General features: G+C 38.7%; 1 protein-coding gene across 2 annotated transcripts; it reads right to left on the reverse strand.

Moving 5' to 3' along the window:
* Positions 1 to 7750: 7750 nt before the first annotated feature.
* LOC102820321 (collagen alpha-2(I) chain-like) lies at positions 7751 to 47608 on the reverse strand. Of its 2 annotated transcripts, none has more exons than XM_006834286.1 (52): positions 47071 to 47608; positions 44050 to 44060; positions 43248 to 43262; positions 42173 to 42208; positions 40705 to 40797; positions 39299 to 39352; positions 36084 to 36128; positions 35929 to 35982; positions 35783 to 35836; positions 35431 to 35484; positions 34617 to 34670; positions 34071 to 34124; positions 32553 to 32597; positions 32227 to 32280; positions 32084 to 32128; positions 31670 to 31723; positions 31077 to 31175; positions 30898 to 30942; positions 30690 to 30788; positions 30222 to 30275; positions 29993 to 30100; positions 29567 to 29620; positions 29368 to 29466; positions 28392 to 28445; positions 27842 to 27940; positions 27374 to 27427; positions 26904 to 26957; positions 26705 to 26758; positions 26396 to 26449; positions 25433 to 25477; positions 23540 to 23638; positions 22012 to 22119; positions 21245 to 21298; positions 19777 to 19830; positions 19035 to 19088; positions 18881 to 18934; positions 18685 to 18792; positions 18255 to 18308; positions 17194 to 17247; positions 16055 to 16216; positions 15195 to 15302; positions 14400 to 14507; positions 13966 to 14019; positions 13771 to 13878; positions 13623 to 13676; positions 12960 to 13067; positions 12414 to 12467; positions 12183 to 12290; positions 11217 to 11475; positions 10647 to 10831; positions 9546 to 9792; positions 7751 to 8719 (listed from the first exon to the last, which is right to left on the reverse strand). In XM_006834286.1, exons 1-52 carry the CDS (start codon positions 47138 to 47140, stop codon positions 8571 to 8573), a joined length of 4107 nt encoding a protein of 1368 aa, XP_006834349.1. In that variant the 5' UTR covers positions 47141 to 47608; the 3' UTR covers positions 7751 to 8570. The 2 variants fall into 2 exon arrangements, with proteins under 2 accessions (XP_006834349.1, XP_006834350.1); XM_006834287.1 differs by having other exon boundaries at positions 8575 to 8721; positions 9550 to 9792; positions 47071 to 47211.
* Positions 47609 to 68075: the final 20467 nt, after the last annotated feature.

Here is a 68075-nt window from a genome sequence, read left to right on the forward strand (position 1 = left end):
CCAGGTGGCATCATTGATGGACTCAGGGGTGGCAGCGGTGGTGAGGTTGGCCCAGGATCGGACATTGTTTTGTTCTGTTTTGCATGGGGTTGCTATGAGTCAGTTCTGACTCGATGGCACCTGACAACAACAACAACAACAACAACAAACCACTAAAGCCAGTGATGATAAAATTGAAGAATTCTACCAATTCTCAGAGTCCTGGTGTGGTGCTGTGGGTTAATGTGCCAGACTGACAAGCTGTTTGAACTGCAAGGTTGGCAGTTCAAGCTCACCAGCTGCTACTCCTCTGAAACTCTATATGGGGTCGCCATGGGTCAGAACCAACTCAACGGCACTTAACAACAACAACAACAACAACTTCTTCAGTCTGAAATTGATCAAACATGCAATCAAGATGTACTGATAATTGTTGCAGAAATTCCTCTCTTGGTAAATATCCAGAAGAAATATGAGCCAGAACATGTAGAAATATGCAAACCAATGTTCATCACAGCACTATTCACAATAGCAAAAAAATGAAAGCAGCTTAAGTGCTCATCAATGGAAGAATGGATAAAAAACTTTGGTACACACACACAATGGAATACTATGCTACCCTGAAGAATAACGATGAAGCTGCCAAACACCTCATAACATGGATGAACCTTAAGGACATTATGCTAAGTAAAATTAGTCAATAACAAAAGGACAAATATTGCATGAGACCATTATTGTAAAAGGTTAAGACAAGATTTCCATACTAAAAGAAAACCTCTTGGATGGTTACCAGGGTGGGAGGGAGGGAACAGTAATTCACAAGTTAATGGGTAGACACATGATAGTTCCAGTGACAGGAAGGGCAATATACAAGAAGCGGGAGGGTGGTAGGTGAAAAATGAAGATATGGGAAGACTTAGGGAGATATGCATAGGCTGAGTGTGATAGAGGTAAATAGTGAAGTATACCCAACATTGGGAAAACGGTGCTCTGTGATACAGGGATTAAGACCCAGTCTGAATGGGTAAAGGAAGGGGGAAAAAGTTAAGGGGCTTGACTGTCATGTGGATATTGGTTTCACCTTGCCTACTGTTGTAAAATAGACATTTAAATGTCATAGTAATAAATATTGGGCATTATGATTACAGAAAGCTTGCAAACCCATCTTCAGCCTATAACTAATTGTATTAGCTAAAAGGGGAAGTACAATTTGCCCAGGGAAATAGGATTCTTGTTTAGCCTTTGTGGACTATGAGCCCTAAGGTGGACTCCTCAGGCCCACCCAGAACCTTCTGGTGTGGGACATTTCCACTTGAAAAGACATGCAGACCAACCCTGAACAGCTAGAAGAACAGCAAATACTTTTGGAAAGAACACAAGCAAACTCTTTGTTAGAATATCAAGCAAGCTGTTTGCCTTGGAGCCATCAAGACAAGAAAAGTCAGCACCTCAGGGAGAGCTCCCTTCTAAGACTGAAACTCAAAGGGAACCCACAAGCAGTCTTGTATGCTCACTGGTGAACAACCTGATCTACTTGTGAGTGGAAGTGTGGGAAATACAGCAATGAGGACATGGGCTGAGTGTGGCCATGTTCCATTGACAACCATTGACCTTGAGATGAGAGCGAAGAAAGGAAGAGCTGGCTGGTCTGAAGTTTAGGGAATTGAACCCCCAAGTCCATGGACACTGACCTAGCCACTGGGGGCTACAGCTGAAAGTGAAGTAGCCAGCTGATCTGAAGTGAGGGGAGGTGTGTAAGAAGTCCTAAACTTGCAAATAATACCCATTTGACATAGCTTGGTTGGCTAATTGACCAGAAATCAACCAGATGAAAAGAAGTTTGGTATTGGGTACAAGCGTAAATTGCTACAATTTGATGAATTGTACATTTGCTTATGGAGGCAATTACTCAAAATTCCAACCAAAATGGCAGGATTTTTCATATCAAGGATCAAGCTTGTTTCCTCAGTGCACTGGGTTGATAAAGACAGGCAACTTAGACACTGGCTATCAAAAATGGGGGGCTATAAAACACAAAGTGGCAGGCTTACAAGCTTTAATGAGTGTACTTAGTTTCAGAATGAGGGGATATAAAAAGTAGAATCCCCACTGAATCATTTTTTCTCTGTTCCAGATGAATCTGGTGAAGTAGGTGGGGGAGAATTGTTGTTTGAATCTGATAACCACATGGTTTACTATGCAGGGAATGACAAATTGAAAAAGAATGGCTTTAGTGGTAGATGTGTAAATTTGAATAATATTGATATTAACTGGTCTTCCTTGTAGGCTATCACAGACATTGTTGTACTTCAAGACAGATCTTAATATGTCCTTTTTGATGATGAATGTGACACCATTCATCGTCAATTTGTCATTTCCAGCATAGGAAACCATGCAATTGTCAGATTTTAAATGGCCAATTCCAGTCCATTTCAGCTCACTAATGCCTAGGATATAGATGTTTATGCGTTCCATTTAATTTTTGACAGTTCCAATTTTCATAGATTCATACTTTGCAAGTTCCATGTTCTGATTATGAGTGGATGCTTACAGCTGTTTCTCTCCATTTTGAGTTTTGCCTCATCAGCAAATGAAGCTCCTGAAGGCTTTACTCCATTTGCAACATCACTGTTAACTCTACTTTGAGGAGTCAGCTCTTCCCAGTCATCTCTTGAGTGCTTTCCAACCTGAGGGGCTCATCTTCCGGCACTATATCTGACAATATTCTGGTGCTCTTCATCATATTTCAGTATTCAATATTCTGGTGTTGACACTGCTATTCATAAGGTTTTCAGTGACTGAAACCTGCCCACCTTGCGTGACCCTACTGGTATTTAAATTATCTTTGGCATAGCCTCCAAAATTACAGCAACATGCAAACCACCACAGTGTGACAAGCCTTTTATAGGGCTTCTGAGGAGTGACTTTTGGGTTTGAAGCACTGACCTTGCTGTTAAGCAGTCCAGGGCTTATCCTCCAGCACCACACCAAGACCTCTATTAATGATAGGTGCATTTTGTTGGTGCAAAATACAGGATTGGGTCATAAGGTGATTTATCAAACATTGTTAAATCAAAAGACAGAAGGTGCAAAATCAGGAAGTGAAAGAATCGAAGACGTATCTTGGTCAATGTCTTTCTTTGATTTGGGTTAGTGTTGGTTAGTTCTAGTCTTAGGATAGGAGAAGTAGCATGTTTTCAGCCTCAGGATGAGCTATGAAAGTCATAGTGGAGAAAAGCCATGGATTAATGGAATGAATAATATTTCTTTCGTATAGTGGTTCATACTTCTTTCTTGGTCATAGATCCCTTGGACTCTCTCAGGAAAGTGGGGCCCCACTTAAAAAAAAATACCCACAAATTGACACATACACCTAAAATTTGAAATGATATTTCAGGAGTTCCTGATTTCCTACCTCCCGGATGTCATGATGAATTTTGTGCTTGCAGCAGCAGTTTATAAAATGGTGGTGCACCCACCTCAGAGGGTGTGCAAAATGATCCACTGATAGATGGGAGCTTCTTCTATTCATGCTTACTTTCTGCTTTATTAAATTATAATTGTGTGTAGGTTTTCTATTACACAAAATATCTTGATTGCTGTTTTTTTTGAGGTGCCATAGAGTTGATCCTGATTCATAACAACCCTATACACACAACAGCGTGAAACTCTGCTTGTTCTTGCACCATCCTCACAATTGCTTTGATATTTGAGCCCATTGCTGCTACCACTGTGCCAAGCCATCTTCTTGGGGGTGTGCAGTCATGTAATTTAGAGTTGTTGTTCTGTGCCGTGGAGTCGGTTCCCACTCATAGTGACCCTGTACAGGGTTTCCGAGGCTGTAAATCTTTATGGGAGCAGAAAGCCTCATCTTTCTCCCGTGGAACAGCTGGTAGTTTCAAAGTGCTGACCTTGTGGTTCGCAGCCCGATTCGTAACCACTACGCTACCAGAGCTCCTCATAAGCAAAATTGGTTGTAAGAGCTCAGATTTTTCTGATAGCAAGGCACAATTGAAAAATTAATAGACTACCAATAGAGAGAATGATGCTCATTAAACTTAAATTCTAAGCTCTTTTCTCCCTAAATCGTAGAGCCATTCATAGGAAATTCAATCAAGAGGTGACTGGAAATTTTGGATTTGATAATGATGGCAAATTGGCCCACAAATTATAAGTACTTCAGCAAGTGCTTCATTGAGTCTTCCTAGAAGTTCTGAGAGATAGGTTGAACAGGTATGAGAATGGGAACTGATAGTTACAAAAGGTTGGGTGAATGAAATTCGATAGGTTCAGTAGGTATGGGAATGGAAATCTCAGAAAACAGGTTAACCAGTTTCGTAGCTAACATATGGGAATTTCCCAGGGATCCGTACCTACTCAGTGGTGGAATTGATACTCATAACCTTGGCTGGTGACCACAAATTATGTTTGTTTCACTCGTTTGTGGGGATATGTCAATCACGATGGGCTGTCTATGTTCCCATTGCTGTAGTTACTGCTACTCCCCCAGGATTCTGGGTTGTTGAATCCTTGGCTGATTTAAGCACAGGGATAGAAAGCAAATTTTAGCTTCTTTATCAGAGGGCCAGGAATCAGAGCCAACAATTCAGCATTAGTTCTCTCCTGTTGGTACTATAATACCAACATATTTCAAAAGAGATAGAGGGCTTTGGAAGGGTTTAGATACATCTATGTACAAAAAAGATTTACAGTAGGTTATTAAATGGGAGTTCTGAGGCTGGCTTCTAGGGAAGAACCAACCAGTCTTTCTGCCAAATTTCCCTTGGTGCCACTGTCAAAGGCAAAATACTCATCTAGATAGATTGTTGTTCTGACCCCAAATGACATTTCCAACTTTTCTTATATATAATCCAATTCCTGGACTTCCTTTTCAGTGATATTAAGTGAAATTGCACAAAGAAAGTCTTTTGGCATTAAGGATAATAAATGCGTTCAACACTGACTGCTCAGGTGTCTTTGCTCTTTACCAGTGCATTAGCTGCATTGATTTTAGAAGTTTAAATGACCCTTTTTACCAGACTTGATTAATATCTCCTCCCTAGATCTTGGCTACCTGCTTCTTTCCTCTCCCAGTACAATCTTCTACCCTATCACGCTTGCACAAGTTAGAGGTGGCTGACCTTCACATGACCAAGGGTCTGGAAATGTTGCCAGGACAGCTCCTTGGGCCTGATGATTAGCCTGTAAAGAGGGGGCTATTCATGGAAGGATCAAGTCTTAGTACATTGCTGTATGTCCTCCCTCCCCAGCCCCTGGCTCAGATCCTGGAAACACTTACAATGGAACCTTCTTAGTTAGGTAAGTACTAGACTGTTCTAATATGTACTTTCTAGAGGAGAAGCTTTTAGCTAAGTAGAAGGTTTGAAGGATAAGTGGGATCTCTAGCAAGAGACCGTCAGCTCAACACAAATATCACTGTTAACTGCATGAGACTAAGGTTAATTTTGTGAAATTTCCTCTAATGAAAGTTGTCTTTGCTATGTTCTGAGAACATGCCACTTAAAATTCTGTTCACATATTTTTAAAATTGTATCTCTGCAAATGAACTGTGAGATCCTTGGGGACTATTCCGCTGGGTACATGTTTGTTTACTCCTCCCCATGTCCAGTAGCCTGGTGGCCCAAGGGGGTGATGAGTCCTAGGCTGGGCTTCTCCTTTTCTTTCAAGAAATGGGTGGGTGGAAGGTTGACTGCCCTTTCCCTGGAGATGACTACTTCTCCACTTAAAACTGCTTATTTCTTTTCAGAATTTTTTGAAAGTCATTCTTGCAGATTTTAACAACAAATTTGGAAAATTTGGATATAAAATAATCCCTACCTTACTATACCAATACCTTACTGTGCAATACACCTATTGTTAGAATTTAAAAACTATATTAGTCTTTTTTATAGGCATGTTCCATACGATTCTAATGATTTGGATATTATATTTTAAATATAGTGTAATATTCCATTCTAAATATTCTTTTGTTGAGCTATCCTCATAAATGCTATTGGAATTTCATAATTTGACTATTTTTCTATTGTTATCGATTAGATGTAAAATTATTTTCTCATTGTTACCTAGTAGATATATCTAATAATAACTTATTTCTTCATTGTTTTCTATTGGATATATAATGATTTAACTATGTCCCTGTTTTTACACAGTATTGATCAAGTAAGTATTAAGCTACTGTGGGCTTAGAAAATCTGTCAACTTTGATTTCGTTTAACAAAGGTCATTATTATTATCTGTTGTAGTGCTTGGTCCATAATTGGCCCTCAATAAAGAGTAGATTCTTCCTTCTTCTCTTTCCCTTCTTTATACCTACCTGTGGCTGATTCTTGTACTGTTGAGTGTGAAAACATATTTGACATGTAACCCTGAGATTTCTAACTGCTTATCATGAAATTAGCCCTGACCATTTCAATTACCAGTGTTAATAAGTACTAGTGTTGTGATCCCTGAAGTTTAGTTTTTTTTTTTTTTTTTCTGTTTGGTCAGGTATAACTTTGTGTTTTTTCTTGTCAGATACAGAATATTAGGGCTACAAAGGACTTTGTGAATTGCCATATCTGATGGTCTCTCAATTGGTGCATATCAGAGTTTTCCAGGGTTCTTAGATATACTGATTCTTGCTAAATCTAAGTCTTTTAGATAAGACCTGGGAATCTTTCAGTATCCCATTGCAAGGCTGGGGGTTCAAATCCACCAGACACTCCAAGAGAGAAAGTTAAAAATTTCTGAGCTTCAGAATCCCTATTAGAGTTGTTGTGAGTTGGAATAGACTTGGTGGGTTTTTATTTTGGTTTGGTGTTCTGATTCAGGCAAAGGACCCTACTTTGGGGCTACTACTTGGTTAGCTAGCTAGACCTTGTGAATTTTTTTTAGAGTTAATGTTAGATTTTTATCATATTAAATCTTTCGCTTTTCAAATGAATTGAATCTTGAGCTGACTTACAACAGGAGGAAATATTCCAATCACAATTACGTTCTGCAACAGGAAATAAGCATGGAATGAACCTGAGCATTTTACTTGACACATTACTATGTTTAAGTGTATTAGAGATGTCATTGAAAGGTGCTGGGGAGGAAAATGAACTTGATTTGGCAGGTAGGCGTTCTGGTACTATTATCTACAACTGCCTACTGATTGACAGCACACACATTACCTCTAAACAGGCAGTGCACTCAGTGTATGGAATTTTTACTGAATATCTGAAATGGTTTCAGCTAATAGTGTTAATTGTGCACAGACCAACGTTTATTGACTGTTTCCAACTGTTTAATGGATAGCAAATCAAAATGTTAAGTATATATATTTGAGCAGGGAAAATATTTAATAGTGCTGTTGTTGCTAAATGCCATAGAGTCGGTTCCGACTCACAGCAACCCTGTATAGGGTTTCCGAGGAGCAGTGGTGAGTTTGAACCACCAACCTTGTGGTTCATAGTCCAGTGCTGATTCTACAGTGCCACACTAGAAATCCACCTAACAGTGTAGGAAAGAAATATCCCCATATGATAGATATGGAAACTGAGGCTCAGAGTAGGGAAGTGCTCAAGGTCAGTCAGCTGTGAGGAGCAGGATCAGAACTGGAGCTCAGTCTCCTGAGTCCTTGCTACCTGTGCTCTTTCTACTCCACTCAACTGCCCTTTATGCATGTTACACTCCAAGAAGACGCACGGCACTAACGGCTAGTAGACCTGCTATAATGCGTATCTATATGCAAAAAGCATTTAAACAAGGAATTTTACTCAGTATTTTCTTTTGGAAAACCAGACATGCTTTATTTCATTTTTTTCCACAATTTATTTAAACATCTCACATATACAAAATAGGTACAATTTTTTTTTTTTCTTGCTAGTTTGGAACCATGGAAGAAGATGAAAATTAGATTGGCAAAGAAAAAGATGCTGAATTTCAAGAAGAAGACAACATTGGGCAAATGATCCACATGCTTTTAATTGGAGATACGATGGAAAATACTGATGTGAAACCAAGTGGGAAAAATAAAAACAACAATAAGACTCAATACAGAGAAGTGTTTCTTCTCAATTTCTTCTAGCACCATCAACATTCTTCAAGTATCTGAAATACTATTTATTAGCACCTTTGCATTATGAACAAAACAAACAAGTACCTCAGTCCATCTCTGTCTAGGTCAGCACCTAATGATGTGGATCACACTCATAGGAAAGTGTTTTGAGGTAGTTTAAACCTTTGGAAGTTTGGGTTTAAAATTTCCCTTTGTGGAAGATATTCAAAAGCCACAAGTGGTGCAAATGTTCATGGTTTTTATTTGAGTTTTTAATTTTCATTTTGGTTTTCTTACAAAGGTTGACATTTTCCAAAACAGGTTACGAGTGTTGAAAATTTTCAATTCTTTTGGGGAGAGGGAGAAAGGAGGGAGTTTATTAAACCATATTGCACAATGCTCTGATCAATCCTGCTTCGCGTTTTGCCCACAATTTAAGCAAGTAGATGTGCAGAAGAATGGAAGGATTCAACTTTCAGTTAAAAAAAGAAGAAATGGCAAAGAGAAAAAGTTTTTCCAGATTTCTTTTTTGGTTTAATTTAGTTTGAGTTCATTTATTTGAAACAGACTGGGCCAAAGTCCAAACCAAATTCTTGGTCAGCGCCACCGATGTCGAAAAGTGCAATATCAAGGATGGGCAGACGAGATGGCTTATTTGTTTTGTATTCGATGATTGTCTTTCCCCATTCATTTGTCTTTCTCTGTTTAAAAGAGAAGAAAAGCAATACATAACTAGCACCATTTCTAAATCTAATAACATCTGAGGCTTAGATTTTGAAGGCACCACTTTCTGGCCTGTTGTGTCATTCTGAAAAGATGTATTCCAGATTAACAGGTTCATCTTTCAAAACAGCAAGATCAAGGGTGTCCTTAGGGGGAGGGCTTTTCAATCAGCTTAATAGTTGTTTTGTGGTTTTTTTTAAATGTCTCAATTCACATTCCAAATGATTTGTTTCTAAAATATCCTTTTCAGGATTGGTGTGTGTATGAATGAGAGAGAGAGGCAGTTTGTTAGAAATATAGTATTACTACTGGTGAAATGTTTTCAATTTAAAGCATACTATAAAGAAAGCATAAAGAAAAAATCAATGTAAGCTATATTGATAAGTGAAGGAAAATGAGTGACTATAAATGATAGCTTTGACTCTTTTAACCTTAACTAATTTAAGTTATGAGTATGTATCGTTATTTAGAAACTCATGCTAAAGAGAAATAACTAATGCACGGGCATGGTATAATCAAGGGGGCTTCAAAAAGTTCATGGAAAAGTGGAATGAAAAAGATAATGGAATTTTTCATGAAATTTTTGGAGCCCCCTTGTATAAAAAAGTATTTCAGAAGGCAAGGCCTGACAAGGATATTCTAGATTTACTGTCAAAATTTAAATAAATACATTTGTTAAAAAAAAGATTGAATAAGTTAAAATCTCCCATCAATTTGTTCATCTAATAGTCAAGCTAGAACCAACCCCCTCCCCCACCTTTCCTCCTTCCAAAATAAGTGTTTTTCCATATTTCCCTAATACTTACGGAGCAGCCATCCACAAGAACAGTGTATGTGAACCTGCTGTTGCCCTCGGCAACAAGTTCAACATCATTGGAACCTTGCAGAATGATGGCTTTTTTCAGGTTGCCAGTCTCCTCATCCATGTATGCAATGCTGTTCTTGCAGTGGTAGGTGATGTTTTGAGAGGCATGGTTGGCCAACAAACGCATGAAGGCAAGTTGGGTAGCCATTTCTTTGGAGGTCACTCCTTCTTCATTGTATTCAATCTATAGGGAACAAGATGGGAATTTCAACTAGGTGAAGAAGGGCTGAGGCGTTGATCAGGTGCTACAAGTCAAATTAAAAACCAAAGCAAAACATAAAGCACTTCAGTGCGACACTTATAGTTTAATACAGGAAGGAGTAATACACTCAGATCTGAACCTTAGGAAAATTATACTTTTTAAAGAAATTGCAATTCACTTGTCTTTCAAAGCATCTGTTACCTAGAATAGTGGTGGTAAGGCCATGTAACAATGAAACCAGCTTCAGTTGAGTCTGTATGTGTATATTTCTTCTACAGAATAAAGACTTTGACCTTATTTTTCTGTAATTCAGTAAAGTTGGTAAGAAGGATTGATTAAAATTTTAGAAAAGCTGCTCACATTTAGAAAATACATATGCATGTGTGTGGGGCCATTGGCTGGCCAGTGATCCTTCACATCAAATAACATTAGTTTCTTCAATGATTATCAATTAAGTCAAATTTGAATAACAATTTTGAATTATAAGATGTATTCAATCAATCTATCTTTTAATGTGCAATCCAGGATAGAGCTGGAACACAAGAAATGGCAAGTGTTTGTTTAACAAGCCCATTTTGGTAAATAATTAAAATACAGCTAATTAAAAATTAAAGAAAATCTAACAAAATATTGGAGTCCTGGCATGGACTTGTAGGATAAGCACTCACCCTCAAGGTTTATCTGAACCACAGGGTTGGCAGTTCAAACTTGCTAGCCATTCTTCAGAAACCCTATGCAGGGCTGCTATGAGTCAGAACTGACTTGACAGCATTTAACAATGGCAGCAACAACAAATATTATTTAGTGGAAAAAGGACTGTTTGCAGGACTTCTCACCTGGGTACCACCATTGATAGTTTCTCCTAACCAGACGTGCTTCTGGGCCTTGGCGTTCCTGTACCAGTTCTTAGCTGGGATATTTGATGGTTGGGCCCGGATGCAGGTTTCACCAGTAGAGAAATCACAGTATACTTTGATAGCATCCATAGTGCATCCTTGGTTGGGGTCAATCCAGTAGTAGCCTTTTAAGAAGACAACACCATATAATAAGTAATAACTCTCACTTAGCACAGGACAGGCTATAATAACTACTACCCAAAGAAAAATTCTGGTAATTAACTATTTTTTTTTATTATTATTAACAGCACACCTCACATATAATAAGAAAAGGGTGGCTATTACTATCGAAAAGGCAAAAATATAGATTAAGAGAAGCTTCAGAATAGGTGGTGTTTGGGAGAAGACACTGATGCTTCACTAATCACATATGACTTCACATAATGTTATTTTTCTCCAAATACATTTGAATTCTAAAACAAAATACCAGTAAGGTTCTGGCAATAGGAACTGACTTTGAAAAGCCAAGCTTGTGAGGAGGGTCAGTCTGGTTTGGTCATCCTAACCTACCGCTGCTCCACTCTGGATGGCTAAGTCTCAAGTCACGGCAAGTGCGAGCGGGGTTCTTCTTAGAGCCTTCAGGAGTAAGAAGGGTCTCAATCTGGTTGTTGAGAGATTTCAGAGTGGCATCAACTTCAATATCCTTGGGTCTGAGAGAAGGTGGTGAGCGAGGCTGGTCAGCCCTGTAGAAGTCTCCATCAAAACCAAAGTCATAACCACCACCGCTTATACCAGGTGGTCCAGGAGGACCAGGGGGACCAGGAGGACCCTGCAGTAAGAAAAGTGACAAAGAGGAGGTTTTTTATTTCTCACAGTGAGAGACGTTACTGATAACCAGTTTTCAACTGAACTTCATACAAAATCATGCTCTAAAACTGCTGCTGCTGCTCAAGACCTCTTTAAAGTGTTGAAAAGCAAAGATGTCAGTTTGAGGACTAAAATGTGTCTGACCCAAGCTTTAGTATTTTCAATAGCCTTATATGTGTGGGAAGTTGGAGAATGAATAAGAAAGACTGTAGAATTGATGCATTTGAGTTATGGTGTTGAAGAATAATATTAAAAGTACCATGGACTGCCAGAAAAACAAACAAATCTGTGCTGTAAGAAATACATTTAGAATGCTCCTTAGAAGCCAAAGTGGTCAGGCTTTATCTCTCATACTTTGGACGTATTTTTAGGAGGGACCAGTCCCTGGAGAAGGACATCATGCTTGGTAAAGTGAAGCAGCAGAGAAAAGGAGGGAGATCCTCAACTAGATGGACAGGCACAGTGGCAGCAGCAATGGGCTCAAGTGTAGCAGCGATTCTGAGGAGGGTGCAGGACTGGCGGTGTTTCGTTCGGTTGTACATAGGGACGCTATGAGTCAGAACTGATGGTACTTAACAACAACACAGTAAGCAATTATCTAGCTTCAGTCTGAAGAAACGATTTCTCAGGTGAGTGATACCCTTTATTGTTTTCCAGAATCATACTTACACTAGGGCCTTGGCTACCCTGAGATCCACGGACACCAGCAGGCCCAACTGCACCAGGATGTCCAGTGCGACCATCTTTGCCAGCAGGGCCAGAGGGACCAGCAGGACCCTAAGGAAGAATGATACCATGTCTGTGATCCAGGAAAAACTACAGCAAGGGAGCAGAGGCCGGAGTCTCCTTGGCCACCTTAACCTCCATTTCAGAAAAAAACTATGTTTTAAATTGACCTACCCTAGGCCCAGCGGGACCCACAGTGCCAGGAGAACCTTGATCGCCATGTTGACCCTTTAAGGAGAGAACAGAAAAAACACATTTTCAGAACATGTGTCAGTGCACAATTTGCTTTTTTGTTTTTCAAATTGAATGGCAAAACTTTAGTTTCAATGGACTCTGGATTGAAGAATTGAAAATGTCAAGTGGGGCTCTTTTCTCCCATTATATCTATTATATTCAATTATTATTATTATTTTTTTTTGCTACAAGCTATTTCAGCAGTGCAGTATTAGTCACTCTTCTAATTATATTTATTTAAAGTGGGGTTGAAGGACATTGTTGCCTGGAGATTTTAATGTATGTATAGTTCCATTTCCCTCAACCCTCACCTTTTCGTGTTGGGATGCAACAGTGTTGTTTCTGAGAGATGAAATTAGTCAGAAAATAGAAACTGGATACGATGTCTAATGTTTTATGACAATGGCAGTGAAAATTTGGGAGAGGCAATTCCGAGTTGAAGGCCATTAAGGCTGGTATACATGTTGATGACCACATTTTACTTACCGCATTACCAGGAAGACCCTGCAATCCATTGTGTCCCTTAAAGCCACTAAGACCTCTGGGCCCCTTTTCACCAGGTTCTCCCTTATCACCACGAGGACCTTGTGAGCCCTAGAAGGAAAGAAAAGGGCCAAAACGACATTTACTTTTTTATTTTTAAGGACACTCACTTCTCCATAGAGTCAAGTTTAATCTGTTCAAATGTAACTCAAAACATGCAAAGGAATAAAAGCCAGGCTGGTACTACTCCCATCTCAACGGCTATTGCCTTAATCTGCTTTAGTTGAGCTGTCTGTAAGCTGGCTAGGTGCTTGTGATTACTTAATACAAATAGTCAGAAAAGATAAAATACCAAAGTTTTGCATCAATTCGCTACATGGACTAGCATTTATTAAACATAAAGTATAGACTGTTATTTTGGGTGCACAGTGGCTTCACAGGATAAACAATGGATGGAGTACCACAAGGTCAGTGGTTCGAGCCCACCGATGAGGCTTTCTGCTCCCATTAAGATTTAAAGCCTCGGAAACCCTATACAGGGTTGCTATGACTCGGAACCAACTAGATAGCATTTAACACTATCTAGTATTTTATTACTTACAATAAAATATCCTCTATTACTCTTTCCTACAGTATTTTGTAAAGAAGTCATCACCATGTACTCACACTAGGTCCTCTTGGACCAACAGCACCAACTGGACCAACAGAACCAGCAGGACCCTGTAAATTAGAAAGGTACAGATCATTATCAAGTCCAAGGTCCCTTCCCCGCATGAAGACAACAGCACTAAGGGACCAGGGATTACAAACTTACAGGTTCACCACGGTTTCCATGCTTGCCAGAGGGACCCACGGAGCCATGAGGACCAGGTGCACCCAAAGCACCTACGGGACCAGCGTTGCCAGGGTAACCACGTTCTCCCTACCAAAGGCAGAATGAAGCTTAGTCTTGATTAGGACTGTATTGCAGTCACTTTTAAATTAAACAGATGAAGAGAGTTGTACTGACCTTGTGTCCAGGGAGACCATCACGACCTGGGGGACCATCACTTCCAGGGTTGCCCTGCAAAGACCCCATGCACAGTAAATTACTTACTGAGGTCCTGCTGCCCACCAGCCCCTTCATTACTTCCAGTGGTCAATAGTGACCCCCCTTTGTCAGACTGTTAAAAATTAGCAACAAAACCCTGCTAACCTAGATTTTTTAAAGAGGTGTTTCTTAATATTTTGGTCCACCTTTGAAGCATGTTTGTCTAAGGTCCATTCCCCCTCCAAGAAATTGTTCATATTTTCACTAGCAGGAGCCGTCAGTACATATATATATGTTATGGAGAAACAGATCATCTAGTTTGGAGATTTAGAATAAGAGACCCTCAGAACATAAAGTTACACACATATGAAACACTGCTCTGTTTCATTTGACAGACCAAGTGTTGGACTTACATCACGACCAGCTTCCCCGGGGGCACCATTGACACCAGGGTTCCCCACAGCACCAGGGGGACCACGAGCACCAGGGGGACCTGCGATGCCCAGAGGACCAGGTTCACCCTACAGAGGCAGAGAAGATGAAACATGACTTTTCTCATTGGACTAAGTGTTAAACCTCACCCTCCAAAAACCACCTCAGCTGGGAGATTCCAGTTTGAAGTGAGAAAATGAATGAAAGGTGAGTTGGCCATAAAGTGAACAGAAGTATGGTAGTAATCCCTGCTCTTCCCTCTGGCCCTACCCCATACACTTAAAGATAGTCAGCTCTTAAGTAGTTGTGGAATACTGCTCTGTACAAGGAGAGCCTCGTTTTGCTCATTATCTCAAGTTAAATGAATTCATAAAGTTGACAGAATTTATGGAGATGAGCTGGTTCCTCATTGCTATCACCTATAAGGGTTAATGGAATGATTCAGAACTTCCAGAGTTTCATTTTTCCTACAGGATAAATGATGCCAGTATCTCATATTGCAGAGGAGTAAATGCAATTAGAGCTTATATCATTCTTAAAGCATGTAAAAAGAACAAAATCATCCTGCATAATATTAAATTGTGTCTTTGTAGAGTATGTCTAAGTAAGGTAGTATTAAAGCTTCTTAGATAAGTGACAGGTGATCTCTATAAAGAAAATGTGAGGAATAAAAATCTTAAGCGAAGTTATTCAGTGATCAACCTGTCATATTTGAAGTGACAGCTTTAAAAATCTCTTATTATGTTAATGAGACTCCGATGGTGTGAACCACTCACCAGTGATCCTGCAACACCTGGCAGACCACGTTCACCTCTGGAGCCTGGGAGACCCAGAATACCAGGAGCACCGAGAATACCCTGAGGACCTGGGTTGCCAGGAGGACCCTAAACAAGAGGAAAATAAACTGAATACTATTGATAAGACTCTAGGTGATAAGACAAGGCTGACTTGAGGATTCTAAAACTAAACTCTCCTCACCACGAAAAATGGCAAGTGGCCTCCTACTAGAAGGAAATGTCCTTAGATCTCTTTTCTCTACTGAGGACAACAAACTTACATCTTGGCATGCATGTTTTCTTTTTCATTTTTTTTTTTTTTTTAAACTGGTTCCTTCTTGAGGTCAATGGTATAAATTTAAAGCATGGCTTAGGTAAAGCAAATCATTTGGGGTGGGGAGTATAGGTTTTATAGATCTATTTTGACTTTGGCCCTTGACTGAACCAGGGCTAATGAAGGTAAGTTTCAGCGTAGCAGTAATACTAGGTAATGCACGTTAAAGGAGTTACTCGCTTACTGACTGACACGGATGGATGGATTTACAGCATAATGGCCACAGCAATAAGATTCTAATGGCAATTGGATTCTATTTTAATTCAGGTATCAGTAGGGTGCCATCAACAGTTTAGAGGCACATTTTGATAAATCCATGAGTCTTCTCATCTACTGTTACCCTCATCTAATGCCTTCTGATCATCTGCTGAAGCTATAATACCTCAGTATCTGCTGGACAGATTTCCTGGCCCAACTCAACTCTACTTGGGAGCTCAACAAATATAGGCTACCTGAAGATTTGGGTGAGGGCTTTATTTTACTTCAAACACAAAATAGTAATAAAGAGGAGTTTGAAATCACTTACAGCAGTACCAGGCTCTCCAGAGGGACCCTTCTCACCAGTAAAGCCAGGGGGACCAGATGCACCTGTTTCTCCAGTTCGGCCAACTGGACCTTGGTCACCACGAGGACCACGAAGACCTTCTTTACCAGCAGCACCAGGGGGACCAGGAGGGCCAGTAATACCCTGTGAGCAAATGCACAAGATGATTTAGCTTCTGTTAATCATCCTGGGCCTGGAGAAGAGCAGCAGAGGTGCTTGATACTAAAATGCAAATAGTGTGATACAACAAAATAATATTCTGGTCATGTCAGGAAATATTAGACTTTCTAACATTCTTCCTTCTAGACGGAGCTCCCTTCTCCTGAGGCCCTAAGAAGCAAATGACTGTAGAAGAGTCCAAAGAAACTTTCTGTAAGGAAAAGCAGTTTCTTCCCATTGAAACTCTAGTATACTGGGATCAGAACTATATAGACTTATGAGTTAGTTGTAAATGCAAAGGACTTTGGGTTTCAGAGTTCCTACCCTAATTTATTTTGGAAGGAAGTCAATACTGGCATTTTGCTTATCATTGAGGAATCATATAGAATCTCAACTAGTTTTAATTAAATGCCTACAGGGAATGAAGATTTTTCTGGCATGAACCTGTAAAAGGTTTCCAAGAAATCAACATCTTTGCTATTTTTTTCCCTGAAACCTTAACCAGAAGACTTAATCCTTGGTAATTAATTAAATTCTCTTGAGTTCTGACAGGAGAGTCTGAATCAGAATTAAATTAGAGGCCAAACCACTTTTAAATTCAGGAACAATTATTTCTAACAATAGATGCAAAATGTTGGCTATAAAGGGTAATTAGATATAGAAATATCTGATAAATGACTAAAACTATTATTTCTTTCTTTTTTATTTTAATTTTTTACTTTAAGAAACCATGCCTTTAAAAGGGGAATAGTATATCTATGAATAAAAGTCTCTTAAATTGTTATAAAATATGATTTGTTAAGGTGTTGCCTTAATGGTTCAGAAAACTGGTTTCAGACCAGGAAAGTAAGGGCAAATATTAGTAACATGTCTTCATAGAGAGTTTCTTACCACTTTTATACCAGATGCCAGGTCTTTTGACTACAGTAAATGGAGACATAGGCTTGAAGTGATTTACTTACAGAAGGTCCAGGAGGCCCCGTCCGTCCAGCTGCACCAGGGAAACCAGTTACACCCTAAGAACCAAGCACATTACAATTGCACAGTTAATATCAACTCCAGGGTTTTAAGTAAGATGAACATTTCTCCTTTGGGAAATCCTCTATACATGTATAACCAGGAATAAATTAAGTAGTCTGTAATGTAGGCAGCCTCTTATAGGGTGTTGTTTAACTAGGATCTGGAGAGTCTTTATAGCTTCTGGACGAGCAAGACCCAGAATTTGCCTGAAGACCTTGATGGCTCATTTTGAAAGCTAATACATTATCTGATGGTTGTAAGAGCAGGAGGATAACACATTCTTCCATTATTATGCATTAATGTATATACATTAATTACTTGGCTCAGTTCTGAGGAAATGCATAATGACTACGTTAGTTTGTTTACAGAGGAAGGCATCCAGTTGTCCAGTGAGAGCGAAGGAGCCTTGCTGGTGTAGTGCTTAAGACTGTTAACCAAAGGGTCAGGGGTATGAACCCACTAGCCGCTCTATGGGAGAACTCTACGGCAGTCTGCCTTACTGTTACAGTTTAGGAAGTCCTAGGTGGCAGTTTTACTCTGTCCTGTGGGGTCACTATGAGTCGGAATTGACTCAGTAGTAGTACAGTTGTCTTTTTTTGCCCCCCTTGTGACAGAGGAACTCAGAAGAGTTCAATCCAGGGGAGCTCTGGGCCTCTAGGGAGTCAGTCACAGTGTGAGAACCACTGGATGCCAAACTTAAGGATTTATTCAGTCAGAAGAAGGGGGCCACCAACAGAAAGAAAATGGGCGCCAAAGAGATTATTTATATCTCAATTCGATTCAACCATGGTAAGTACCTGAAATGAAGTGGTAGGCAGCAACATGCTGGGACTAAATTAATATCTTATGTACTTGACTTTAACTTCAGTGTCAGAACTGCTCTGAAGAGAATGAACTTGACCCTCAAGAATCTCCTTATCTACCAAAAAACTCAAAACTTTCAAGTTGTCATTGATGGAATTTGGAGAAAGAAAAATGTTCAGAGTCCATTCTAAATACTCACAGGGGGGCCACCATCACCACGACTTCCAGCAGGACCAGGGGGGCCATTTGGACCCTAAAAGGAAACAAAAAATGACAAAGTCAAATCACAAAAATTTAAAAATACATATAAATGCTATATTGTTCTTCAAATTGATAATTTTCCTATCTATTAGAAGCAAACAAATACATCTAGAAATTAAAAATGATTATCTATACCACACAAAACAAATGTCAATTTCCTTATGGGGTTACTGAAGAATTAAAGTATGATAATATTTATAAAACTTATATTAATTAAAAAGCAGCATATAAGTATTAATTCCTTTTTTTTTTTTTTTTTTATCATCTAGTATATTCTCTGGCATATAGTAGACACTTGGCCTAATGCTGAATTTTAAGATCTTTTAGATACCTGCAGGCTGGGTTGACCACTAGTCAATTTAACTTACAGATGGACCAGCAGATCCAATGGGGCCAGTGGGGCCAACAGGACCATTTTCTCCCTTAGGACCTTTGGTTCCTCTCTCTCCTTTAGCACCAGGTTGACCAGCAGCACCCTGTTGGAAAGGAAGAGTTATAATATTCTGATTCACTCTATTCCCCAAATTCGATGTTTCAGATTAATCTTCTTTATATGATACTCACAGCAGGACCAGCAAATCCATTAGGGCCAGCAGGACCAACCTCACCACGTTCACCCTATGTAGGAGAGGCAATTAAAAAATGTCTCAGAAAGGCTTATCAACATCTAAAACTAGTAAAGTATGAGTATTGAAAATTATCCAAGTTTTTTACTTACAGGGCTACCACGAGGGCCAGCAGGACCAGCAGGACCAGCAGCACCAGCCTCACCCTATAAAGGGACCAAGAAAAGTTTGTTAATGTGTCCAGGATGTTCACAGAGGTAGGAGAGAGAGAGAACAGTGGTAGAGAGTGAGTTGTTGTCAGAGTTTATAGGTGCCTTAGAAAAGAAGATAAATGCACATCTCATAGAGTAAAAGGAATTAGATTCACACCCTTCTTATTACATTCATCTTGGGGGTTGAAGTGGTATTGTGTGTACATTTGCAAAAACATGATATATCAGTGCCCACAATACCAGGAGGAGGACATTTTGATTTCTAGATGGACACAGGACTGATCTACTTGTGGCTATCTTTCCAATACAATAAATAAGGTCTATTTTAAGTGGACTGTTGGATGTGAAATGGGTACACTATGAGTTTTATTGATTTTTTTTTTTTCTCCACAAGTGGAGGTTTTGAGAAGGTCTAGTACATTAGTTGTATATTGTTAATGGGCATCAGGGAAAGACTTTGAAATGAATGGCATTAATTAAAATACAGATCAGATAACTAATACATCTATAGAATGGGAAAGAAGACTTCAAATATGCATCTATTTCCTACCGCCCCTTCACAACAGCTAGGTTTTTCAAGTAGTGGGCCATAAGAATGAATGCTGGGACACTTTGGAATTATGGAAGGCAGGCAGTTTTAGGTATGGCTATTGGCATGGAGAATTGAGACTTGAATGCTTACCCGGTCACCAGTGGCTCCAGCAGGACCCGGGGCACCTACAGCACCAGGAGCACCCTAGTACCAAAAAACCCCCCCAAAACATAAAAACCCCATGAGTTACTAATCATACCCCCATACCAACAACAAAAGTAAACCTCTAAATTCCCTCTATGTGCTTATAAAGTAGCTGCACAGTATTCCTGCACATTCTGGTTAGATATCAAGAATGTGACTATCAAGACTATTAGAAACCACTATTAGGAAGTGAATACTCCAAAAACAAAAATTAGGAATCTGATTGGGAATTTGAGTGATCTAACTCTCTGCTTTTGTAAAATTCCCTTGAGAGCAGCAAAGAGTAGTCTTGTTTGGGAGTGCCAAGATGCTGAGATCAGAGGAAGGACTATTAGGAATATGCTACAGTGAGTTATCAGAAAGGTGTGATGCTGTGGGTTAATGCACTGGACTGTAATGTTGGCTGGAACCACAAACTCGGTGGTTCAAGCTCACCAGCCAGTCTTTGGAAACCCTGTACAGGGTTGCTGTGGGTTGGAACCGACTTGACAGCACTAACAACAAATGGGAGTGGTGGGAAATAAAACTAAGGCAGTTTGTGGCCAGGAAGATTCATGATACCTACACTGTAGGTGGGATTATTACAATGATGGGATAAGCTTTGGTAGCTACATGGCATTAAGATTTAAAACACTGGAAGCCACCAGCCACCCTGGGGGACAAAGATGCAGCAACCTGCTGCCATGAAGATTTACAACCTTAGAAACACTATGGGCCAGTTCTCCACTGTCCTATAGAGTGGTTAGGAGTTGTAATCAACTTGATGGCAGTAGGAATGGATTTAAGAGTTAATACTTGGGTCATCTCTTTGCAGCAAGTCTTTGGAGCTTCTTTTTGCTCTTTGGGTCTGTTCTGAGTGATAAATTCCCAGGACATACATTTCAATAAGTAGGCCCTTTTCAAAGGTTGCTGTTGTTGTAGTTGCTAAGTGCCACTGAGTTGGTTCCATCCCATAGTGACCCTGCATAGGGTTTCCGAGGAGTGGTTGGTGAGTTTGAACCACCGACCTTGTGGTTCAAACCAACCTTGAGGTCGAGTGCTTATCCTACAGCGCCATACCAAGATTCCTATTAAAGTTTATGGCTTCTTAAAATGTTAAGAGGTGTATTTAAAAAAAAAAAATACCATTTAAGCTTAGAATAATCATTTAAAGCACTACTAAACCTACAGCCTTTGGTCTGTAGCTTATAGTTGGTATAGTTAACTCTAGGGGGAAAAATACATTATTACTTTCAAAGGAATAAACTCTGTTACATTTTTACTATGGAAAGGGATATGATTTTACTTTGTTGAGCTCTTCTTTTGTCAATTCTATTTTGAAAAACTTCCCAAATCAAATTGAGTGAAATGTAGAAAAGGTAACCTAAGTATCAACCAACCAAACCAAACCAAACCAAACCAATTTTTTACTTACACGAGCACCATCTCTCCCAGTGTTACCAATCTCACCTCTGAGGCCAGTTTCACCCTGAAAGTCAAAGCAAGAGCAACTTTGTTTTCCAACCACATTTTTGAATAAAAATTAATCTGATATACTTTTATAGAAGAAATTGTATCTTCAGTCATTTAAACTCTTTAGCAATGTTGCCATTTTGTAGGCTGTTAAACAAGGTAAAAAAACATGAGGAAAAACAACCAAAAAAATTAATTCAAGGTCCTTTCCTGGTAATTACTAAACTACTTTTTAAAAAATTTTCCATTCACACTTCTGAAACATAATCAAGCAAAAGGTACAAATTCATGTGGGCAGAATTATAAGGCAACATCACAATGGGCTTCAGTGCCTGATCAGTCCTATGTCATACATAACTAATGCAGCAGCATGGTTGGCAGCTGTTCAATATAGTTTCTTCCCATTAATTAGGGCAGGATGAGGCACTATTGTTAGTGGCATTAAAATGAGCCTCATGTATTACTCAACACCATCTGTTTGCATGAAATTCCATGGTAGCGAGGAATTTTGCCAGATTAGTGAGTTTAGAAATGCGTAGGTGGCAGAGGGAAATATCTACGTATAACTATATATATGTAGACAGATAGATAGATAGATAGATAGATAGATAGATACATACATATCAAAATGCTGCCATACCACCTGCCAAGAATTGTAAAAAACCAGGGCAGAAGCTCTTGCTAGAGTTCACCAACACTGTGTTTTAGGGTCCAGCACTGAGAGGCTACCTTTTCTCCCTTTCCTCCAGGAACGCCAGCAGCACCCCTCTCTCCTGGGAGTCCACCAGGTCCAGATGCACCAGCGGTGCCTGGAGCACCAACTACACCAGCTTCACCCTGGAATCAAACACACGTGAAATCAATTATCTCAGAGGTGAAAGAAGAAAATTAAGAATCAAACACTTCAAAGAATTCCAGTTTAAACACTTAATAGGCTGTATTTTTGCTTGCCTAAATGCATAAAGGAGGGCTTTGAAAGGAGGGAGAATCGAACAGAGGAAAATGTTATTAATGATATGCTGACTAAAGAGAAGAGGGTAGTGGGAGTGGCTGTGATCCTCCTATAATTGGCCTCCAATCGTCTTCAGTGAGTTGTTGCTGTTAAGTGCCGTGGAGTCGGTTCCGACTCATAGCGACCCTGAACAGGGTTTCCGAGGCTATAAATCTTTATGGGAGCAGAAAGCCTCATCTTTCTCCCACGGAGCAGCTTCAGTGAGACAGGCATGAAAAAGAAGTAGCTAGGAAGGTGTGAGGCAAAGAAAGAAAAATGTTTGCCCGCAAATATTTTTCAAGGATAAGTCTCTCAGCTCAGATAAAAAACAGAATGAGGCCTCATCAATTGGTGAAATGTGTGCATTTTAATCTCTTAAGAGACTGTAGCTTCCATTTTTGTATAAAACCTTACAATTTCAAGTACTTAAAAGCTGGTGACTAGCTTCTGAGTTAATCCCTCTGAAAGTACTTCTGCCTCACAGAACCATATTCATTTCTTATTTCCTTTCTCCCACATATGCTACTTTAATCCCCCTCCCCAACAACATCCCTCTACATTCTAAAATAGATTTACACAGCTAATGTTTACAATTTACCCCCCTGAAGGTAAGAATCAGAAAGAGTCTGAGTTGCCTTCTGCTTTTTGTGGTAATCTATTTTTCAGAAACATATAATTTCGTCTATTTTAAAAGATTCTATTTTGGGACACAAATTTCAGGTTTATGCTTTTGGGGTGAATGTACTATATGAGGGGACTTCAGAAAGTTTGTGGAAAATTCCATTATCTTGTAATCCAAAATTTCCATGACTTTTTGAATCTCCCTCGTATACAGTTAATTTTTATTATCATAAACTCTCTTATTACTAAAGTTAAGAACAAATTTAAAATTTAACTTTTTGACTACTTTATGAAACCTTGATATGGGATATTGGGAAGGTAAATTTTATTATTTGTAATAACATCCAAATGTATATGAGGTTTTTAGATTGTAACAAAAGTAAAAAGTGTGATAAGAAGGGAAAAACAACAATTCTAATTCATTTATGTTTGTAGAAACTGTGATACTTCTTCCTTTCCCTCCCCTTAATTTTCCTTTGGACTAGCTCAAACACACTGGAATCAGATTACTGTTTACTGAAATATAAATTATCGCAGAATTAGAAATTTAATAAAAATCTAAAAAAATCAAAATTTCTACTGTAATGAATATACTTATTTTAGGATAGAATGGCACAAACCATCAATATATAACCAAGTTTTCACCTTGTTTCCATCGGGCCCTGGGGGTCCAGAAGGACCACGGCTTCCAATAGGACCCGTAGGACCAGCAGCACCACTCTGGCCTGGAGGACCACGCTCTCCCTGAAATAAAGGGGTTGGAAGGAATGTTACAACATTCATTACTTTCAGGGATATCATCTTACACACCAGAGTTCATACTTGTTAAGGATTTGAGCCTGGTTCTGCTACCTAGTAGCAAATTATATTTTCTTTTTTTGTTGTTTCAATTTTTTTGTTTCTAATTCCAACACTTATAAAATGAAGGAATAGGATAAAACAATCTCTAATATCTTATTCAGCTCTAATGTTCTGTGATTGCAACTCCAAGTTTTTACTTCCATAGTATATAATATTCAAACTTTATATCCATTTCCTTTTTTTGTCCTTTACTGTGATAGATCTATGTAAGGATAAACACAGATGTCAGTTATGTGCAGTATTCAAAGCGAAAGACTTTTAGCGAATAGCAATGCCATGTATAGATAAGATTAGTATTCTTATATCTATGTCCCCTTTCTTGACAATCACATACAATAATGATGTAACATACGATTCAAGAATATGCATGTATATTCAAGAGCATACATGTGTCTATATGTGTGTGTATAGGCTGCTGTTCCTCTCTCTCTACATATATATCCAAATTTGCATCTAAGTATCACTATGACAAAGGAGTTCAAGATCAGCAGTTCGAAACTACCAGCAGTTCCGCAGGGGAAAGATGAGGCTCTCAGCTCCCGTAATGATTTACAGCCTCAGAAACCCTATGAAGGGTCGCTAAGAGTCCAGATTGACTCCACGGCACATAACCAACCAACCAAATCGTTATGACATAGCATTCTATGGCACAGAACACTTATCACATTGGTCCGTATGGCAACTGGACCTCATTGTATACAGTTTGGCTCTATGATCCAAACCCCCACAACCAAACCCATTACTGTAGAGTCGATTCCAACTCCTAGCAACCCTATAGGACAGAGCAGAACTCCAAGCCACAGCATTTCCAAGGCTGCAATCTTTATGGAAGCAGACTGCTACATCTTTCTTCTGTGGAGCATCTGGTGTGTTTGAACTACTAACCTTGTGATTAGCAGCCAAGTGCTTTAACCATGATGCCACCAGGACTCCTTTGATTCTCTGATAATGACACTAAATTTGTTTGGACTTCACAGATCTATGAAACTAGTAATATACAGGAATACTTTAGGGTGAAACTAGTCATTCTAGATATTCTAATGATTACAAACAAAATAAATAAATTTATTGTATTTTTCTTTATAAAGTCAAACTTATGATTTCAGCTTTAGACTATGAATAGGAGTGTTACAAAAATTGACTTTTGATCACTTTTGTAAACACAGGAGGCTTCAAAATGTTAAAGGAAAATGGAATTAAAAGATAATGGAATTTTCTTATGAACTTTTTGAAGCCCCCTATACATCATACATGTCTTTATAAATCAGTGAAAAATCACACACATTTACATTTTGTATAAACATGCTATTTTTATAATGGGAAATATGAACAATTAAATAAATATGTTCATTATCAACTTGGAGTCCTGGTGTGTCGCCATAGGATAAGCACTAGACCTCAAGGTTGGTTTGAGCCACAAGGTCGATGGTTCAAACTCACCAGCTGCTCCTCGGAAATCCTATACAGGCTCGCTATGAGTCAGAACCAACTCGACATCACTTAACAACAATAATTAACAATTATCAATTTAGAAATCTAACACTTTCCAGAGATTACGTTTTGGTAACAGAAGAGTATCAGTGATTTAGTGCTGTATACTTTGTGGCTTTGAGGAGAAAGAGCTACGTCTTTTAAAACTACATAGCCAGAAGTTTCTGGAAGTTAAATAGCACTTACTCTTGGACCAGCAGGACCAGGGAGACCAAATTCACCATGCAGACCCTAGGCAAAACATGAGAATAAATTAAGTGTGGACTCACTTAGCTCATATATTTAAAAACATTTTCAAAGAGTGAAACAGAACTGGGGAGGTTTTCCTACATGAGTTCATAAGTCTGCTGGTTCTTAAGAGCAAGAGAACTTTCAGTTGTGTATGCAGACACAAAAAGGGAGAATCCCACTGATCATAGAGGTATACGTACTCCAGACCTACTATCAGCAGATTTAAGTTTACTCTTATTTAGTTTAGAGCTTTTTAAAAAGTTGGTAATATGATAAATCATAATAAATAATATCAGACATTGTGTATTTTAAAACCATATAACAGAATGCCTTCTTAATAGAAATGATCATATTCTGCACATTACCTAGCTAATTGTATACCCAAGTGTATCTCCTTTATTACTGAGCAGCTGTCTCCTTAATGTGCCCCACTGTTGACAAAGGAGACCAGGCCGCAGCATGGAACTGAACTGAGGCACATTCATCACAATTATAGAGAAAATGACTCAAAGCTCTTGCTCTGATTGTGGAATAGCAGAGTCATGTCTGAATGCCAAGAAAAACATGAAAAGAAAATTTCAGGCTCTAGTGATGGAAAACCGGTACATTTTCTTATTTTCTATGGGGAGAGAAATAATCTGTGTTTTAATATTACTAAGAACAATACAAAAAGTAAAGACATTAAATAGGCTTTAATTTCATAATGTGGTATGTTTCATTCAATCTTAAAACCAAGTGGTCTGACATGAAATAAGTAACTTGGCTCATTTTTTTCATAGCTCCAACATATGTAGAACACTATCATTAACAGAAGAAACATGAAATTCCCCTTTGTAAGTTTAATATCACTCCCAGAGGGTATCACACAAGGGGAAAATGTGAAGTTCTGGTGAACTAACTATCACTTGTTTTACTCACTCTTTCTCCTGGTTTGCCAACTTCACCAGTTGTTCCTGCTGGGCCAGGCAGACCCTAGGTGAAAGAAATATAAATCATAACCTTATGGCTATATTCAGAGAACCGATTAATAATTAGGTTTGGGGAAGAACTATCTAATATCAACATAATCATTATTTTGAGTAACTAAGGCATTATACAAAAGTTTGCACTGAAAACAAAAGACATGCTTAGTTTTTCAGTTCTGAGTTTATGTCCTGCATGGTGCAGGGGAGCCTGGGATTGTGATTTCCAGATGGACAGTCTGACTCAGGACATTATTTGACTTACCTGGAAACCAGGAGGTCCAGCAGGACCCTGTTCACCCTTTCCACCTTGGACACCCTGAAAGTAACAGGCAAAGAAGTATAAATAGGGACATAGGCACTATTGCTTCTACGTATGTAACTTTTGGACTGGAAAAACGTTTGGACTAAGGAACTTGATACATTCTAGTGCAGAAAAGAACAGGATAAGGAGAAATACTCACTTGTTGTCCAGGAGGTCCCTGAGCACCATTGTTTCCATCAGGACCTGGAGCACCCTAAAATATTTAACAAAGTCTCATGGTTACCTGGGAGCCAGACAGTTGAAGACATCTCAAAGCCTCAGGCATTACTTCCTTAAAATAAGCTTGTCATTTTAGCAAGAACTCATTGTGGGTTCCCTGTCAAGGACCAAATATTGTCCACTAAATGGAGGGCAATTTCTAAAACCCAAAGAATGATACTCTTTTAATCATGAGATGGGTAATTAAAAACAAGTGCTTCTGTAAATATTATCAACATTCTGTCTTATGAAAGTATATCTATTTTGTTGTTGTTTGTTTAAAGATATTTTGTGGTGGTAAAAAGACCCTTGGTCTAGGAAAGAAAGCGATGGAGTTATACCAGATGGCCTCAACTTATGTGTATTTCTTAGGTAAGAATTATGAGAATAAATACAGAAGACAGCACCTACCCGAGGGCCAGCAAGACCAGCATGACCTTTTTCACCACTTTTTCCAGGATCACCCTATGATAAAGAAGCAAAAACTAATAATAAATTTACACACTTAATGTCAAATTAATCATGAAAATCTTGAACTGCTCATTTCTTGCTTGCTTTTTGTTTTCTTGTGATTCCTAGCCCTTGGGTTCTGTTATCTAAGGTATAACCTACTATCAGGTAAGCCCATATAAAATAAGGTAGATATTAAAATAAGGTAGAAATTATGCCATTGTCTGCAGAAGTTCACTATTCAGGAGACGCATTGTCAGCAGGTATAAAATGGTATGTTAGAGGTCAACTTTTAAGGTGATAAGAAGTCTACAATTTTCCTGCATTGCAAGAAACCCACCTCAAGACAGACTGGACTGCAGTCATAGGGAAGTATTAAGAGTATTGGTGAAATGAAGTAACAAAGAGAGAAGTTATAATGATTCTTACAGTGGGGCCTTTGGGTCCGGGGAATCCAATGTTACCAGGCTCTCCTCTTGCTCCAGCGGGACCAGTTGGGCCAGGCCTGCCATCAATACCAGGGAGACCCTGAAACCAGAATTTAGGGTTTACTCAACATCAACATGGCCTCACCATCTCAGGCTGTGGTGCTGTCTTGGGATGAAATAGGACCGTCTTATGAATACATAACACTTCTTGTACAAAGTGCTTATAAGCTGCGTATCCACCCAATTTTTAAAAATAGGATGTTGGCAGACACATAGTCAATTCAATCTCATCTGTACATAGTTTTCCTTTTTCCATGCCTTTGTCACCAGTTTCAATTTTCTCTGCCGTGTTTTTCTTTTTCCTTCTCTCCTTTCAGTCCTGCATTCATTTGGACTACATAATTACAATCCATTACTTTGCATTCCCAGATGATGTATGTGGCTGATATTTACTTTCAATGTATTCATGTATAAATAAGCCACATGAACTAGACTTGATAAGGGTGCAGTAAGTGTCCTTGAAAATATAATGGAAAATGAGCAGTACTTACTCCAAGACCTTCTTTACCAGCTGGGCCAGTATTTCCAGGGGAACCAGGAAGACCCTACAAGACAAATGAAGATGCTTTCATACAGGCATTTTAATTCACATGCTATAGGCTGAAATTAATTGAAAGAGCAGAAAAGCATCTTTCCCCCCCTTTTGTTTGTTATTTAGGATAAATCAGTAGGGATATTAGTCACTAGCTAGGAGGTGTGAAAAAGAGTCCCAAAATATGTATTTCTAGTATTTTGTGTGTGCCTTCTATTATATTGGATTTTAGCACAAGATCTGTTTATAGATATCTCAAAAACTGTTAAGCAACATACTCTATGGGCCAAATGTATTATGTTATTTACCCCATAATACAAAAACTAATACACTTCTAATAAATAATTTTCAAAGTGAATTTTTATTGCTATGTCTTGGTGTCTATATTACTTGTTTATGATGCAATTACAGTTGATATTCATCCATAAGAAATAATGGAAGCAAAAAAATTACTCTATTGCTATGGAATGGAGTGTCTACAGATCTAAAGGTCATTTCTCCATAGCTTGTGTGATGCTGAATACATTATAGCACTTTCTGATTGTTGGAAAAATGATTTCGCTTATGAATCTAATAAACTAATAATGTATAGTCCTAATACATTTCATGAACACCTTATATAAAGTTCACAAATTATGATGAAAGATTCATGCTGACAGGAGAGCCACCCTAATTTGGATATATTAAAATAGACCTATTCTTCTGAAAACCTCATAGCCATTGAATCATCAGTAATAGAAAATTTATGAAGTAAGCAAATACATAAATATATCTACTGAGCTTTGATAAAGTTAAAATTTTAAATGTAGCCATTAGCAAGCCCACTAATAAATTTACCTTTTGATGTTTTTAAAATTATCTTCAAATATTAACCAGCTCTTTAAAAAAAGGAAACAATGTCAGATGGCACTTGCTCAGAATCATCTGCAACTTACTCGGGGTCCCATGAGACCAGGCTCCCCAGGGCGACCAGAATCTCCACTGGGGCCTCGGACACCAGCAGGGCCACTTGCACCACGGTTACCAGGAGGGCCCTATTGACACAAGGAAGGGGTGAGGGTGCTGAAGCTAGTAACACACCCACCACCACAAGGATCAAGTTCCTTTTTGGGAAATGAGTGATGGATAATTTACCATGACACCAGCTCTCCCATCAGCTCCTGGGAGACCACGAGAACCAGGACTGCCCTGTAAGAAAGGACACAACACAACTAAGAATTACAGAACACCCTTGACTCACATACGGCAGAGTTTATTAAAACACGGCAAGCATGTAATCAATCTTGTTCCCTAAGGGGTCTCTGTAAGGAATAAAGAAAAGTACTTCACCCAAATCCCAGAGGAATGTGTGGATGAGCATTCTGCAAAAGCAGGTCATGCTGTTTCCAGACCAATTTTATAACATACCAAACTGACAGTTACTGATTTAATCGAGCAGATGGGAAGCAGATGGTTCCTTAGTCTAGAAAAGACACTTAGTAATTCTGAGCAATTCCCAGTGAAGGGGTTCCATCATCTGCTTCTGTTGTATCTGGGGTTTCAGAAATGTTTGGAACATACCCTCAGTCCAGGAGGTCCTGCAGGGCCAGCGGATCCCGCTTCACCATTGGAACCTCTCTTTCCTTCTTCACCACTGGGCCCAGGAGGACCTTGGGGACCAGCAGAACCCTGTTTAATGAAAAAACAAAAACAAAGGGGAAGTAAAAGTCATTAATTTTAATACATCTCCAACTAAACAAACGGTTAAGAAATAATAACTCCATAAAATTGTGGTTACAGAACTACTTACAGGTTCACCCTTGTTGCCGCTCTCTCCTTTGGAACCAGCTGGACCAGGCTCACCCTAGGATCCAAAACAAAGTAGTGCTCAAGGGACAAATATTTGTCAAAACTCTCTGGCAGACAAGTATCTTGGTGATGTTGATAGATCAAAGTAGAGAGAAACTCAAGTTCTACAATTAACATGTCAGTTACTATTTAAATGATTTACTGGAGGATGGTCTTGAATGAAAGGACAACACTGATATTGTAGAACTTTGCATCGTTGACCTCTGGACAACACTCTAAGATATAGCATGAGGAATATGTCTGTGTGCGTGGGTGAGAGGCAAGTGTATCATGTACAGTTGTAAAAGAAATACAAAATAAAAACACAAAAGAAAAATACACATCAAAACCAGAGGAAGTCTAGATGGTGATAAGATGACAGCAGAGGTGGTATTTCAGGATGACGAGAGCCACAGCCATGAACACTTACAACAAGTCCTCTGGCACCAGCGGCACCAGCCGCACCAACAGGGCCAGGAATCCCACGGGGTCCAGGGAGACCAGGTGCCCCAGCAACACCAGGCAGGCCCTGTGAAGAAAAAGATGCATCCATCATTATGCAACCTGGGACCAAGGCAGCTCTCCCATAAATGTCTTTAAAACCACAGCAGCACATTTCAGCAGCCCCATATACTCACAGCGGCACCTTTAGCACCAGCAAGACCATTGGCTCCAGGGTTACCCTGTGAGGAAAAGAAGAGGAAAGAAATGAACCGACAGAAGTATTTCTGTTCTCTGACCTCGACTTCATATTCTTTTCTTTTTTCTTTGGCTTTCTTCTACTTAACGAGGTTTTAAGGATGTAACAGCTACTTACAGGAGGTCCAACGGGACCAGAAACACCTGGAAGACCAACTTCACCACGAGGGCCCGCAGGACCAGAAGGACCAGGGTTACCAACAGGTCCAAGTTCACCCTAAATGAGGAAATGACACAGAGGAATCACCCAATAAATAGTGAAATAGCTTATATCTGTTTTTAGGATATCCTGTCTTAGGAAAAACCTTTAGGATTGCAGTCAAACCTTCCTCTGGCTTGGTGCCACAAGATCTGGGCTTGATTTCCTGCTTTCCTAGTCTGGTTCTACCATTGTGGGTACCACTGCTCTACTCAAGTTTCTGGAATGCATATGAGATAGGCAGAGACTCTGAGGCTCTGTCAGTCTTGACTAGTTTGAACTTAACGACAATATCTCTATCTACCGGGAGCTCACAGAGCGCAAGTGCAGACAGATGGTCTACACCAAGCGGAGTGTGTGACATTGGTTATTCTAGACCCACTTTTGAAGAGAGGGACTAGTGAAGGTGACTCTTCTGTAATTATTTCTCTATCTACAAGCACAAATGCAATAGTTCACATCATAATAAGACATTTACCAAAGGTAGTGACAATGGTCACCAGTGTCTTTACCTTGGGACCAGGAGCACCAGGGAAGCCTGGAGGGCCAGCAGAGCCAATGGGACCCTGAAACCAAAGGAGAAGGTGGTAAGACATTTTCCCCCCACAAATTAAGAACAACAACAAGGAACTGAAATGGTTTAGAGTGCCCTGGTCTTATTAAATATTGGCAAAGAGAAAACTGGCAGTTTTGTTACTAGGATTCTATCAAAAGCAAGATACCCAGGGTATCAAAGATAGGGTAGATTTTACTTTATTTATCAATCAGAAACCCTGGTAGTGGAACTTATAAATGGAATATTTCATAAGACCTCATAGAACACTTGGTAAGATATTGAAAAGATGTATTTTGTGAGAAATTTATAAAGAGGATAGCTCCCATCCCATGCGTGCTCAACTTCTAAATTACCCAGTGCCAAGACTTACAGCAGGACCCACAGGACCCACACTTCCATCACTTCCACGGGCACCCTATATTACAAACAAAGGGGAAGAGTCAAAGGAATTAAATGGCAGTTACTAGGACATATTAAAAGGGATAAAAATGAGTGAAAATAGAAGCAACTTACAGCTGGACCAGAACCACCGACACGTCCTCTCTCACCAGGAAGCCCACGGGCTCCCTAGAAGCAGAAACATTTTCAATGAAATAAAAAGTCACAGACATCATTTGGTTTGTCCAATTTCCAATATGTACTAGAATCCACTAGAAATAAATAGGTCTCCTTCTAATTCCAACTAAAAGTAATGGATTTCAATTAAGTATGCAGAAGGCCATTAGAAAATATCAAAGAATACAATGCCAAGGGAAATGGTAATTAGTAAAATACATTAAAGAGGTTCCAGCTAGCAGAGTGTACACATTCTGCTTTTCAATAAAGTAATCAATACTTACTGTTTGACCTGGAGTTCCATTTTCACCAGGAGCACCAGGCTCACCCTACATGGAAAAGATGGATTGAAGTTTTTGTTCACTATATACATTGATTTTTTTTTTCTCCACTGTATTTTTTACCCTAATTATTACAATTTGAACTAGACATACATTCTGCAACATCTCTTATAGCTATAAACTGTTTATCAACTACACCAAATGCAAATAAAAATCTTTTATCAGCTAAAGTCTGAACTTTAACCTAGATAACACTAAATGGAAGCTGTGATTATTTGAGAGTTACTTCTCCGTCCCTAGTTTACCTCTCAGATTTTGCATATCATTTAGATGAAGCTTATGTGCTAGAAATGATACAAAAGCAGATGGCAAAGGGTGAATGTGCATTCAATATAACCACATATACCCTCTTTAAAATTATTTTGAACATTCAGCATTTTCACTTTTAAAAAACATGCATAAAAATCGGAAGTTTCATAGTATTCTGAACTATCATATTTACTGTCTATACTGCTTTACTGAGAAAACAACTGTGGTGGTGGTGGGGAGGCGGGGCAGCTTACACTATGGCACACATGAAAGAACTTCCTTCAGGACGATCTGATTTTGATATAGAAGAAACATGACTTGAGAGACCAATTTTTAAGGGTTCTTCATTTCTAGTGTTCTTTGGGAAGAGGCCCGGTTACAGCAGTCAGGAATTCTAGCCTGTCCTCTTCTAACTACAAGATGTGTGGTGTTGGGCAAGTCACTAGCCTTCTCCGAGCCTCCGTTTTCCTCATTTGCAAAGTGAAGGAGTTTCCAAAGCTCCTTACGGCTCTAACATTTTATGATGCTATGATTAGTAGTCTTCACTATTATATTAGGCTCCTGGGAGAATGAGTTTGACCTTATCCATTTGTGTGGCAGCTGGAAAGTTAGAACAGATTCTTCATATTCATGTTCATTTCTGGTCCCACTAGTATTCGCTACTCATTAATTTGTAATTACGTTGGTATTCACTTTAATATCACATTATCTCCTTAATAGGAAAGGGAACATTTTATAGTTGAAAATTCTGTCGTAGAAGAGCCTAGCCAAGAGATAACACACTTCTGAGACTTTAATTACCTAATTAAAAATGTGTGTGTGTGTGTGTGTGTGCACAGATAAATCACAGGAAAGAGGTTGAAGAGAGTATTGTGACATGAATGTACCTATCTATTTAGTGCATGGCAAAGGAGAGTTTATAGTTAAAAATAACACAGCATGTTCTAATTTACTTTTATTTTGGCTGCAGAGATTGATTGAAATCACAAAGGAGAAAAGTAAACAGAGGAAAAAAAAGATTGGTATTATTTTTAATGTCAATTGTTTAATAAACATTGAATTACACAAATGTTGTTAGTAATTGGCCCTTTGGCACAGAATTTCATAGTTCTCATTACTGAGAGATTGGCAGTGTAGAAGAGGATACTTTTAGAATACAGGTAGTTCTTAGCAAACATACACTTCTTTGGTGGTGTGGTGTGGGGCATTTACCTTGATACCTGGAGCACCAGGCTGTCCCTTCAGTCCATCCAGACCATTGTGTCCCTGAAAGGCAAATTCTTATTATTAACATGAAGTCCCACTGTAGTGCTTGGTCAAATCAAACACTTGTTAGCTTTGCAATCAATCTCTTCTGTGGTGGCTCTCATGGCTGCCCCAGTGTAAGAAGTTCCAGCCTTCTAACTCTAGGTGAGCTAGATTCAGTTGTCCTAGATAAATTCTTATCTTTCCTGCTCTCAGAAGAAGGTAAGGATATAAGACATCTTTTGCATCCCGTCTACTTTTATCAGATTTCAGTTAGAAGGCAGTTGCCAACAAGTCACATGCATTCTATACAGCTTTCTCAGAGGTGATGCTTTTGATGGTAGCTCTGGACAAAATGGAAAACTGTTCCCTATTTTACTTTCAAACAACCTAGTCTTTCACTAACTCTAAGAATTTGAAAGCAAGTATGCATTATCCAGAAGTTTTAGTTGAGTACCCCCACCTCCCAAATAACCAGCATTGTCTCTTGTTTTGATAAAAAAATGTGCTTACTCGAATGCCCTTGAAGCCAGGCAGTCCAGGGGTTCCAGGGAAACCACGAGCACCCTTAGAAAGAAACAAAAGATGAATAACGCTTTTCTTATGAATGAAAAGACTGCTTCCCTCTAAAGATTTTCTTATCATAGTTAATTCTGGAATAAAAACTTAATGTATTTTTCAGCACAGAGGAACTTAATGCTCTCATGTAAGTAACTAAACGATCATGGTATCGTGGTGGTGGTTATGTGTCGTGGAGTCGGTTCCGACTCATAGCGACCCTGAACAGGGTTTCCAAGGCTGTTGGAATCTTTACAGGAGCAGAAAGCCTCATCTTCCTCCCATGGAGCAGCTGGTAGTTTCAAACTGCTGACTTTGCGGTTCACAGCCTGATTCGTAACCACTACGCTACCAGAGCTCCTTAAATTTTGGTATCGTAGAAAACATAATTTAATAGCTTATAGGAGTTTTGGTGTGGCGCTGTGGGTTAATGCACTGGATGGCAATGTTGGTTTAACCTAAAGGTTGGCAGTTCAAGCTCAACAGCTGCTCCTTGGAAACCCTATACAGGGTCACTATGGGTCAGAATTGACTTGACGGCACTTAACAACAACAAGCAGTATGCATGCTGTGGTTAATATTACGTTATTTGCAGTAGTAAAAGACACATGCATACTTTACTAGGCTCCTTGGACTTATGAAACACCATCAATATGTGTGATATTCATGTTGTCATGTAGACTGATTCTAGTTTTAGAGACTATCTCTAGCTGCAAACCCCCTGATGACTGGACCATATAAAGTCTCTTTAAAATGATAAAAGTCTCACCTGTGGTCCAACCACTCCTCTCTCACCAGGTCGTCCAGGTTTTCCAGGGTGACCCTAAAACATGAAAGCATTGTAGGATAAACCTTTTCTTCATAAACTATCTGATAAAAGTGAGGCATCTTGGTTTTTACAATATGGGACAAAGCACCACATAAAAATGTAGATCCCAATATATAGTTAATTTACATTAATAGTGCCTCTAATTAATATTTAATTACAACAATACTTTCCATATGGGGAAAGTTATGCCAAGCTTATTCAGCTTTTGGCAAGATCCTTAATTTGAATCTAAAGATTCTACGGCAGGAATATTTAAATAGCATTTTGGAAGGGCTTAGAAATAAATACTTACATCCTCACCAGCCTTGCCAGGAGGGCCAGCTGGACCACGAGAACCTGCAGGACCCTAAAGAAATGGGAGACCCATCATTTGGTTAAGGCAGTGTTAATAAGCATTCTTAAAAAATATTTATCACAAATGGAAAACAATATACTCACAGTCTGACCAGGTTCACCAGGCTCACCAACAGCTCCACTGAAACCTGGAGGACCCTGATAGAAGGAAAAATCACATATAGACATAAAACATCATACTTCAAGCCCTTACTTAATTATATTTGTTTTGTAGCAGGATACAAGCCTTTGATACTTACAGGGGGTCCAACTGCACCTGGAGGGCCTCTAGGTCCCATCAAACCCTGTAAACAGGACAGACATAGTTAACAGTGACATGCTGTCATGGTTTTGGTTACGGTCAGTAGGACTAGTTTAGCAGTACCATAGACATTTTGTGATGGACAATCGTATGGACATGCTTTGGTTTTATTTTATACTTTTTGTCCCTCCCAAGAAAGTATTCAAGGACGCAACTTGCCTCCCTGCTTTCTTTCCCTTTGCTTCTCTTTCTTGCCTAACTCAGATCAGTAGAACTCACTGTGAACTGGATGGGGGTTAGTCACAGGTTCCTTTTCCCTAAAGTCGTGTCCAATTGAGGCTATTGAGATGGCTCTAATGCAAAGAAGTGAATCTCTGTTTTTGCACAAGTATAGAATATGCACCTGCCTTCCATACAGTTGATAAAGTATTTCTATTTGGATTCCCTTGTTCATACGGCATCTCCCCATGCCATGTTTAGCTGAGAAATTGATACTTTTATTGCCACAAGGGGAATAAATAGAAAAGGATCAAAAGTCTTTCTTAATGTTTAAATGGAAGTTTGTTATAACCTTATAGCTCCTTTAAAGGCTACTGGTGACTAGGGAAAATGTCAAACAAAAACTAACGTAATGAGAGAGGAAGGGAAAACAAAAAATTACTGAACCAGCACCCTAGAAGAGTGTATTATATGAAATTATAGTAAAAAAAACGGCAGCAGACTGTTTTGTTTTCCTTTTTGTTCTTCATTCTGTACTATACAAGTAAAGTAAAACAGAGAGTACTTGTTAGTGTTCTTAATACACATTCTTGACTCCCGTTTGCCATAATAACCTTCCCTTTATGTTAACTCATTTTGTGGCAGTCTGTCCCTGTCATGCTGAAAATGTTTCATTTACAAATCTGGACTAACTTGTTCATGATACATCAACCACGGGAACTCTCTAATCAGGGTTGTCCCACTGCATTAATGCATATATTGAAATAACATGAATTTTATCTAATAACCACATCATCTTAATTACAAATTTTATTTATTTGGTTTTAGAAATGGCCTCACCATTAAAAGAAACTGTCACTTTTCAAGTAAAATAATAATTTTTAGGTATACATTAAAAATAATTTTCTTTGTCACCATACATTTTAAATTGTATTTATTAATTTTCCCATGTGTCTGCTCAATTTCATTTACCTAAGAGGTAGTTTATTTTGTGGAGGCTATAAGAACAGAAGATAATGCATTAATATAGAGAAGAACCCTGTGGGGTTTTATATTGATTTTCCACCATGGAAAATTATTTTAATATTTTACTGTAGCCAATCTTTTCTGTTTGTGAAACACATATCTGTTGATTACACATGTGTGTGGGTATGCAAACAAACTATATTTCATGGATATTTAGTAGCATAATACTCTGCTTTATGCTCCCCAGGGAGATGTAGCAAAGTCAGGGGAATTTAAAATGCATATTCATTTTCTAAGCTTATATAGGCAGTTATTTTTTAAATTAATCAGCGTTTTACTTTTCCCCCTGTTGCTTCTATTTCAGCCATAGTTACTGCTTTAAGTCTGACTAACGTCCAGAAATGGCTAACTGCAAATGTCTAATATGAACAAAGCCAAGGGGAAAAAAAGGAAGACAACCCAAAATGACCCAAACTCTACTTCATTTCAGGTATGTTGTTGTTATTGGTTATGTGCCGTGGAGTGGTTCTGAATTATAACGACCTTGAACAGGGTTTCTGAGGCTGTATATCTTTATGGGAGCAGAAAGCCTCATATATAAACATCTTAACAGAAAAAAAATCAGTAATTTGAAAAACATCAATTAAAGGTACGTTATTTCTCAAATGAGAATTTTTAGTTACAGAAATGATCATCTCGCTCTTTAGCATACTTATTAGCTTATTGAGTGCCATTAGTTCCAGAAAAAAAAAAAGTTTTATTTTTAAGACAGAGTACTGAATGCATTGTCGAGGTAAAAATAATAATTCAAAGACTTTGTCTAAACCACTGTGTGGGTATGAATCTATAGTGTTTAATCAACCTAATGCTTTTATCTTTAATAGTTTGCCCCCTCTGTTTCACATATATTGGTATACATTTTACATGCTCATATGACTTTTTTCCCTTAACATACCCATTAATGCTTATTATAAGATTTACTTCCTTGGACATCATTCCATCATACTAGCAGCAAAGTTATAGAGGGACAATTAGACATCATTGTCATAATCATCTTGGGATCTTTTCTAAATGTTTCTCAGATTATGGGCTATATTGCTGAATCTTTCTGCAGAATGATATAAGTGCTATATATTACGCAGGTTTTGTTATTATATATTTATTTTAAATTAATAGACTAAAAACAGAATTCTTATTTAAATAGATAAAATGAAACATTTCCTATATTGTTGAGAGTGGGTTAGAATCAATCACATTCATTGCTATATTTCAAATGCACAATACATGTTGGAGCCCACTAAATTAGGCATTAATTCCTATTTGTCAAATAAATGAATGTTTTACTCAAGGACTAACTACATGAGCCTCCATGTCAAATATCCAGAAACCTTGCCTAGTGGTTAATGCTAGTTCTATAAATTAACCACCTGAATGCCTTTGGGAAAAGGGGCTAAACACTGCTTATGAAATTAACAGGCTGATGTACAACATATTGATCCTGCCAAACAAGTTAATAGAACTTAATAGTTATGTATTTAAAGGTTGTTTAAAATTCTACACAGTGCTAAAGGATGTAAACACAACTGAGCTGTCACTGTTGTAAATGAAATTCACTTGTCTAAGTTATGGTTAAGGTCAGCGGTTCGAAACTACCAGCCGCTCCGCGGGAGAAAGATGAGGCTTTCTACTCCCGTAAGGATTTACACCCTCGGAAACCCTGTACAGGGTCGCTATGGGTCGGAACCGACTCGACGGCACTTAACAACAACAACAACAAGTTATGGTTACTAGAAGCTATACCTAAGTCTATCTCTTGGACATAAATACCCGATTTAAATATAAACAACTCATGAGGCAAGTTGAACATCTAACTGCTATAGTTTTTGAATACAAAAAGAGTTGCTCCTTTTATCTCTTCTCAGTTTTTAGGGTTAACCCATGCAGTTAATTAACAGCGATATAAAATTAAACAGACTGCATTCTCTATTCAATATATTCTTTGGCTAAGATAACAAGATATGAGCATACCATTGGTCCAGGGCCAAGTCCAACACCTTTTCCGTCATACTGAGCAGCAAAGTTCTAGAGGGAGAAAAAAAAAAAAAAGAACAAACCACAACTTAGTTACCAACTCAGAAGTACTTTATTTTCTCATTCTATTTGTAACAATATGTTGTAGTTGTCTAAAAGGGAGGCATGTTTTGATGTATGGGTTTACGGTTATGAATTTGGAACTATTTATTGAATCAAATTCCTACAAAGTCAGGAGAAAACACAAATTCAAATCTTACTCTACACTCAGTTTGAAGTGGAAGCTTTCCTACCTTATTTTTCAAAGCTTTCTTCTCACCTGTTACTCTGCATCTTTACACCTCACTCTCTACCTCCACATTGCAGAGAGGAACTTTCTAAACTTTAAAAGTCAAATGAAAGCCCCTTGTAAAGTAAGCAGCAGTCAAGAGGATGACCTTACATTTCCACCTGTTGTCCGTCTCCTCCAGGGCCTCACAAAATAACAGCTAGCAGTCCAATGCATAACCCACTTTGCTACCAGGCCTCTTTACAAAATGACTAGGGGATATTTTTTTTTTAAAACCTGGAGTTTACAAAAGAATATAAAGAGCTTTCACATTTAGAGGAAAATTAAAATGCCCTTTGGAAGATTAAGCTTAGGAAAAAAAGTAAAAGTAGTTCACGGTAATAACTTTACTGCTAAAACTCTCTTGTAGTGGTAGATCTATTAAAGAAGGTGCTTTTTAATGTACTCAGCAGACGCAATCATAATAAGATCTTTGATGGAGAAAGGTCTTATTTTACTGGCATACGGTTGAATATTAGAATCAAGTTTCTGATTCATAGAGCTAACCAATTAAGCAAATATGTTTTCCTTCCTGCAATGAGGCCATTTGGCACTCATACTATTGTTAAAGACATAAAGCTAAAAGAAGATATTAATGAAAAAAGGAAATGTACTTTTCTCAAATTAGTTTCAAGAAAATTAAACCTAAATTTGAATGTTGGTTCAGCAGACTTCAAGCCAAGGAGAATAAAACGATAGGGGTGTTTGCAAAATTGCTTAAGATCAGGGATTTCACTAATTCAATCTAATCAAACTCTTTAATAATGCAACAGTTCTTATTTGTGTCCTACTGATAAAAGATATTAAATCCCCAAATTAAATAATGATTGTCAAGGCTGCAGCTACCTCCAATGAACACAAAGACCAGTCCTGTAATTGACAATGCTCACAAAGAAAATGGGCAAACCAGACCCTTAAATAAAGAAACCAAAGAAATGAAATAAAATATACTAATTTCTAAATAGCAGATTTCTTCTTTAATTGTTATAAGAAAATTCCACAATGATCCTTCTTCCAATAGAAATTTAAGAAACTAAAAGTTAGCAAAAAGTGAACAATATTTAAGAAACCTTACCCCGCCAAGACCAGGGGGTCCAGGAGGACCAGGTGGGCCAGGGGGGCCTGGGATTCCATCATCACCATCTTTGCCTGGTGGGCCTACTGGACCCTGTTATATGAAAAAGGAATAATTAGATTCAGGCTAGACAGGCCCTATAGAAACATGGACAAGGAAAAGGTAAAGGTAACCTAAGAATGCTAAAGGTATTATCAATTGTTCAGACCTTTCAATGAGGCAAGAAGGCTGAAAATGATTCAGATTAATTTATGACATGGGTCTATTTTAGGAGGATTAGCAACTGATGTCAGAATAAGACACATTCTTCTTGAGGAGTTTCTCAGCTATTGAGTATTAATTCATAATGGAGCTTCAGTATTCAAATAAAAATCAAAATTATAGATAACATTTATGATTCTGTGAATTCTGTATGTTTAACTGCAGGGTAGTGTACCATGTTATTAATTGCCAGTTTCAGACTTTGATGAGAGCGTATTAAACTATTTTGGTATATTATGCATAAATAGCAAAATCATTGACATGATAATTAATAAAATCATTCTATTATAAGGTTAGAAAATAGTGCAGATTTCCTACCATTAACACTATTTGTATTATTAAAAGAATTCAGCAACATAATTCTACCTCTACTAAATTACTTGAGTGTAATACAGATAAGGAATACATATACTACATACTTCCCAATGAATAAGCTGTGGCTGGTGTTGTGTGTTGTTGTATTGACCTTATAGGCTAGGGTAGTGCAGACCTATCGGGGTTCCAAAGCTGTACTCTTTATGCAAACAGATGGCCATGTCCTTATCCCTTGGAGCAGCTAGTGGGCTTGAACCACTAACCTTTCAAGCTAGTAGCTGAGTGCTTAACCACTGCACCACCAGGACTCCTCCCACTATGCACAGATGCAGGTATTTAAAAACAGGCAAAAGTGCTATACAATGCAGATCCATCTACTTATAAATGTTAAGTGGTCACAGCAGAGATAAATATCATTATGTTATATATAACAACTATAAAAGCATAATCTAAATACTATAAGTAAAAATAAAACGTAAGCCTGATTTGTTTATTAATTTAGACAAATAAACATGTTGTTGATGACTGTTTTATTATTATTTTCAAGCTATATAAAAAATCTTATCTCAATTGCAAACAAAATGTCAAAAAGATAAAGATTATGTAGTGATAAGTAGATATATTTTCATTATATGTGTGCATATGTGTTAGGCGGGTCAAGTCAAAACCAAAATGTGACTAGATCATGCACAGAACATGACTGTTCTGTAACAGTTTCTTTTCTAAAGAAAAATCTTGTCCTAAGAAGAATATTGATGATCTATAACAATGTTCATTCTGTTTAAAAGGTGGTGCACTATCTGGATACAAAATATTCTTATAAAATAGTCAGTCTCCTATAGTTTCTAGTATGTTGTTATTCAAATTTGGGTCAAAGTTCTTAGGTACACACCTTGTCTCCACGTGGTCCTCTATCTCCGGTTGGGCCCTATAACAAAGATGTAAGTGGTACAGTAAGAATGTTTAAACGATTTCTAGTGAACAAACAAACCATTCCTGATAGTAATGGTCAGGCGTGATCTAAACACAACGTTCAACCACAGTGTTATTAGATGTTGTTGTTGTTAAGTGTCATTGAGTTCGTTCCAATTTGTAGTGATCCCACATGGGGTTTCCAAGGAGCAACTGGTGGGTTTGAACTGCCAACTTTGTGCTTACCAGTTCAGTGCTTATTTTACAGCACCACACCAGGATGCCATGTTACTACATGTTGGTGGCTATGTGCCGTGGAGTCAGTTCCACTCATGGAGACCCTGGACAGGGTTTCTGAAGCTGTAAATCTTTACAGGAGCAGAAAGCCTCCTCTTTCTCCTGTGGAGCAGCTGGTAGTTTCGAACTGCTGACCTTGCAGTTTGAAGCCCGATTCGTAACCACTATGCTACCAGAGCTCTGTCATAGGACCCTATTAAAAATGGCACAAAACACTAGCTGGCAGTATATTGTTTCCATTGTAATTGTATGTATTTTTAAAATACTGGAAGCTGCTAGAACCTGCAGTCATTAGGCCTAATACTTTAGAGATAAGAATGACAATTTTGTTACATATATAACAGAATGTTTATATAATTAAAACCCTTTTCTAAAAAGCTTCTTTTACTACCTTTAATGAACATAAATTTCAGCCCATTTTCAGAGTAAAACCAAATCTTTCTCCCTCTTAGTATGTATGTCACTAGTTTACGGGATATAGATGTAGTTAGAAGTGGTTCTGCTGTGCATAGGTTGCTATGGGTCGGTACCGACTCATTGGCACCTAACAACAACAACAAGAAGAAGTGGTTCTGGGAGATGATAAAATATCATCTTAAACATCAAAATTACTTTTCATTAGGGTCTGCTCTTATTTTAGTTTGGGCATAACATTGACAAATATTCGTCTTTTATAATCTCTTATAACTTTAAATTAAAAGGCATTTCTGATACTTTCAAATTACTCAATGTATATGAAAAAAGTATTGAACTCTTACCTTTCTTGCAGTTGCCTAGAAAAGAATAAATAAAAGATTATTATGAGGAAAAAAAAAATATATATGTGGGGGTTTCAAAAGTTCAAGGAGAAATGGAAAAAAAGATAATGGAATTTTTCCATGCACTTTTTATAATTACATATGTATATACATATAATACATACCTTTCTTTTCTGTGTAGTATATATTGCATTTATTATTATCTTAATATAATATTTCAAAGTAAAAATAAAAATTTGGCAATAAATTAAATATGTTATGTATAGAACAGAATATATATACTTATCTGGAATTATGCTTCCAATTCAAATGATGAACTAAGAAGTTCCAATAAAGTTACAAATTCTCTAGCTCAGAAAAGTGTTTTGCTTTGTAGTGTTGTTGTTAGGTCCCATGAAGTCTGTTTGATTCACAGTGACCCTATATACTTTTCTTAAGGTTTTCAGTGGCTGCTTAGTTCAGAAGTAATCTGCCTCTCCTTCTTCCCATGACTTGTAGTAACTGATGCTAAAATTCAAACTTCCTCTGGAATTACTCTCTAGTTCTGTGCTTCTTATGAAGGTAGTCTTATTCGATAGCCCCACCCATTTTAGAAATTGGGGTGGTTACCTTCTGAGGCAGTCAAAAGGATTTGCAGCATCATGACACTTCCTGATTTTCTTGCAAATCGAGATTGGTTAATACCAATTCATCTCTGATTTTCCACAGAGAAGACATTACTGGGACCAAAAAGATTAAAAAAAAAAAAATCTATGTATGTATATACTGATATATACATATATTTAAAAATAATTTTACTCACCTCTTGTAAAGCTGTAGAGAAAAGGGAAAAGTAGAAAATAATTATTAAAGATTGCAGTAATATTTCATTGATCAGTAGCAGTAATTAACAGGTACATACACTAGTTCATACTATTGATTTACTAATTAAAGGGCCAAGCATATTTTTTATTAAGACTCTTCTAATGATTTGGAAATTATGCAGGTCAAAAGTATGTCAGGGAACAGCAGGGTGATTTGTTTGCAATATTAATATGTAAATATATTTGAATTAAATTGTTAATTATTTACTATTTTATAAATGCTTTGAAATATTAATGTGTCTGAAGGATATTGCTAATGCTTAGTAATTAAGCTGGTAAATTGCACAGATAAATTGCTGGATGTGACAGAAGACTAGTAGATTGATGATGAAATAGTTTTTAATTTATGGTGTAGATCACTTTTAATACTTAAAAATCTAAAAAGGGGAACTTTTAGGAAAGCATGGCACCAAAAAAGTATAGTGAAGTTCCTTAGTACTTCAGCATTATTCTTAATGTGCCTTTCAAAAGGTATACTTTGCAAATTGTTAACTATGAAAATGAATTAATTCAGATACCTGAATTGTTGCTTTAAATTGACATATTGATATTAGGTAAAGTCATTTTACCAATAATTATCACTTTTGTTCCAGAGAAAGGATTTGCTCTGTATAAACAGAAAAAAGCTACTTTAAAGAATTTGAAAAATAATGGTAAAAAATCAGCTAAAGTAAATATATCTCCCCTTTGCCATAATTGCTATAAATCCTTCATGATTGAATACCTTTCCTACTATATAAAAATTACAGGTTAACAAGGGACACAAGTGTGGCCAGTCTTATAATAAGATCAATCTCCCCTAAAAATTGCTTTAATTGGGCAACCACGAAGTATGTCATTTAGAGTGAAAATATCTGTTGCAACAGTCCCAGTCCAGGAAAGTGAACAATATCCAGAGCTAGCATTTAGAGACAATTTATGAGAATTACTTTTAAATTAGAAAAATTATATGTTTACTTCATTGTATATATATCAGTTGTTGTTGTTAAGTGCCATTGAGTTGGTTCCGACCCTGTACAGGGTTTCCGAGGGTGTAAATCTTTACAGGAGTAGAAAGCCTCATCTTTCTCCCACGGAGCGGCTGGTAGTTTCGAACCGCTGACCTTAAGGTTCACAGCCCGATTCGTAACCACTACGCTACCAGAGCTCCTTGTATATATATATATATCAGTAGTAAATTATGCCTGAACTTGATTAGCAGAAATCCTTATGATTTTGGAAACTTGCCTTTTAATTATTCAGAAACAAGCCATTCTGAAGAATTTGTGTTGGGTAACGTTTATTCCATGCCATGGTTGGCTGCTGATTAAAAGGTGAGATTGTCCTTTGTACTTCCAAACTTCCTAGGTCTGTTTCCTATTTTTCTCTTTGTGTCAACCCTTTCCCCCTACCTTCAGATCTCATAAAAAGTGAACATTAAAATGTGAATTTTTCAGATGCAACTATCCCTTGAGGATACTAAAAGTGCATGGAATGGGGGCTAAGGGGCGTGGGAGAAAAACACTCCAAAAAATGCATCAGGAATGATGTAATAGTAATCGTGTATCATTTTGGAGAGTTGGGTGTGGTCAGATATCCTTCACAGCCTATCAAGTCAGTATCTCTGCCTAGCAATTAGGCAGACAAACAGAATCATTTTCTTCATTCTGCCTTGATAATAGAAGCCTGCTCACAAAATGTGGACCTGAAAAGAAGAGTTAATTTAATCCCCTTTTAGAAAAGGCCCAGTTGGATTTACCAAAGGTCTTGGGTAAATGGACTGTTGTTGTTAAGCGCCATTGAGTGAATTCCGACTCACAGCAATCCTGAATAGTTTCCCAGGCTTTAAAAATCTTTGCAGTAGCAGAAAGCCTCATCTTTCCCCTGTGGAGTGGCTGGTGGACTTGAATTACCTACCTTGTGGTTTGCAGTCTAGGGTGAATGGGTACAATGGTAAAGTAGTGGCGGTCTTGACACACAGGAGTCTATTGAATCTCAGACCAGTGTTGGTATTTCCCAATTTGCTGTGGTCAAGAGTGTCTGATTATCACTGGGAAGACGTTGAGGAGATAACTCTCAGACTCAACAAAGGCACAGTACATTTTAGTTAAATTTCCATTTCCATATGATGCGTTGAGAAGTTAATTTTACTTTTCGGATTGTTTGAATTGCAAGTAGCAACCATTTTCCTTCCTAGAATACAATGACTGGCCATCGAGAATGGCTTGACTCCAATCAGAAATGCAGAGAATCTCCTGGAGAGTCTTTAATGGAGACACCATTAACTTAAGGCCTGGTCTCATGTGCTTTTATTTTCCTCCCTGCAGAGGGCGCTATAAAATCATCAACCCATCCAGACAAGCTTTACAACGCCCATAAGATCAAACCTCTTAGGAATTTAGTTTATATTACTAAATTAAAAGGCTTTCTAAATCAGGCCTAAATTTTACAAATCGGGCATCACTTTGCCATTATTAGCCTTGTTAGGCGGAGGCCTTGGACCTTCCTCACCCATTATTGTGGTTATTGTTAAGTGCTGTTGAGCCGGTTCTGACCCATAGTGACCTTGTATAGGGTTTCTGAGAAAGGGATGGTGAGTTTGAACCTTTAACCTTGCGGTTCAAACCAACTTTGCAGTCCAGCGCATTAACCCACAGCGCCACACCAGGACTCCTTCTCACCCCAGGACTAAGTTGTTAATATTTCATCTTTAGGGAAGAGGCCTTTGGCTCCCTTTTAACTTCGCTAACTGGAGGATCAGATCATGTTACTCTTTTCCTCTGACTTGAGAGAAAAAGTTCCCTAACTTTTGGCCAGGGTTGAGCCTTTTCTGTGCTGCCATTTTTAATGTCCATGTTTATCATCAATTCCTGCGTTTTTCAACATGCCAGAGCCTTCCTTTACTCCAAGTTGTAGCCAGGGGGCCCACCCATCTAACCTCTCTCTCCCCCGTCTCCCCGGAATAAGTGGAAGGCACTTACATTGGCATGTTGCTAGGCACGAAGTTACTGCAAGCAGCAACAAAGTCCGCGTATCCACAAAGCTGAGCATGTCTACCACTTAGACATGCAGACTCCTTGTGTCGCAGAGCCCCTGGGTCACCGGTGGAGGTATCACCTGGCGGGCGCAGGCATGCAGTCGTGGCCAGTACCTCCAACTTAGCCGAAACCTCCTGCCGCTAAAATAATAGAGCCCGGATCTGCCCTATTTATACGGCAAAAGTTTCTCTGGCCCGAGGGTGCTTCTAAAAGCGCATCCACCAATGAGAGGGCTGGGGCTGGGGGCCCGGGGTAGCCACATCTGGGAGGAGACTGCGGGGGCGCAAAGGAGGGAGCGAAGGGGGTGGGGAGAGGGACGTGGTCAAGGGGCTGTCTTCTAAAATTGGTTCCATTCTTTTTGAGGACGTGGACACTTTTGAGGCTTTCAAGGGAAACTCTGACTCTCTGTCTGCATACCTCCGCCCTCCCCATCCACCCTCCCTCCCCCTTCCTTTCCAAGTTTGGAAATTTTTTCGGACACGTCGAGGCGCTCGGCAGACAACGACCTGTGCAGCCTCCCTGCAAGCGTGCAGACTTCGGGGTCGCGGGACAGCCAGGAAGGGCCGGAGCCCGGGCATCAAAGCAAGAGCTGTTCAGTTCTGCCTCACCTTGTGCCCTGGACGGTCACGGACGGGCAGAATGGAGGGGCCCGGGCTCTTGAGGGGCAGGGAGGAGTGGGGTAGCTTCGACAGCGTGGCGCGGGCCGGTTGCCCGCCGCCCTCCACCACGCCCTCCGCCCCAGCCCATCTTTTCTCCAGATTGGGGGCGTGGTGTACGCCCTCTCGCTCATCTGGTTCTGGGAGAAGGAGAGAAGGTCTCCAGTCTGTGGAGAGTTGAGTTGGAGTGTGAGGACGCCTACTGTGGGAGTGGAGAGAGGGGACCCGGGTGTGGTGGCACCAGGCACTTTACTCACATTAGGTTAGTTTAAGCAGTGGGGAAGTCTTTTGGCCTCTTTGATGGCTCTTCCCAGGCCGATTCTAAAAGGAAGCTTTGGAGACAGGGGGGTCTGCCACTTCTTTTTCCAGGATCTCCTTTCTGAGAATCAGGTGGAAAATCCTTCATTTACTTAGGACCTCCTTCCTCTCTCCAAAGACTACTTGTTTGAATTTGCCAGCTACTCTCGGAGCCTGGACCTAGATAATCCTTCAACGAACCTCCAATTCCACTTGAACTCATTGTCCACTCACTGACATGATTACAGTTAGTGTTTTGGAACCTTCCTGCCTTGGTTTCAGTTCCCCTTCCCACCTGGGATAAAGCGCCCCGCCCATCTAGAGGGGTTTGTAATTCTAGGTTGGGGGTTCTCCCGTAGTCTTTTCTGGTAACATCCAAAGCAGCACCCCTGCCCACGTAGATGTTAGCCCTCTCCCAACATCTAACTTTTCTCTGTCCTTGCGGCCATCACCCACTTGTCACCAAGGATAGGAGGTTCTGAGACCTCCACCGGGAGGTACTGAAGACGAGAGGCCAGGGTTCCTAAGACATGTGAAGTACTGACTGTAGTCAACTTCAGTGACTACAATCTTTCCTCTTGAGTTGTCACGGTGCCTAAGATGTGCCTTTGCTTCTCTGGTACCCCATGGGGAAGTGATGAACTAGTCAAGTGCCATCCTACTCCAAAGTCAATGCAAAAGGAACATCTTTAGGTCAAGTCTGTCTCTGAAACAAACTATGAGAAACTATAGTGGACTGTAGTTCCTTGCTAATTCTTTTCTTGTCTCTCTTTCATTCTCCTTATTTGCTTTGTTTGAAGGAGGAAAAATTTCTGCAGCAGCTGCTATAAATCAAAGGGATTCAATATTCTAATATTCTTTAACTGTTCCTTCTAAATGTAAGAGAAAAAGGGTGGTGGATATAAGATAGAGTAAGCACAACTTTAATAAATCTTGTTTTATTCTGATTAAGGGTACTACTTAGAAAGATAACTTTGGAAGACAGATAACTTTGGAATATCAGTGAAGGAATTTGAAAGTGTGTCTGGTTAGCTCTAGGAGGAATCCATAGTTAAATTTGTTTCTGACAGGCAACAACGTTTAAGGTTTATAAATTCTAGTAACCTCAACAAAAGACCGAAGACTTGCATAACCTAACAACATGTCTTTCTTTCTCCAAAGCATCGTTGCTAAAGCATGATCCAAGGGCTTTAAAAGTGAAAATCACTCTTCTTAGTTAAGTAAAATGCTAATATATTACATAGTCAAATGCTTTTTCTGCATGAATCAGAAGACTGAGCAACAACTTTTAAAATAACCTCTCTGCTGAATTTTTGTTACAGAACATCATTTGTGCATTTGCCTTATTTTTTGAAAGTCAAAGATAAATTGTCAACAGAATAACTTGCATGTAAGGTAACAGATTTATGAAAGAGCCCCCTCTCCAAATAATTCTATGAGTTTATCTTCTGGTCAAAACCTGCAAATAGTAGAACTTGAAACAACTGCCCCAGATCTTGAAGGTTTAACTGTGAGCTTTGTTGCTGTCAAAATAGTTAAAAAGGTAGAACTTATGGGGAAATGTGATAAGAATTTTCTTTTTAGCATAAAAAGAAACAAGAGCTCTTTTTTGAGAAATAGAGAGTATAAGTTTAAGCACATATTTACAAACTTAAAGGAAAAATCTCTCTGTTATAGGCAGCAGAGTGAACTGATAACTTTAAAAGCATTCTTGGAAACTGATGCAAATACCAAATGTTGCTGGGTTTCCTCTCTGCTGATGTGGCAGGGCTGGAAGCAGGCAGTCGTCAGCACTTGGTGGGAGGCCCTGGATCTGGGCTGCACAATGAAAATGAAGATAACTGAAGGGGATATACATATACAATTTTTTTAAAAAAGTGGGAGGCAGATTTCAATTCCAGAAGTTTTTACATACAATTTTGACCTCTTTTTCTTACTGAGTATCACTTATTGGGGAACATAACTATTAAATATTTATTTTAGAGGAGGAATTATTTTATATTCCTTATGGGAGAATTTTTAAAAATGCTTCCATTTAGATCTCTGCTAAATGTTTTGTGCTTCCAAACAAGAAGCGTTTTGTGTGAGGAGAGCTGACCCACAGACTGACCTGAGTGTTTTGGTGAAGGTTGTGAGGGCAAGTGTGCATATGGAAGGGGTTGGGTGGGAAGTGGCGGCTGAGTAAGAGAGGAAAAGGGCATGAGAGTAGGATTGGGTGGAGGCTGAGAGTGGAGGTCTGGGAAAAGGGAAACAGGAGATGAAAGTCTTCTACATTTAACTGCTAGACAGTTAACACCAGGGACCCTATTCCCAAATCACTCTCAGAAGAAACACAACTATTACTTTAGCTCCCTACAACCAGTAAGTGAGGAGTCCTGGGGTGGCACTGTGGGCTAATGCACTGGACTGCAAAGTCAGTTTGAACCACAAGGTCGGTAGTTCAAGCTCACCAGCTGCTCCTTGGAAGCCCTATACAGGGTCACTATGGGTTGGAACCGACTCAACGTCACTTAACAACAACAACCAGTATGTGAATGTGGTCACACCTTAAAGGGAACAGTTGAGAGTCTGACAAAGGAATGCAGCACAGCCTTTTAATGCCAGGCTGTCTTATGCTCTTATTCCTTTCTATTCTTTCATCAAAGTAAACTCTGGTTGACATCTCATTCAAACCTTTATTAAGGATCCACCAACATTGTACTATCTCATTCCTGCTTTAGTTTGAGTTGGTTGTCAAATAATCTCTAAGAGGGTATCTTTGATATGAAGTTGGTAGCTCAAAAGGTTTTTGAGGGCTGACTTCTTTCTGGGATGTTTGTTTGGAAGGCATGGACCTTCATCTTACCAATTGAGTTATTCAGTTATTTAACAAAGACCAGATGTATATTCACTCAAGTAATATTTAGTGTTGTATCAGACACTGTACTAGTTTTCAGGCGTATGATTGTGCAAGATAATGAGATGGTCATTGTTTTCCAGGGGCTTGTAATGTGTTGGAGGGTAGAAGAGAGTGTGCAGCAAGTGCTGTGATGGGGGATGGTACAGAGTGCTTATGTGTTTCCTGAAGATTTAGGATGAATACCTAAACTAGATTTAGGTGGATGAAGGACTTCTAGGAGAATGCAATATCTTTTTTCAAGCCTTACAGAGGAAAAAGAGGTGAAGAGTGATCTAGGCTCAGTGGCATTAGAAAATTTGTTAGTCTGAGGAATGGAAAGCAATTCAACATGGTAGGAATGTGCATGGGGAAGGTTTTGGAAGGGGAGAACGTAGGAAAGAAGAATAGATGAGACTAGTGGATTTAACAGAGACAAGATCTTTGCAAGATCAGAGACTACAGCTTTTAGTATGCATTACATTACAACATAAAGAAAAGTAATCCTCACAACTGGTTTAATAAGCAACATCATGATTAAGGGAAAAGGAAAAAGACTGAAGTTGTCAAAGATTTCATTTTATTTGAATCCACAGTCAAACCCACGGAAGCAAAAACCAAGAAATCATGTGATATATAACATTGGGCAATCTACTGCAAAAATTCTTTAAAAAGTATTAAATGACAAAGATGCTTCTTAGAGGACTATAGTGTTCCTGATTGAAGCCATAACATTTTCAGTGGCCTCATATGCATGCAAAAGCTGAACAATGAATAAGGAAGACCAAAGAAGAATAGAATTATGGTGTTGTTGAAGAATATTGAATATATCATGAATTGTCACAAGGATGAATAAATATGTCTTGGTGCTTAGTAGAGGGTAAGCAAAAGAGAGGACAACCCTTAATGAAACGGATTAACACAGTGGCTACAACAATGAACTCAAACACAGCATTGATTGTGAGAGTGATCACTGTGAGTCAGAACCAACTCAGTGATAATAACAACAGATCAAAAAGGACCTTTCCAACAATTTTATGGTGTTTATATTATTTTAGTCATTCCATGGGGGAATATTTGAATGCTTTGAAGCAGAGAAATTAATTAAAGAATGCTTCTAAGAGGATGCCTTTGGCTGTAGTGTGGCGAGATCATTAGAAGGGAAACAAAGTAGAGGTAAAAAAAATCTGGTTAGGAGATTGTAACATAATTCTTGGTCACTTGTAGTAGGGTAGTGAATCGTGGTAGAGTTCAAGGGAAGTTGGTGGGAGTTAGGAATATTTTGGAAGCAGGAGAAAAAGATTCTGATGTTTGTTGTGAGAAGCAAGGGAAAGAGAAAATTCAAGGATTGTTTCTGGCTTTGGCAAGTGGCTGACTAGAGGGCTCATCCACTGAATTGGAAAGCATTTGAGGAGGAGAAAGTTTGGATTGAAGAATGGAGAATACAAAGTTTAATTCTGGATATGTTCAGTTTTGGGTAATTGTGGATAATCCAAATTGATAAGTCTTGGGGATAAACAGAAATGAAGACATAGAGTCCAATATACATATTTGGCCTGAATTTAGAGACAATTAAGACTCATCAGGTTGAAATCTTCTAATATATATGGAAGCAGAAAATAATAAAACATGGGAGAAAAATCTGAAAATCTACAATATTTAAGGAATGGACAGAAGAAGAAACCATGAAGGCAAAGGAGAAGGAGTAGCCACATTGAATGAAGGAAAAATCAGTGTGTTCATCATGAAGCAAGAGACTAGATTATTTGGAAAAGAGAGAATAGACTTTTGGGGTACTAAAAGTTTAATATTTTTCTGAGAAGTCAAATAAAGGCTCAAAAGCAACTTGGAGATCATTGGTCAACTAAATGAAAGTGGTTTGAATGAACTGGAGTCCAGCTGATAGAGTTTAAGATTGGGAGGTGAGGTAACAAACACATCTAGAGTAGAATTTTAGTTCAAACAATAGTGGGAAGAGCTAGAATGATCCTAAGATTAACATGAGGTGAATTATGCATATTAAGAGTAACATAGCTCCAACACGATGACACAGTGTGGCAGCAACAATGGGCTTAAACCTAACAACAATTGTGAGGATGGTGCAGAAACAGGAAGTGTTTTGTTCTGTTGTACATAGAGCCGTTATGAGTCAGAACTGACTCAATGGCATCTAACAGCAACAATAGCAAAGTAAGATAGTCTGAAGCAGATGTTTAATTTTCACACCAGACCCCATTTAATTAAAACTAAAGTCTTCCATTGAAATGTTTGCTTCCCTCTTTGGATTTCCTACATTATGCCTTTTATTTGCTCTTGCTATTGAGCATGTACATTATTGCAGGGATTTTGTTTGTTTGGTTTTGCCTGCTTGGCAATGAATGATCAATTTTTTTGGCGTGCTCTTTAAAAAGTGTAGACACAGTCAATTCATCTCATATTTTATGAATCCCAATGCAATCAAAGTATCCCATTCTTTAAGTTCAGAAAATTAGACAACCTCTTCTCTACTTTTACATGATTCTGAATATTCTTGTGTACAAATTGTATGGACATAGTTGTTTTATGGTATCTTGCTATTTACTATTCCAGGCCCCTAATTCCGAAGTTGTATTGTTAATGTTAAATGTTGGAGTGTCTGTACAGACTCATAGCAACCCTGTATAGAGTTTCTGAGAGCAGCTGGTGGGTTTGAACCATCGCTCTTGTGGTTAGCAACCTAATGCTTGCTCTACAGTGCCACCCTAGGACTCCAGAGGATGTATTGTTATTAAGTGCCATCAAGTTTATTCTGACCCACAGCGACCATGTACAGCATTTCCAAAGAGCAGCTGGTGAGCTTGAACCACTGACCTTGCAGTTCAAATGACTCTGCAGTCTGGAACTTTAGCCCACAACGCCACTTAGGGCACCCAAATTTCAGTTTTCAGTAAGTCCATTTTTTTCCTTTGAGATGAGACTGATTATATTTCCTTAGTCAATTCCAAATACATCCTTAAATCGAAGAGCACCAAAATGCTGATGCATTCCAAAAGTCCACTGTGGCTTATTAAAACTCTGATTGGTTTGCTTTCTAGGCTCATATTTTTCATTTCTTTTCAAGTGACTGGAAAAAACAAGCAGACTTTTACTTCAGCTGAGAGAAAGATTCTGAATGTTGGTAATTAAGTAAGTAGAATTGATATATGCACTTTTTTGGCTCATACAGAATAAAATTACATACCGAATAAAAATTATAAATAATTCTGTGTGAATTAAATATTATATTATGCACTATATTATAACAAAAATGTGCAAAGACCTGGAGTTACAAAACCAAAAGGGAAGAACACGCTCAGCATTTCTCAAGATGAGAGCACTGAGGAAAATAAATCAATCCTCTACTTGCAGTATTGAAGGATTCTATGGGCAAAATATTGAATGATGCAGAAAGCATTAAAGGAAGATGGAAGGAATTCACAGTTATTGTACCAACAAGAAATGGTTGATGCTAAAACCATTTCAAGAGATAGCATGTGATCAAAAGCCAATGATACCGAAGAAGGAAGTCCAAGGTGCATTGAAGGAATTGGCAAAGAACAAGGCACCAGGAATTGATGGAATACAAACTGAATTCTTCCAACAAACTGATGTAGCACTGAAGGCACTCAGTCATTTATGCCAAGAAATTTGGAAGACAACTGTCTGGCCAACTAACTTGAAGAGATCCATATTTGTGCACATTCCAAAGAGAGATGATCCAATAGAATATGGAAATCACTGGACAGTATCATCAATACAGCATGTAAATAAAATTTTGCTAAAGATAATACAAAAAATGGCTGCAAGCATACGTTGACAGAGAACTTCCAGAGGTTCAAGCCAGATTCAGAAGAGGCCACGGAATGAGGGATATCATCATTGATGTCCGATGGATCTTGGCTGAAAGCAGAGAATACCAGAAAGATATTTACCTGTACTTTATTGACTATGCAACAGCTTTCAGTTGTGTGTATTGTGACAAGCTTTCAACAACATTGTGAAGAATGAGTATTTCGGAACACTTAATTGTGCTCATGAGGAACCTGTACATAGACAAGAGGCAGTCCTTTCAACAGAACAAGTGAAACTGAATTGTTTACGATCAGGAAAGATGTGCATCAAGGTTATTTCCTTTCACTACATTTATTTAATCTGTATGCTGAGCAAATATCCTAGAAGCTGGGTTATATGAAGAAGAATGTGACTTCAAGAAGAGGAGGAGCCATTAACAATATGTAATATGCAGATGGCACAACCTTACTTTCTGAAAGCAAAGAGGACTTGAAATACTTATTCATGAAGATCAAAGATTATAGCTTTCAGTATAGACTGCACCACAATGTAAAAAAAAATCCTCACAAATGGATCAATAAATAGCATCAATGTATATGAAGAAAAGACTTCAATTTTCTTAGACTGACAATCAATCCTCATGGAAACAGCAGTTAAGAAATCAAACAATGTATTGCATTAGGCAGATCTTTAAAGTGTTCAAGAGAAAATATACTAGCTTTAGGACTAAGGTGTGCCTGACCCAAGCCAAGGTATTTTCACTTGTATGTGAAAGTTGGACAAGGAATAAGGAAGACCATAGAAGAATCAATGTATTTGAATTGGGATGTTGGAGAAGAATATTAAAAGTACCACGGGCTTCTAGAAGAACAAACAAATATGTTTTGAAAGAAGCCCAACTAGCATGCTCTTTAGAAATGAGGATGACAAGGCTCTTTAGAAATTAGAATGACAAGACTTTGTCTCTTCTCCATGGGACATATTATCAGGAGGGAGCAGTTCCTGGAGAAGGACATTATGTTTGGAAAAGAGGAGAGTCAGCAAAAAAGAGGAAGACTCCCAACAAGATGGCTTGACACAGTGGCAACAACAATGGGTTTGAACATAGCAACAATTGTGAGAATGGTGCAAGGAGTGTTTTGTTCTGTTGTGAATAGGGTTCTATGAGTTGGAACTAACTCCAGGATACTTAACAACATCAATCATGACTATGATTGTTTAATTAACTAAAGACATTCATTGTTTATTGATGGGCTTCATTTGAGTATGAGGTCTTGTGTAGCAGAGACAATGTCTATTTTATTTACTCCTACTCCCCTAGAGCCTAGTACAGTGCTTACTGAATAATAGGTGCTCCTGGTGTAGCGCTGTAAGATCAGCACTGGACTGTGAACCACAATGTTGGCAGTTCAAACCCACCAGCTGTTCCTCGGAAACCCTGTACAGGATCGATATGAGTGGGAACTGGCTTGATGGCACTTAACAACAACAACTACTACTTATATTGAGAATCCTGGTGTGGTGCTGTAGGATAAGCACTGTACTGGTAACTACAAGGTCAGTGGTTCAAACCCACCAGCCACTTATACAGGGTCACTATGAGTCAGAATCAACTGGACAGCACTTAACAACAACAACAACTCATATTCACTCAATAAATGAAGACTGATTTGGCAAGACATGATTGATAAATATGGTAAGTAACGTTTATTTTCCTCATTGGTGGTTTACTATCTAATCCATTTAATTTTTATTGGTAGAGTGGTGATCAATGAACAACACTTACTTGAATAGTATGTACATGTATTTTAACCAATTCATCCAAGTACATCATAAACATTTAATTTTATTAGGTCAAACTTCTAAAGAGAAAATTGTTTGAAGAATAGGAAAACTCTAATTTTATAAATTATAAAGCCATTAAATTTTAGAGTTGAAAGGCAACTTAGATATTATCCAATTCATAATCACAAATATATGGAATCAAGATTTTTTTCCTATCACATTCTTAATACAAGTTCCTGATATATAACAGATGTTCAAAAAGTGTGTTAGTTATATGAATTGATGTATTTTCTGCATTAATGCATTTTATAAATGAGAAAATATGACCAGATTATGTGACAAGTGAATGCATGGTAGACCTGTTACCAGGAGTCTGATCTCCTGATCTTTTCTTTGAATTAAAATAATTTCTAACATGCATATAAATTTATGTACCAGCTACTAATGCCAAAGGTGAAGAAATTAATATTTTTTAACCAACTTCTACAGTCTGAGATTGATCAAACATGTATGCACTGAAAATTACTGGTGATTGGAATATGGAAATTGGTAACTAAGAAGTATTAACAGTTGGAAAACATGGTCTTTGTGATAGAAACAATGTTGGGAATCACATGAAAGAATTCTGCAAGGTATGGCATTGTAGGATAAGTACTGGACTGTTAACTGAAAGGTCAATGGTTCAAATCCACCAGCCACTCCTTAGAAACGGAGGTCTGGTAGCATAGTGGTTACAAATTGGGCTGTGAACCTTAAGGCCAGCAGTTCAAAACTACCAGCTGTTCCGCAGGAGACAGATGAGGCATTCTGCTCCCTTAAAGATTTACAGCCTCGGAAACCCTGTACAGGGTCGCTATGGGTCGGAAACGACTCGACGGCACTTAACAACAACAACAACAACAACAAACTCCTTAGAAACATTATGCTATTGCTATGATTCAGAACTGACTTGATGGCACTTAACAACAATGACATGACTTATTCATTGAAAATATGTTTTCCAACAATATAAACAGCAACAATACGTGTGGATCTCACCAGATAGAATACACAGGAATCAAATAGACTACATTTATAGAATGAGACGAAGGAGACGTTCAATATCATCTTTCAGAAATACATCATCAATTGCTCAGATGCAATTTCAAGTTGAAGTTGAAGAAAAATCCTTGAGAGCCAAAATAAAACCTTGAGTATGTTGTTGTTATTGTTGTTAAATACCATAGAGTCAGTTCTGACTCAGTGATTCTGTATAGTTTTTGAGGAGGGACTGGTGGATTTGAACCATCAGCCTTGTGGCTAGTCGACCAGTACTTATCCAGCAGTGCCTCACCAGGAATCCGACCATGACTGAATGTTGTTGTTGTTGTTAAGTTCTATCATGTCGGTTCTGACTCATAGTGACACTGAATAGGGTTTCTGAGGAGCAGCTGGTGAACTTGAACCACTGACCTTGCTGTTCAAACCGACTTTGTCGTCCAGCGCATTAACCCTCAGCGCCACACCAGGACTCCATTGGCTGAGTATGTTGTTCTTAGGTGCCATCGAGTCAGTACCGACACACAGCGACCCTATGCACAACAGAACGAAACGCTGCCCGATCTTGCACCAACCTCACAATTGTTGCCACGCTTGAGCCCACTGATGCTGTCACTTTGCTAATCCATCTCACTGGGGGTCTTCCTCTTTTTCTCTGACCCTCCTCCACCGACTAGTCCCTCCTGACAATATGTCCGAAGTATGAGAGACGAAGTTTGGCTATCCTGGCCTCCAAGAAGCACTCTGGTTGCACTTCTTCCAACACAGATCTATTGGTTCTTTTGGCAATCCATGGTGCGTTCAATATTCTCCTCCAACACCATAACTCAAAAGCATCAATTCTTCTACGGTCTTCCTTATTCACTGTCTGGCTTTTGCATGCATATGAGGTTATTAATTTAGAGATAATCTGAAGAATAGATTTGATACATTAAATCTAATGAATGCTAATGACCAAAGACCAGAAGAGTTGAAGGATGACACCAAGGACGTCATACATGAGGAAATCAAAAGGTCATTTAAAAGGCAAAAAGGAAAGAAAGAAAAAAAAATGGATGTCAGAAGGGACTTTGAAACGTACTCTATACTGTAGGGAAGCTAAAGAGAAAGGAAGAAATGATGAAAAAACTGAACAGAAAATTTCAAAGGGTGGCTCAAGAAGACAAAGTACAGTATTATAATGAAATGTACTTTAGAAATAGAGTTAGAAGAAAGCAAAAGGAAAGAATATGCTTAGCATTGCTCAAGCTGATAGAACTGAAGAAAAAATTCAAGCACCCAGTTGCAATATGAAGAGATTCTATGGGCAAAATTCTATAGAGTTCTGATACTGTTGGATAAGTACTGGATTGCTGATTGCAAGGTTGGCGATTCAAACTCACCAGCTAATTCTTGGAAACCCTAAACAGAGTTGCTATGAGTTGGAAATGACTGGACATTTCTTAACAACAATATGGGCAAAATATTAAACAATATTTTGAAGCATCAAAAGAAGATGGAAGGAAAATCTGAAATCACTGTACCTGAAAGAACTTGATGTCCAACCATTTCAGGAGGTAGCACATAATCAAGAATTGATGGTATTGAATGAAGAAGTCCAGGATGCTCTGAAAGCATTAGCAAAAAAACAAGGCTCCAGAAATTAATGGAATACTAATTGAAATGTTTCAATAAATGGATAAAGCACTGGTGGTGTTCAGGTATCTATGCCAAGAAATTTAGAAAAGAGCCAACTGACTAGAAGAGATCCATATTCATGACCATTCTAAAGAAAGGAGCTCCAACAGAATGCAGCAATTATTGGACAATATCGTTAATATTAATACCACATGTAAGTAAACTGTTGCTGAAGATGATCCAAAAATGGTTGCTGCAGTACACTAACAGGGAACTGCCAGAAATTCAAAACCAATTCAGAAGAATGATGTGGAATGAGAGATATTACTGTTGATATGAGACAGATCTTGGTGGAAAGCAGAAAATACCAGAAAGATGTTTGTTTACCTATGCATTATTGACTATACAAAGGCATTCAACTGTGTGGATGATAACAAATTATGCACAACATTGCAAAGAATGGGAATTCCAGAACACTTAATGGCGCTCGTATCGAACCTATACACAGACCAAGAGGCGATGGTTTAATCAGAACAGGAGGATACCGAATGGTTTAAAATCAGGAAAGGTGTGTGTTTGGGTTGTATCCTTTCACCATATTTATTCAATCTATGTGCTGAGAAAATAATCTGAGAAAGTGGATTATATGAAGAAGGAAGACTCATTAACAACCTGTGATATGTAGCTGATGGAACCTTGCTTGTTGAAGGTGAAGAGGATTTAAAGTAATTACTGATGAAGATCAAAGAGTAAACCTTAAGTACAGATTGCACTTCAACATAAAGAAAATAGAAGAAATCTCAATACTAAACAAATAAGCAATATCATGCTAAATGATTGAAGTTATCAAGGATTTAATTTTATTTAGATATACAATCACTACTCTATGGCACTCAACAACAACATACAATCAACACCCATGGAAGCAGCAGTCAAGAAATCAAAGGACATATATTACATTGGGCAAATCTGTGGTAAAAGACCTCTTAGTGCTGTAGGATAAGCACTGTACTGAGAGGTTGATTTGAATCACAAGGCCAGCAGTTCAAACTCACCAGCCACTTCTCGGACACCCTAAACAGGGTCGCTATGAGTCGGAACTGACTGGATGACACTTAACAACAATAACAACAGCAAAGTGTTAAAAGTAAAGATGTTGCTTTGAGGACTAAAGTACGCCTGACTTAACCCATAGTGTTTTCAATTCCTTCCTGTGCATGTGAAAGCTGAACAATGAGTAAAGAAGACTGAAGAACAATTGGTGTATTTGAATTATAGTGTTGGTGAAGAATACTGGCTATATCATGAACTGCCAGGAATCTGTCTTGGAAGAAGTATAGCCAGAATGCTTCTTAGACATAAGGATAGTGAGACTTTGAATATTTTATCAGGAGGCACCAGTCTCTGGAGAAGGACATCATGCTTAATAAAGTCGAAGGTTAGTGAAAGATGGGAAGATTCTCAAAGAGATAATTGACGCAGTGGCTACAACCGTATGCTCAAACATAGCAACAACTATGAGGATGGTGTGAGGCCGAGCAAGTTGTGGTCTGTTGCATGTAGTGTCACCATGAGTCAGAACGGACTGCCCTAACAGCAACTGCAGCAGTATGTGTCTGGAATATTTTGTCATATTTAATCTTTACAACAATCTGAAGAGTTATTAATTTACAGAGCATAAAATTGAGCCTCAACAAAGTAAAAGGTTTTCTATAGGTCAGTGGTTCTCAAAGTGTGGTCCCTGAACTAGTAATATCAGCATCACTTCAGATTTGTTAGAAATACAAATTTCCACTTCTGCCTCAGACCCACTGCATCAGAGAATCTGGATATGAGATGTCCTTAACAAACTTAACAAGTCTTTCAGGTTATTTTGATTATGCCAAAGTTTGAGAACCACAACTTACAAGCATATGACTGCCATGATTAAGCCCAAATTTAGATACATATATCTAATTGCATTATGAAGAATAGATTTGAACAGGTCAAGATGAAAAAATGGGAGAGTCTGGTTAAGAAGAGTTGTTTCTCAGCTCTTCTTCTCTCCCTCTCTTTCAGTCCTTTCATATCTCTCTCTGTGGCATTGGAGGATAAGCGCTGGATTACAAGGTAGGTTTAAACTAATTAACTTCTACCTGAAACAGTGCCTTGAACTTCACCTTGCTTTGGAGCTGGAGTACAATTCTCTTGGGAATTAAACAAAGCAGGTAATACAAGAAGGATTCATGGTTTACTGCAAATCCATTACTCACACTAGAAAATACCACCAAGACACAGGCGACGTTGTGAAACATTTTATGTATACATTGGCATCACAGACATATGCTTCCATTCTCTCCAGTACCCATATCAAGTTTTCATCCTTAAATAAAAATGGCACCTCAGAGCCCTATTCAGAATTCCAGAATGTGTAAGATGTTGTAATAAAACAATTGGAGTAATTATTGTTTGTTGCCTGTGAAAATCTGCTTGGTTTATTCCCTCCATCCACACATCCAATCAACAAATCCACTACTGTTTGTGTATGGGGCCTGAAACATGATCTTGGTAACCCTTTCTTCAACACCATTTCCCTACACCCTTGAGGCTGAGTCCTGTCCCTAAATTTTGGTGCCTTGTCTCTATGTTCATGTCTGTTACTGTTCAACATCTACCTGCCTGCAAATCCACCAGTTCTTCCCCAGCGCTTCATATTCCAGGGCTTGTTAGCAACACCTGCATCCCTTCTTACAGGACTTCACTGATTACATACTGGCTTGGCTCAGCATCTCTGTGTTTCCCCACTTGATTCACTTCCAACTCTTGCCTTCAACCAAGTCCATTTCTACTGAGGCATTACAGAATCTCTACTTTTCTCTCAGATTTTCTATCTGACAGAAGATGGTTGATTTTTTTTCCAGTTCCTGTGGTCACATCTTGTTTTGAATTAAGTTATGTTCAACAAATAACAATGAAATTCTTACATAATAAGTATAGATGCTAAGGATTGTTCCAGTCTCTGGAGACCATCACAACTGTGACACAATTGTGAGGACAAGGAGATTTTTTTTTTTTTTCGGTTTGAAGTACTTAATTAAGGGGAAAATAAATTTATAGGACTATATGTGAGCCCTTATGAATCTTCTTTGCATTATCTTTAAAATAGCTAAATAGAGTATCTGTGACATTTTTCACATCTTAAATTACTAATAATGGTTATGATATAATTGATTTCCATTTACCATTTCTTCTTCAATAACAATTTCTCTGGATCTTTCTCTACTGCCATTTCAATGAGATGCCCATAAATTTTCTTTGTTGAATATAATATGAGTATGAAAAGTTATTTCCCCTTATATCTAGTTCTCGATCCAAATGTGCAATACTAAGGCCTTTCTGGTTTCATGATGTGGAATTGTTTACTCTTGCATCTTCAATCCCAGCGATAACTCCCAAAGCACATGCCTTTCGGCCCTTCTTACACAAACATCACTTCCCTCCTTCCTTGCAGCTGTGAAAGTGCCATTTTAAGGTCTTGGTTTACAGCTCCTCCATTTCGCCTATTTCCTAAAGCCTCAAGGCAAAGGCTTTGCTGCTGCTATACCATCTGCTCTACTTTACTTTTTTATTCCCAGCATCCAATTGCCTCCTTTCCTAATTATCCTCAACAGGAGTAACTCATAATTCTTATATAAAACAGGGACTAAAATTCTTGTGAGTTCTGGCGTGGCGCTGTGGGTTAATGTGCCAGACTGCAAAGCCGTTTGAACTTCAAGGTCGGCAGTTCAGGCTCATCAGCTGCTCCTCGGAAACCCTATACAGGGTCACTATGGGTCGGAAACGACTCCACACCACTTTACAACAACAACAACATCAAGTCCATTCCAACCACAGTAACTCTATAAGACAGAATAGAACTGCCCCATATGGTTTCCAAAATCCTGGTGTGGTGCTCCAGGTTAATGCACTGGACTGCAAAGTTGGTTTGAAATGCAAGGTCAGTGGTTCAAGCTCACCAGGCACTCCTCAGAAACCCCATACAGGGTCGCTATGAGTCAGAACTCACTTGACAGTACTTAGCAAACAACAACAACAATCTTTGCAGAAACAGACTTCATCTTCCCCTTGGGAGTGACTGGTGGGTTCAAAATGTCGACTTTTCATTTAGCAGTCTAATGCTTAACCACTGCATCACCAAGGCTCCTGAAAAAGAATCATCCACCTCAAATGTAAACAGTGTCACTGCTCTAAAAGAAAAGTCGTATAAAGGCTGGGACATTATCGTATTCACTGATGCATCTCTAGAATCTAGCATGCGGTGAGGCAGAAGTGGTACTCATTTAATATTTGTTCATGAATGAAGGCATGAAATAGAAGGCATGTTTGGAGAAGACTAATACATACTCAGAAGTTATAACTAAGGATAAGTAAGGAGTCGTTGTTGTTAAGTGCCGTCAAATTAAATGTGCCTTAGAATCTAGGAAAGTCATATGTTATCTCTCATACTTTGGACATATTATCAGGAGGGACCAGTCCCTGGAGAAGGACATCATGCTTGGTTCCAACTCAGAGCGACCCTGTGCATGGTTTCTGAGGAGCAACTGGTGAGCTTGAGCCACCAACCTTGTGGTTCAAACTGACCTTGCAGTCCAGAGCATTAATCCACAGAGCCACACCTTGTGCTGTCACAAGGGAGGTGTTAGGAAGGACATCTTGTGCTATATTAATAAATCTTCCTTTAATTAATAGTGCATATAGGACCAATGGGAAGTATAAGCATGAAAATGATACTGTTGAATTGTGGTTACAGTAAGCTAACTAAGCGTCAGTGGAAAGATCCTGGGGGTTGGGCCATCACTCAGAAAGGCATAACAATCTGCAGGGCAATGATGATGAGCACCTAAGGCAAGGCAGAGGCAGTGAAGAGAGAGAGATGGGAAGGGGACAGATGTGAAAGATATCTAGAATTGTTAGGGCTTGGTGACCAATGCACTAGGAAGCATGAATGAGAGGTTTCTGATTTAGACGATTGAGTGGGCGCTGGCATTATTATTTGGGATGAGGAAACAGGAGGAGAAGCAGGGTCTCTGTGTCTGGGTAATGAGTTTGCCATTGAGTATTTATTCAAACATTAATTTATGCCATTACTCTCAACAGACTTTTGTAGATCAACTAATGAGACACTAAGTGTATCAAGATAAATATTTCTTGTCCTTAAGAAGCTCACAGTCTCATGAGAGAAAGACCACTGGAAAAATGACAAATCAGTGAGCCATCTATAATTGTCTAAAATAATCAAAATTCAAGCATAAGAAATAATCTGGATAAAACCTCAGCAGCAATGAGAGACCATGACAGGAGCGGGGAACCAGGAGGGATTTGGAGACCATGTGTTCTATTTTACAGACCTGATTGTCTTACTTTTTTTTTTTTTTAAGTTTTTATTGTGAATTATGTGGGTTTATATGGGAGACCATCAGTTTTATATTCATCCTATCATATTTCCTTTCATTGCAATGATCACCATCCCATCCATGCATCATCAAACAACCAAAGGGTACACCCCACAGCCTGACCCCCACCCCCTGGCCGTCAGCACACAGCCCCTCTCCCTCCCTGAGTCCAGTGTCCCCAGCCACTCCATCAGTCCACGTCATTGTCTCTGCCTCCATTTCTGGGGTCACTGCTTCTTTGGGTAGGGTCTTGCACTCTGCTCTTCTCACTTGATAGTCCCAGTCATTCCCCTCCTTTAGTTACAAAGCATCTACCTTTACATTTCTGACCCTCAAAGTCAGTCCTGATAGCAATTATTCTTTATTGTGCTGCACCAATCTTATCCCATCTCCTTTCACTAGCCCCGTCCCAACAGGTTGGAAATTATTCAGTGGAAATTCTACACCTCCCCTCCCCTGAAACTAGGCTCCCTCTTGAATGCTTGTAAGCCAGTCACTTCTTGTCTTTGTAGTCCCCCCACACATTTTGGGTAGCCAATGTCTAAGTTGCCCATCTCTGTCAACCCTGTGTACCGATGGGGTGGGAGTGATCCTTGCTGTAAAGATTTGTTCCCTTTTTTTGAGCTCTACATCCATAAGTATAGGTAAAGTTCATCAAATTGTAGCAGGTTACTCTTTCTTTTTCTCTTCTTTCTTCTTCTAGTCTAGTTCTGATCATCCAGCCATTGAAGCCCAGTCAAGTGGGTACCATCTGCAAGTATGGGTGTTCTTGTCTGGTTGTCTTACTTTATATAAGGAATATGGAGCTATTCCAGAGATATGAAGTGGTTTCATTCATGTTTTGTGGCTAGTCAATGGCAAAGGTCTGAAATAGAACACAGTTCACCAGACTCTGGAAATTTAATCTTTTCTTTCTATAACCTTTATTTCCAAAATATTTGCAGAAAGCAAAGTTAGAGAAGAATGACAGCAATAATTAGAAGAATTATAAATAGGAAACATTTTTTACAAAGAAGAATTAGGACTCATGACACAAGTTAAAACTGTAGGGCTTTTAATGGTTTAGATTTATTTCTTAAAACTAAGGAATCTCCACTAGAAAAGATTAAAAAAAGAAAACGAAACAACTGGACTAGCAGATGTACTGTTGGGAACAATAACGAACAAGTGAAGTTAACGTAAGGAATTTCCATAATGTAAAATAACTACATTCACAGCCTTGTTTTCTACACCTCTTTTTAAAAAATCAAATATTATTTCTTGTATAGTTATAGTATCTTTCAAATATGGTAATAAAGAGCTAGAATCATTGAAGAGTTAGGATAACCTTCTCCTTTGATACTGGAAGAAATATTACTTACTTAACCTCCTTAACTTTCCTCTTTCTTAAGTGAATCATTTATTCATATATTTGGCAAACATGTGTTGAATTATAGGCATTGAAGATGCAAGGAAGCTTAAGATTGTAATTGCCTTCAAGTTGCTCATAATTTAGTGGAGATGCTTAAGAGATAAACAAATCAATGTAGAAAGATTAGTGAGAGAGGTCTTTCAATGGGAAAACAAAGTGAGATGTTGAACTTTGCCTGATAATATTAATGTACAGGCCTAACAGCAAATGATGAGGAATATGTAATGAAAAGGCAGGAATTCCATGAAAGAAGCAGGAGTACAGTGTCATGGTGCAATTAAGTTATTCATTCATGAATTATTTATGTAAGCCTACTATGTCTCAGGTGCTGTGACTGGCACTGGGGAGCTAAAGTAAGAGGGTTCCTGCCCTCAAGATCTTATATCCTAGCAAGAAAGAAGCATTAAGCAAGTCTGCGTTATAAACGAGGATGGATCATCTGACAGAAAAGAGGGAGATATGAGAGTACCCAGGAGTCTCTGGGCAGCGTGCATGGCTAAGTAATCAGATACTAACCAAAAAGTTGGCAGTTCAAACCCACCAGAGCTACCTCAGAAAAAAAAAAAAAAGGTCTAACAATATGTTTCTGAAAGGTGTTGTTGTTGTTAAGTGCCGTTGAGTCGGTTCCGACCCATCGCGACCCTGTACAGGGTTTCCGAGGGTGTAAATCTTTACGGGAGTAGAAAGCCTCATCTTTCTCCCATGGAGCGGCTGGTAGTTTCGAACCGCTGACCTTAAGGTTCGCAGCCTGATTTGTAACCACTACGCTACCAGTAGCAGCCATGAAAACCTGGGGGAGCCCAGTTCTACGCGGATACAATCTGCAATGTGCAGATGGTACAACCTTGCTTGCTGAAAGTGAAGAGGCCTTAAAATATTTATTGGTGAAGATCAACGACCACAGCCTTCAATATAGGTTACACCTCAATGGAAAGAAAACAGAAATCCTCACCATTAGACCAATAAACTAGATCCATATGAATGGAGAATGGGTTGAAGTTGTCAAAGACTTCATTATTCTCAGATCAACCATCAACACTCTTGGAAGCAGAAGTAAGAAAACCGTAAGACGTATTGCATTAGGCAAATCTGCTGCACAAGACCTCTTTAAAGTCTTGAAGAACAAAGATGTCAGTTTGAGAACTAAGTTTCACTTGACCCAAGCCATGGCATTTTCAGTAACCTCACATGCATGTGAAAGTTGGTCAATGAATAAGGAAGACTGTAGAAGAATTTGTACATTTGAGTTGTGGTGTTGGAGGAGAATATAAGTACCATGGACTGCCAAAAGGACAAACCAATCTGTGTTGGAAGAAGTACAGCCAGAATTCTCCTTGGAAGCCAAGATGGCCAGACTTTGTTTCTTATATTTCAGACATATTATTAGGAAGGACCAGTCCCTGGATAAGGATATTGTATTTGGTAAAGTGGAGGCTTGGAGAAGGAGAGGGAGACCCCCAAGATGTATTGGGACAATGGCGGCAGTAATGGCTCAAATGTAGCAATGATTGTGGAGTTGGTGCAGAACCAGCAGTGTTTTGTTCTGTTGTCCATAGGTTCGCTATGAGTCGGTACCAACTTGATGGTACCTAACAATAATTATGATAATGGTATGGAAATACATGGTATAGACCTTGACCTAGCAATGGGATGAGTAAACAACAAACTGAGAACTAGAGTAGGTACAAGTTAGTTAAGAGAAGGGAGATTAGGAAGTAGGGGCTGAGGTGGTACAAGTGTGCTCCAGACTAGTCTGAGGAAAATCTGGGAGGCCCATGAAGGATATACTAAGGAAAACAGACTTTATCCTAAAAGCAATGAGAAGAGTGTGAAGTTCTAACACAATTAGCAAGTCTAACTCTAATTGGGCCAATAGACAACATTCTTATCAATGGAGCAAAGATTGAAGTTGTCAAGGTCTTCCTTCTTCTTGGATCAATTATCAACACTCATGGAAGCAACAGTCAAGAATTTAAACGGCGTATTGTATTAGGCAAATCTGCTGCACAAAACCATTTTAAAGTGTT

The sequence above is a fragment of the Chrysochloris asiatica genome, unplaced genomic scaffold (genome assembly GCF_000296735.1).
Source record: "Chrysochloris asiatica unplaced genomic scaffold, ChrAsi1.0 scaffold00010, whole genome shotgun sequence".
Lineage (NCBI taxonomy): Eukaryota > Metazoa > Chordata > Mammalia > Afrosoricida > Chrysochloridae > Chrysochloris > Chrysochloris asiatica.

Excerpts from the sequence above, each read along its gene's own strand:
- LOC102820321 (XM_006834286.1), bottom strand. The coding sequence starts at position 47,140 with ATGCTCAGCTTTGTGGATACGCGGACTTTGTTGCTGCTTGCAGTAACT. Across the intron at positions 18,935-19,034 it reads CTGGCCCTCGTGGTAGCCCT|GGTGAACGTGGTGAGGTTGG; the intron begins GTAAGTAAAAAA and ends TCTCCTACATAG. Across the intron at positions 13,677-13,770 it reads ATGGAAACCGTGGTGAACCT|GGTCCTGCTGGTTCTGTTGG; the intron begins GTAAGTTTGTAA and ends TCTAATTTACAG.